The following is a 72006-nucleotide window of genomic DNA, read 5'->3' as shown; positions in this document are numbered from 1 at the left end:
GTGGTGGCAGTCTTGTATTGCCAGCAGAACCATCTTCAGTGTTGATAGATTCTGCCTGGGCTGAGTTAGGGAGATTGAAGCACTGTCTCCTCTCCATCACCTTTGGCTGGAGTGCACAGGGGGAGGCCACCTCACCTGCCACTGGACTGGCGGTGGGAGGGGTTACTGGCAGGGGGGGGGGACTTATCTGTTCTCACCCAGTCATCAATTTGGGGGCGGGGAGGCTTGTGCCTCTGATTGACACTCAAGGACTTCAGTCTCCTAAGACTTGAAGACTCTTCTCAGAACAATCAGAGAGTGTCCCTGTGGCACATTCAGAGATTCCAAAGCCCAGTTATATATATATCTTTTTAAAAAACTGAGCACCACAAATGAAAGACACAAATGGGCTGGCTGTATGGATCAACATGCCAACTCCCATGTTTAGAGGAGAAGCAGTTACGGAACGCAGAACTCTCAACTTCTGCACCGCAAAAGGAATTCTGGTCCATACTCCCAGTGGGAGGAGAAATGTTATGGGAAGGTGACTCGAAGATGACTATTTACAGAAGGAATAGGTCAACTCAAATCTTTAACCTTGGGAGAACCACTGCAGTTTCCAATGAAGGGGCAGAAAAGGAATGGAATTGTACTTCTGTTGTCTCATAATTTTGTAAATCAATATTAAGCCACTAATAAAAACCTTTCAAAACTTGAATCATCTGTGTTCAGGCAGTGGCACTCCCAGTTGAGTGCACATATTGACATGTGCATGGACCTAGGTTCAAGCACTTGGCCTCCATCTGCAGGGAAGAAGCTTCATGAGCAGTGAAGCCAGGATGCAGGCATGTCTCTGTCTCTCTCCTTCTTTCTCCCCAACCCCTGTCAGTTTCTTTCTGTCTTGTCAAATATGAAGGAAACAAAAACCAAAAAAAGGGAAGGAAAAATGAATGGTCACTAGGGTCAGTGGATTCATTGTGGAAGCACCAAGCCCCAAATGATAACCCTGGTGGAAAAAGAAAATCTAAAAATGGTAGAATTTTGTATTCAATTATAATAATGTAGTAGCATAATTTTGTAAGTTTGGAAATAGATTAAAGATGCCATCTTAAGCAACAAAAGAAAATTAATATGTAAAGTGTAATGGATTCCTTGTGCAGGCACCAATCCCCAGCAATAACCCTGATGACGAAAGTAAACAATAACAACAACAACAACAAAACTGAAAAAAAATGATGTTGAGATAAAGAAGTTAAAAGAATCTTAAAATCTAAAGCAAACAGGTAAACAGTAACAAGTCAGCCCAGTAGAAGCCAGTGTAACAGTAGAAGCCAGTGTAACAGTAGAAGCCAGTGTGCAGACATCAGATAAAACAACAGTGCTGTTGGGGGATGGTCTAGACGTGAATTGCAGTAGATAATGAAAAATAAAATTGTTTCTAGAATGTGATTAGTAGTCTTTTTAGTTACATAGCCTTTCCTTTCATTGTACACATTTGAAATGTTAACGAATCTAATTTCTTTGATACTTGATTAAAACCAAGAGCAAAGTACAGTGATGATGAGGAGCAATAAATAACTTCAAAAAAGCCCCCAGGGTTGACTCACTCACCAGCTGGGCGGCCAGTCTCAGTGAAGATTCATGAGAACAGCATACCTCTGGACCTGTACGGAGACTTTCCATGAAGTCTTGGAAGAGTGTCTGTCACACTCATGCTTAATGTACCCAAGTGTGGATTAACTAGGGGACAGGTGACCCTTTCAGATCACATGTAGGAACAACTCCAAATTCAGTTAAACTCGGTCCTCTTGCTTGTCTCCTAGACATCCACGGAGCACCCCCTGGTCTCTTCCCTGGCTGGTGAGTTTTTTCACCCACCTGTTGCTGCTTCTGCTGTTCAGACCTCTTTTAATGTGGATGTCCATGTTCACTACAGGCTGTGTTGCAGAATAGACTCAGTGTCCTGTTTTTTTTTTTTTTTATTTAACTTTCAGGTGATCTTCAAGGGTTTTATTCAACAGCTTCTTCTTTGGGACACCATCTTTGAAGTTTCTGAGTTTTTCTTGTGCTTTGATCTGATAAACTAGGCCTTGAAGACTGACTGCTCAGCCTCCTTACATGTTCCTGCTGTGCACTGTTTCCTCCTGGTGGAGGCCTTGGTGCTGTTGCCTGACCTCTTCAACAGTCCTTTTCTTCAGCTCAGCTCCCAGAACTTGCTGCACCTCCTGGTTTGAATGGGAAAGTCCGTCGTCCCCATCTATTTTCCAGGAAGTTTTGCTGCTCCAAGAGTTTTAGTTCCTCTTCCTCTCCTTTTGTTTGGGCGGGTGGGGAGGACCTCAGGCTTCTAGCATGTCTCGTCACTCTGGCTGACGTTGCCCATTCATATAGTGATAGACCGAAACACCACTGCTGGGGTCAGATGGTGGCACATGTTACACTGTGCAAGGACACAGGGTCAAGCCACCAGCCCCATCTGCAGGGGTGGGGGAGAAGTTTCACCAGTGGTGAAGCAGGGCTGCAGGTGTCTCTCTGTCTCTCTCCCTCTGTATCTCCCCCTTTCAATTTCTGGCTATATCTATCCAACATAGAAAGATGAAAGAAAGGAAGAATGAGGGACCTGGGTAGTGGTGCAGCGGGTTAAGCGCAAAAGGGATGAAGCGCAAGGACTGGCATAAGGCTCCAGGTTCCAGCACCTGGCTCCTCACCTGCAGGGGGTTCGCTTGGTAGGTGGTGAATTAGGTCTACAGGTGTCTTTCTTTCTCTTCCATCTCTGTCTCCCCCTCTTCTCTGGATCTCTCTCTGACTTTACCAACATCGACAATAGGAATAATAATAGAGAGGGAAGAGAGAGGTAGAGGGAGTGAGGGAGAAAGGAAGCAAGGAATAAAGAAAGAAAGAAAGAAAGAAAGAAAGAAAGAAAGAAAGAAAGAAAGAAAGAAAGGAAGGAAGGAAGGAAGGGAGGAAGGAGGTAGGAAGGAAGAAAGACCACTCTCTGAAACTTGCTCTGGTGCTGTGGTACCTCACTATGGTACTAGAACCTGAATCTGGACCACGTGCGTGGCAAGATTCTTGTCCTGCTTGATGGAATACATCTCCAGTCCTCTTTCTTCACTTTTTATTTCATTTTTATCTGATTCTTGTGTTTTTAAATTTTATTATTAGATTGTAAAATTCCAGTGTATAGTGCCATCTCACACTCAGTACCAGAGTCCTGAATCCCAACCACTCCACTACCCAGAGATGACCGTTAGAGTTCTCACAAGTCTTACACTTCGCTTGATTCTGTTTTGTTTTTTCAAGTTCATATGTTTCAGTTCTCTATATACCACATGAGTGAAACCATCTGAGAATTGTCTTTAATGCCTTTATTTATATCTATAAACAAAATCATCTCCAGTTCTATCCATTTTGTCCTGAAAGACACAATAGCATCTCTCTTTGATTGCAGATTAGCATTCCACTGAATATATATCCCATAACTTCTTTAGCTAGTCTTCTGATGATGGCATTTAGGCTGCTTCCACTCTTTGACTATTGTGAATAATGCAGCTATGAACATAAGAGTGTCTATGTCCCTTCACATTTGAGTGTACTTTGGATAAATGCCTGTATGGAGTTATGGGTTATATATTATATATATTATATATATGGGAATATTACTGTGCATTCAGAAAAATATGATTACGTACAAAACTTTTAGACAAGTTGTTCAATTTTCTTGAAATATGCCACTGAGTCTTGATAGGGGTTGCATTGTAATTGTACATTAGTTTTGGTAGAAAGACCATTTAATATTGTTTATTCTTCCAATCCAGGGACGACGAATGTTCTTCAATTCTTGTGTGAAAAGAAATTCTCTATTTCTTTTAACAGTGCCCAATAGTTTTCCTTTATGTGTTTGTGTGGTTTATTTTTTTTAACCTCCTTTGTGAGACCATCCCAAGGTATTTTATATTTTTGGTTTTGATTGTAAATGTACTTGAGTCTTTTATTTTACTCTCTTCTAACTTTTTTTGTATACAGAAATGACACAGACTTATGAGTATTGACTTTATATCCTGTTACTTTATGAAATTTATTAAATACTTCAGTAGTTTGTCCGTAGAGCCTTGAGGTTCTCCAGACATGTTATCAGTCAGTAGCAAATAGTGCTAGTTTAATTTTTCTTTCTAATTTGCATATATTTGATATCTCTTTCTTGTCTGGCTGCAGTGGTGAGGACCTCAGTGACTATAGTGAATAACAGTGGAGGTAGTGGACATCCTTGTTTGGTTTTCCCCATTGAGAATGATGTTAGCTGTGGGTTTGTCTTAATGGTGTTTACTAGGTTGTGATTTTTTCTTTTCCTTCTCTCTCTCTCTCTCTCTCTCTCTCTCTCTCTCTCTGTCTCTCCCTTTTTCTGGCATGGTAGATTTTATTGATTGGACTTCACATATTGATCCATTCCTGTTTCTCAGGGATGAATCCCGTTTTACTTGGTGAATTATTTTCTTGATATGTTAGACTCGTTTTCTGTGTTTTTTAAAAAACAAATAGCAATTTCTTTTTCATTATTATTTTAATGTATTTATTTAAAAATGGAAACCTTTTACAAACACTTGTATATTTATGGAATGGAGGAAATGATTCTCTAAGGAGTATAAAAAAGAACTGCACCAGAAAAGGCAAAAACACCGAGTAACACATCGAATTCATGCATTTCCTTTTAAGTTGCACATCACCTGTTCATACTTAGTTGAAGCTTTTCTCCCTTGCTCAAGATCAACTGCAGCTGCCATAAGTAAACATGTTTTCTGTGAGATCATAACTACTTGGTCAGAAGGACAAAACTGGGACATCTATGAGAAATGGCCAGAACACTAATAAATAGTAATAATACTTCCAGATGAACTCAAAGAATAAGAATGAATTAGATAATTCAGCTGAAAAAGCATCTCACTAAGAATTCTATAGACTATAGCATTGATTATTGGTTTCAATTTTATGTTGTTTTCTCACTGATTTTAGCACCTCCCTAGAAATAAAAACACTTTATTTACCTGAAAAAAATACAAATTGATTGAAAAACCTAAATGATTCCTTTTCTCCATCATGTCAGTGCTTTAAAACATAATGTTAAACAGTAGATCTTTGAGGGCTTTTAACTATTTGTCTCTCGTGTAGATTGTTGCTTCTTTTCTTCCTCACTTAATTCAAGTGCATGGTTTTTGTTAATTTTTGGTAATCTCTTTAACAATATGGGGTGTGTCATCTCCCTCTTGCCAGATCATCTCTTCCCTACATTCTGCACAAATCAGAGATTTAACTATCACCTTGTGACAGACAGTTCATGTAAAAATCCCTGCAAATATGTGCAGAGATATGATTAGTTAATGAGTTAATGAGATGTCTTTGAGCCCTACATTCCCGTGATCATTCTTGGTGCCTAATTTTAATGAATATAAACAGTCGTTTCTGTATTCTCATCTAACTCTTCAATTAAGTTTTCTAAAAAGAAATGCCACCCACTAGTAGATCTAAAATTAAATTTCATGTTGATTATAAAAGTCGGTAATTCAAGAGGTAGATTATGGGGGAAGATCCTGAAGATGATATCATGGCTGGAAAAAGGACCAGAAAGCTGAATCAGGGAAGAGAGTAGCTCCCAAATGTGGGAAAGGTGTATAAATATTGATGACTGTAAGCCCCAAAAATTTGATCTGATTTGATGCCCATATTCATCTTAGGAGCCTATATGACCTCTGCATCCCTATAGATCTGAGTTCACATTCTGTGGTCATGAGTACGAATGTTCCAAGCTGCCCCAATTTAGGATCCATCATCCTCAGGTGGAACATAGGGTATGTTGTCCAGCCTCCCGTAGGAGCATGAAATATTCTTTACTCAGAGACTATTTGAAAAGATAGAGTCAGCTGTTATGAAGAATTAGAAACAACAAGGGCAGCAAAAGGGAAAATAAATAAATGAAATTAAAAAATAATTTGAAAGCATCTTGTAAAAAATTAACAAGTATATTATAAAAGAAAAAAAAATCGAGGACCAGGCGGCAGTGCAGTGGTTTAAGCACACATGGTGCAAATCTCAAAGACTGGCCTAAGAGTCCCAGTTGGAGACCCTTGCTCCCCACCTGCAGGGGGGTCACTTCACAAGAGGTAAAGCAGGACTGTAGGTGTCTCTCTCTCTTTCCCTGTCTCTGTCTTCCTGTCCTCTTTCAGATTCTCTCTGTCCTATCCAACAACAGTGACAACAGTGTTAATAACAAAAATGATTAGCAACAAAAGGGAAAATAGCCTCCAGGAGCAGTGGATTATAGTGCAGGCACTGAGCCCCAGCAATAACCCCAGAGGTTTAAGAAAATCAACATTTTTCATGTGAAATCATAGGAGACTGAAAAAAAGATATAACTGTTACCTCCCCAAAGCCCTGCTGCCTCACTAGGGAAAGACAGAAACAGGTTGGGGGTATGGACTTACCTGTCCATGACCATGTCCAGTGGAGAAGGAATTACAGAAGTCACAACTCTACTTTCTGCACCCCATAAAGTCTTTGGTCCAGGGGCTGGGTGTTAGGGCAGCGGGTTAAGCGCACATGGCACAAAGCTCCAGGATTGGAGTAAGGATCCCAGTTCGAGCCCCCAGTTCCGCAACTGCTGAGTTGGCACTTCATAAGTGGTGAAGCAGGTATGCAGGTATCTGTCTTTATCTCCCCACCTCTGTCTTCCCATCCTGTCTGGATTTCTGTCTGTCTTATCCAACAACAATAGCAATGGCAACAATAACCACAGCAGTAACAACAAAGACAAAAGAATGGAAAATAATGACCTCCAGAAGCAGTGGACTGTAGTGCAGGCACCAAGCCACAGCTGTAACCCTGGAGGAAAAAAAAAGGAATCTTTTGTCCATTCTCACAGAGGGATAAAGATTAGGTAACCTTCCAGTGGAGGGGACAGTATAGGGAACTACGGTGACTGGAATTGTATGGGATTGTACTTCTCTTATCCCACAATCTTCCTAATCATTATTGAATCACTAATTTAAAGAAAGCAAGAGAAAAAAAATCTATAAAAACAAAGAAGCACACTATCTGCTATGTGCCTTCTTAGTAACTTTCTGAGGCTCTACATCCATTCTGTAGTATATTTAGAAAAGAGTTTATTTAGCCTAGCTAGCTTAACACAAATACTAAAGAAAACATGTTCTCTATACACTTGTTGAGGGAGGAACATTGATTGTTTTTTTTTCTATTTTTATTAGTGATTTAATAATGAGTCTGTTCTGTTGTTATCGTTGAGTCATATGATTTGTTTATTATCATTTGTTATCCATTTCTTGTCAGTTGTGTGACATCCAGGTATCTTCTGCCAAATTCTGGGTTACCTTTGTGTGTGTGTGTGTGTGTTTGTGTCTGTGTCTGTTTATTTTAGAAGAAGCTGTTAAATTCGTAGAAGCTGATATATTTGATGTAATCCCAGTAATTTTTTAAAAAAATATTTTATTTATTTTCTCTTTTGTTGTTTTTTTTGTTGTTGTTGTAGTTATTATTGTTATTGATGTTGTCTTTGTTAGATAGGACAGAGAGAAATGGAGAGAGGAGGGGAAGACAGAGAGGGACAGAGAAAGATAGACACCTGCAGACCTGCTTCACCGCTTGTGAAGCAACTCCCCTGCAGGTGGGGAGCCTGGGGCTCGAACCAGGATCCTTATGCTGACCTTGTGCTTTGTGCCACCTGCGCTTAACCCGCTGAGCTACAGCCCGACTCCCTTATATATTTGATGTAGTCCCAGTAATTTATCCTTGTTTTAGTTTTGCTTACTCATAGCAATGAGTCTCCAAATAGAGCCTGATGTTAAATTGTGGATGTTTTTCACCAATGTTTTCTCTATATTTTTTGTTCTCAGTTCCAATAACCAGATCTTTGACCCATTTTGAGTTAATTTGGCATATGGTGTTAATTACTGGTGCAGTTTCATTTTTCTCCAATTGACTACCCATCGTCAGCTATTGAACAGGACTTCTTTCCCCCCTACTGAAAAGGTTTTAGTCCTTTATTATGTATGCACATGTGGGTTTATTTTCCCTTTCTGCCCTTGCTTTTTATTGTTATAGTTATTATTGTTGTTGTTATTGATGTCATCATTGTTACATAGGACAGAGAGAAATGGAGAGAGGAAGGGAAGAGAGAGACGGAGAGAAAGATAGACACCTGCAGACCTGCTTCACCACCTGTGAAGTGACCCCCCTGCAGCCTCTTTCCATTTCTCTCAGTCCTATCCAATGACAACGATGATATCAACAACAGTAACTTCAACAATAAAAATAATAATAATAATCCCAGGCATTTCTTCTTCTTCTAGCGTTTGCCCTTCTTTCGTAGCCAGTCAACAGCATCAGGTTGAGCCTGATGTAAAATTTCGAGACCTCCTTTGAATCTGTAGAGATGGCAGTCGTTGACTATGTGGGTCATAGTCTGTCTGTAGCTGCAGGGGCAGTTCGGGTCGTCTCTGGCTCCCCAGCGATGGAAAATAGCGGCACACCAGCCATGGCCTGTTCGATAGCGATTAAGGGGGCCCAATCATAACGTGCTAGGTCAAAGCCGGGTTGACACTTGCAGGGGTCTGTGATGAGGTGTTTGTTCTTTACCTCAGCTGACTGCCAACTCTCTTTCCAAGAGTCTGGGACAGAGAAGTTCACTGTAGGCGTAGGGGACCAGATTGGGTGACGAGACGTCAAGCGTTGGACAGGGTGGGCGAAGATATCTGCGTATATTGTCAGGTCCGGTCAAGCGTAGACGTGGGAAATGAACCGAGCGTAGACGTGGGAAATGAACTTAGATGATGCCGCATCCCAACGGATATCTGGCGGGGCGATGTTGCTAAGAACTGGCAGCCATGGAACCGGGGTGGAACGGATAGTTCCAGAAATTATCCTCATGGAGGAATATAATTTGGAATCGACCAGGTGGACATGGGGGCTACGGAACCATACTGGGGCACAGTATTCTGCAGTGGAATAGAATAATGCCAGAGATGATGATCTCAGTGTGGAAGCACTCGCGCCCCATGAGGAACTGGCCAGTCTTGCAATGATGTTATTCCTCGCGCCCACCTTTGCTGCAGTTTCTATGAGATGTTTGTGAAATGACAGAGTGCGATCGAGAGTAACGCCAAGATATACTGGCTGGGCTTCATGTTGGATTCTCGTATCGCCAAGCTGCACATTAAGCTCATGCGAAGCCGAGGCATGGTGTAGATGGAAAACAGATGATACCGTTTTTGCAGTGCTAGGGATTAGTCGCCATTTTTTACAGTAATCAGATATCAGAGACATGTCTTTCGTGAGTGTTTCCTCAAGGATGTCGAACTTGGATGCCTGGGTTGCACAGCAGATGTCATCGGCATAGATGAACTTCCTTGAAGAAGTTTCTGGGAGGTCATTGATGTAAATATTAAATAGCGTAGGAGCCAGAACAGAGCCCTGGGGGAGGCCACTTGAGACAAGTCTCCATCTGCTAAACTTGTCACCCAGATGCACCCGGAATCTTCTGTTTTGGAGAAGAAACGATATAGTGTTGGCCACCCATGGAGGCAGGCATCTTGAGATCTTGACTAGGAGACCACGGTGCCAAACCCTGTCATAGGCTGCTGTGAGATCAACAAAGACAGCACCCGTCCCAGGCATTAGTAAGCTCTAAAAGACATGAGCCTATGATTCAGAAATGTGAAATTTGGTATGTATGGAACAGGTTTCCAAAAATTCTGACATCGTAAGGAAAGAGATGCTTGCTAACAGGCATGTACAAGACAGACTGAGAACACAACCAAATTTACCCTGAAGTTCATAAAATTTAAGCAGAGACACACATGACCTCGGCTGATTCCAGAACTGCCCAGGTAAGGCCTCAGCAAGGGGCTAATGTGAGCCTTGAACAAAAAATAGAGATCATATAAGTACAGAATTATAGGATAAATTTTATTATATCAATAAACAGAAAAATACAACAAATGACTATATACCAATATATGACACTATTGATGGGATAACGGGGCCTGTAAAGGGCCAGAGCAGTGTTGGTGACTGGCGCGTTGTGGGTGGCCCTGTCCCCAGAGCCCATCAGAAACTCAGTGTTAGGCTCCAGGGCAGTCTGGGTCAATAAAGGTGGCCGTGCCAGAGCCCTGTGCCAATGAATGAACATGGAGCACTGCCTGGTGCTTTCCATGTCACGGAAGGCAGTGTTGTCCTCACTCCTCTGCTCCACAGCCACTGACAGACTCTTGTTCTTGTCTCTGTCAATAGAGCTGCCCAGGGTCCAGGTAGAGTCACCCCCAGCACAGAGACCTATGAACATAGCAGTGGGTTTAGCAATGGACAAAGGAGGAGCCTCAGGGAGCAGAGCAGAGGCAGTGAGAGGATGAAGGGCTTGGAGAACCAAGGGGCCAAGGGTCCACTTGAAACCATTGTAGAGGGACAGAAGGGGAGAGCAAACCCAGTCTTAAGTCTAGGAGACATGATCCCGGCATATTAGCAGGAAAATGTTTAATGGGGAATTGAGGTATGTGACCTTATGTTTTACTGAACTTAATATTTGTAACTGGAATCCAGATAAATTCAATATGGAGTCTCAGCAGAGAGAATGCCTTGAGGAAGAATGCCATATCTCCTTACACTCACTCTACACCCAGAGAGTCCTCTGAGGCTGAGCACAGGCAGCAGCAGAGAAACAGAGTCCTGTGTCACCCTGTCAGGCCTGGTCCTTCTGTGCTGGGCATTATTTAGAGGAAGAGTTCATGTTCCCTCAGTGACCAAACAAGAGAGATGCTCTATCCATGGGGGCTGAGTGGGATGACTAAACAGGCTAGCTTATTAAAATGATCTGTCTTCAGAGTTTAGGCAAGATTTGTTTTATGAATACCTCAGGGTTGATGGAGTATGAATACAACCTTGAAAGTGTAAGTCAGTTCTTCTGGATTCGCATTATCATATTAAAAATATTTTAATCCATTCTATTCTGATCCAAAAAAAATGCCAGCTAGGCCTTTTCTTACAAGGCACAAAGATTGGTGGGAGAGTTTTAGCATTATATTGGGGAAGGGGGAGGGACTGGCTAGAACGACCATTTTAAAGACACCTGATAACACATAGACTTTCAGTATAGTTTCTTGCTCATCTGGGCCTGAAGACGACTTGGGAAATGAGTCTGCTCTGGGGGTGGAATTGAGAGTTTCACTGTAACAGGAACACCAAGGCTTCTCCAATACAAGCTCAGAATAGAGTCCAGTCCATCCCTTCAACTCTGAGCTACACTGCAGCTCCACCTCTACCAGAGTCAGTGGAGACGCGTATGGTTTCTGGGGGCTTCTAGGTCCCTGCTAATCCTGCCCTCCCTCCCATGGGATTGGTTTTCAGTTTCATGAGCTTGTTTCAGGAAGGAAGATCTGACCTGGCTCAAGGCATACACAGGCACCCAGGGGGTCCCCTTTCCCCTGCTGGTCTTCACATGCGAGGCTGGGGGACTCCTGTGCTTCCTGTGGAAGCTCCTCAGTGGCTGGCATTTGGCCCACTTCATGCTCCTGCAGATGTTTGCCATCTAGATGGAGAGAAACCTCAGTCTAGGTCCAGGCTGACCATGAAGAGACTCACCTCACTGTAAGTGTGACACACGGGCCTTCTCCTGGACCTTCTGTGCAAAGAAGGCCGTGTCTCTGTGTCTCTGTGTCTCTGAACCTGACAGGAGACCCTGCCCTCGCATGTGCCCAAGAAAAGAGTTGACAAAATAAAGAGGAAGATGCTCTTATACATTACTGTGCCTGGAATGCCATGAATTCCTCATGAAGAAGAGCGCTACAGAGCAAATCTGCCACAGAGAAAGAAGTAGAGAAGCAAGGACTGTCACTGGAGCCTGTTACAGAGCAGTGAGTTGGTTACTGTCTATTGAATGCACGGAGGCCTGTTGCCTGTGCTTTCCCTGTCAGAAGGTATTGAAGCGAAGCCGGAAACAATTTACTTTGAGTCTTTGCAGTTAATGTCTCACTCCAATCAGCCTCTTCTCAGATTACCCTGACACTCACCTGCAGGTGGCTCTGTGGTTTCTTCCAGACTGGAATTCGCATCCTGGAAGAGAAGGAAGGCAGGGTCACAACAAGCTTTTGGAGTGAACAGTGGAAGAACACATTTTCCAGCAGCTTTGTTTCCTCAGAGAGAGAGAGAGCCCTGTGTCCAGGATCAAAGCTACTTTACCCCTGGGGGTGACTGTGGTTTAGAGTCTACACTGTAGATTTAAGTGAATCCTTGGGTTTTCAGTGCATGTTCAGAAGTGTGTTGACAAGGATATATGGATTTCTTCTTGCTTGCACTCTAGTCTTAGGATATACACACAGGTAATTCCTAGTTTATTAATTTGTAATTAAAAATATCAACTATCTAATCAAATGGTTTGAAAGAAAAAAATGCACATTTCGCCTACTTAGGAGAAGCATTGCCTGGTGTATGAAGAAGCAGGAAAATGTCATCAGTGATGCTGAATGAAGGCCAACCCTGACATGATGCACAAGCTCAAATTATGTGAAAGAAGGAATAAAAAAAAAGGAAAGCAGGCTAGGAGGTGGTGCAGCTGGTTAGGCACACACTTTACCAAGTGCAAGAACCCAGGGCTGAACCCTCACTCCCTACCTGTAGTGGGGAGGATTCCTGAGAGGTGAAGCAGGTCTGCAGGTGTCTATCTCTCTTGAGGGGGGAGAGGTGGGTTATGGTGCAACAGGTTAAGCGTACATAGTACAAAGTGCAAGGATCTACAGAAGGATCCTGGTTCAAGCCTCTGCTCCTAATCTGCATGGGGGTCACTTCAGAAGTGGTGAAGCATATATGCAGTTTCTCTTTCTCTTTCAAGTATCTTCCCCTCCTCTCTCAATTTCTCTCTTTCCTATAAAAAAATAAAAATCAAATAAATAGCCATAGGAGCAGTTGATTTGTAGTGCAGCAAAAGCCCCAGAGAGAGAGGAGAAAAAGAAAGGAAAGGAGACTTCCGGATCAGAGCTATGAGCAGCAGCATATCACTTTCTCTCCTCTCCTCTCCTCTCCCAGATCAACTAGGAATACCAAAGGAGACCTCCCGGGACTGAACAAGACAGGACTAGAATGACCACAGGAACCCACTAAATCACCGGTGAGTACAAACACGTGTGGCTGGTGATAGAGAGGAGAGAGGAGTGAAAGGAGAGATGAAGTGACTGCTAACAGTCCAGCAGTTTATCAGTTGAGACACCACCTCCAGTCTGCTCCATGAACAAGGGGACAGCTGAAGGGAGGAGAGGACTCCCCAGAGACTCACCAAGTGCAACTCTGAGTCTCCATTGCTACTGCCCTCAGCATCTGGAGCAGCGACAGGGAGGGACACCAGGGGACAGAGATCTAACCAGGAAACTCAGAAGAAGACCTATACCTCCGTGGCATAGCTGAGGGGCTGTGAAAATCTCTTTGCATAACCACTGGATTACCTATGCCACACCCTGCTTTATCTCTTGGTCAGGAGTCAGTGATTAAGCTAAGAAGCCTACTGATATTTTAAAAGCCCTCAGGCTCCCATAGCCTACAGGGAAGGAAAAAAAGAGGCTTTTAAACCACTGAGCTCCAACTCAGGGATTGATTAAAAAACTATTGAAACAACTGGTAACTTCCACCACTGTGAACCCTTTAATTAACTTACTTAGACACAGGTCAATCCAGTCAATAGTGATCAGTAATTTGAAAAGTACTGATAAAGGGAACTCATAACATAATATATAAAATGGTTAAAACAACAAGAAGAAATACTGGAGAATCGAACCAGGACAGGAGTCCAGCTAAATGTCCTCCAGAGGATGAAGCACAAAATAATGAGTTCAACATCCAAACATTAGCTAAGGAAATAATAACAGGAGTGAGTAAAGAATTTGAAAAAATTGTAATCAGAAATACAGGAACAACAAATGGGACTATGGAAGAAAATACTAATTATCTCATGGTTATTAGAGAGCTGAAAGCTGAAATTGCTGAGCTAAGAACGCAACTAGCTGAACAAGCTAAAACAGTATCAGAACAGGGCAACAAAATAGATGAACTCCAGAAAACAGTAGAGGGCAGAGAGAATAGAATCTATGAGGCTGAAGACAGAATTAGCAAGATTGAGGATGAATTAGAGACAACTAACAAAGAAGTAAGAGATCTCAAAAAGAGATAAATAGATGCTGAAACAACAACAGAGTCCTATGGCATGACTTCAAAAGAAACAATATATGCATTATTGGCATACCAGAGGAAGAAAGAGCAGGAGAGGAAGAAAGCATTTTCCAGGCCATAATAGTTGAAAACTTCTCTAGTCTAGACAACATCAAAGACATAAAGATTCAAGAAGCCCAGAGGGTCCCAAACAGAATTAACCCAGACCTAAAGACACCAAGACATATCATACTTAGAATGGAAAGGAATAAGGATAAAGAAAGGATCCTGAAGGCTGCAAGGGAAATACAAAGAGTCACCTACAAAGGAAAACCCATAAGATTAGCAGCAGACTTCTCCACACAAACACTACAGGCCAGAAGAGAATGGCAAGATATCTATCGAGTGCTCAATGAGAAAGGCTTTCAACCAAGAATACTATATCCTGCTAAAATGTCATTCAGACTAGATGGAGGCATCAAAACCTTCTCAGACAAGCAATAGTTGAAGGAATCAACTATCAACAAGCCTGCCCTGAAAGAAGTTCTGAAAGGCCTCCTATAAACAATCAGACCACCACAAATAGGACATATATCAAAACACTCTAAAACTCTACAAGAGTGGCCTTAAAATAGCTTCAATATTTGATATCAATTAATGTCAATGGCCTGAATTCACCTATTAAAAGACACAGAGTAGGAAGATGGATCAGAAAACACAACCCAGCAATATGCTGTCTACAGGAAGCCCACCGAACTCAACAAGACAAACACAGACTTAAAGTGAAAGGATGGAAAACTATCATACAAGCCAATGGCCCAGAAAAAAAGTGCAGGAACAGCTATTCTCATATCTGACACGATAGACTTTAAAATAGATAAGATTAAAAAAGATAGGAATGGACACTACTTAATGCTGAGAGGATCAATCAAGAGGACTGAACAATTATTAACATCTATGCACCCAATGAGAAGCCATCTAAATACATCAAACTTTTACTGAAAGAGCTACAGCAATATATTAAAAGCAACAAAATCATAGTAGGGGACTTCAACACCCCATTCTCTCAACTTGACATATCATCCAGGCAGAAAATCAATAAAGACATAAGGGAGATAAATGAAGAGATAGATAAACTAGAACTATTGGACATTTGAAGAGTCATTCATCCCAAGAAACTGGAATACACATTTTACTCAAATCCACATGGGTCATTGCCAAGGATAGACCATACATTAGGCCACAAAGACAGCATCAGCCAATTCAAGAGCATTGAAATCATCCTAAGCATCTTCTCAGACCACAGTGGAATTAAACTAACACTTAACAAGAAACAAAAGATTAGTAACAGTGCCAAAATGTGGAAGCTCAACAGTACACTTCTTAACAACTTCTGGGTCAAAGAGGAAATCAAGGAAGAAATCAAAATGTTTCGAGAGTTCAATGAAAATGGAGACACAAGCTATCAAAATATTTGGGACACAGCTAAAGCAGTCCTAAGAGGGAAGTTCCTAGCTATACAAGCACACATTAGGAAACAAGAAAAAGCACAAATAAACAGCCTGATTGCACATCTTAAAGACCTATAAGAAGAAGAACAAAGGAACCCTAAAGCAACCAGAAGGACATAAATCACTAAAGTTAGGGCAGAAATAAATAACATTGAGAATAAGAAAACCATACAAAAGATCAACGAAAGTAAATGTTGGCTCTTCAAAAGAGTGAACAAAATCGACAAACCTTTAGCCAGACTCACAAAACAAAAAAGGGAGAAGACCCAAGTAAATTGGATAGTAAATGAAAGAGGAGATATCACAGCAGACACTGCAGAAATTCAACATGTCATGTGAGACTTCTATGAACAACTATATGCCACCAAGCTAGAGAACCTGGAAGAAATGGATGATTTCCTAGATACCTACCAACTTCCAAAACTAAGTAAAGAGGAAGTGGATAACACAAACAGGCCCATCACAGCTAATGAAATTGAAACAGTTATCAAAAATCTCCCCAAAAAAACAAGTCCTGGACCAGATGGCTTTACAAATGAATTCTACAAAACCTTCAAAGAAGAACTAATACCTCTACTTTTAAAAGTCTTCCAGAAGATTGAAGACACTGGAATACTCCCTGCCAGCTTCTATGAAGCCCATATCTCTCTGATACCAAAAGCGACAGGGACACAACCAAAAAAGAAAACTACAGACCAATATCTCTGATGAACATAGATGCGAAAATATTCACCAAAATTCTACCCAACCGGATACAACAGTATATCAAAAAGATTGTTCATCATGACCAAGTGGGGTTTATCCCAGGCATGCAAGGTTGGTTTAATATATGTAAATCAAACAATGTGATCCACCACATCAACAAAAGCAAGACCAAAAAAACACATGGTCATATCAATAGATGCAGAGAAAGCCTTTGAAAAAATACAACATCTCTTTATGATAAAAACACTACAAAAATGGGAATAGATGGAAAATTACGAAGATAGTGGAGTCTATATATAGCAAACCTACAGCCAACATCATACTCAATGGTGTAAAACTGGAATCATTTCCACTCAGATCAGGCACTAGACAGGGATGCCCACTATCACCATTACTAGTCAACATAGTGTTGTAGTTCTTGCCATAGCAATCAGGCAATCAGGCAGGAGCAAGGAATTAAAGGGATAAAGATTGGAAGAGAAGAAGTCAAACTCTACTTATTTGCAGATGACATAGTAGTTAACATGGAAAAACCTAAGGAATCCAGCAAGAAGCTTTTGGAAATCATCAGGCAATACAGTAAGGTGTCAGGCTACAAAATTAACATTCAAAAGTCAGTGGCATTCCTCTATGCAAACACTGAGTTAGAAGAAATTGAAATCCAGAAATCAATTCCTTTTCCTATAGCAACAAAAACAATAAAATATCTAGGAGTGAATCTACCCAAAGAAGTGAAAGACTTGTATACTGAAAATTATGAGTCACTACTCAAAGAAATTGAAAAAGACACAAAGAAGTGGAAAGGTATTCCATGTTCATGGGTTGGAAGAATTAACATCATCAAAATAAATATATTACCCAGAGCCATCTACAAATTTAATGCTATCCCTATCAAGATCCCAAGCACATTTTTAGGAGAATAGAAAAAAATGCTACAAATTTTTATCTGGAACCAGAAAAGACCTAGAATTGCCAAAACAATCTTGAGAAAAAAGAACAGAACCGGAGTGACCACACATTCAGATTTCAAACTGTATTACAGGGCCATTGTCATCCAAACTGCTTGGTACTGGAACATGAATAGACACACTGGACAGTGAAATAGAATTGAGAGCCCAGAAATGAGGCCCCACACCTATGGACATCTAATCTTTGACAAAGGTGCCCAGACTATTAAATGGGGAAAGCAGAGTCTCTTCAACAAATGGTGTTGGAAACAATGGGTTGAAACATGCAGAAGAGTGAAACTGAATCATTGTATTTCACCAAATACAAAAGTAAATTCAAAGTGGATCAAGGACTTGGAGGATAGACCACAAACTATCAGATACTTAGAGGAAAATATTGGCAGAACTCTTTTCCGCATAAATTTTAAAGACATTTTCAATGAAACGAATCCAATTACAAAGAAGACTAAGGCAAGTATAAACCTATGGGACTACATCAAATTAAAAAGCTTCTTCACAGCAAAAGAAACCACTACCCAAACCAAGAGATGTCTCACAGAATGGGAGAAGATCTTTACATGCCATACATCAGATAAGAGTTTAATAACCAGCATATATAAAGAGCTTGCCAGACTCAACAACAAGTCAACAAATAACCCTATCCAAAAATGGGGGAGGACTTGGACAGAATATTCTCCACAGAAGAGATCCAAAAGGCCGAGAAACACATGGAAAAATGCTCCAAGTCTCTGATTGTCAGAGAAATGCAAATCAAGACAACAATGAGGTATCACTTCACTCCTGTGAGAATGTCATACATCAGAAAAGGTAACAGTAGCAAATGCTGGAGAGGGTGTGGGGTCAAAGGAACCCTCTTACACTGCTGGTGGGAATGTCAATTGGTCCAACCTCTATGGAGAACAGTCTGGAGAACTCTCCGAAGTCTAGAAATGGACCTACCCTGCAATTCCTCTCCTGGGGATATATCCTAAGGAACCCAACACATCCATCAAAAAAGATCTGTGTACACATATGTTCTTGGCAGCACAATTTGTAATAGCCAAAACCTGGAAGCAACCCAGGTGTCCAACAACAGATGAGTGGCTGAGCAAGTTGTGCGATACTATATATACACAATGGAATACTACTCAGCTGTAAAAAATGGTGACTTCACAGTTTTCAGCCGATCTTGGATGGACCTTGAAAAATTCATGTTATGGGAAATAAGTCAGAAGCAGAAGGATGAATATGGGATGATCTCACTCTCAGGCAGAAGTTGAAAAACAAGATCAGAAATGAAAACACAAGTAGAACCCAAAATGTAATTGGCATATCGCACCAAAGTAAAATACTCTGGGGTGGGTGGGTGGGGAGAATACAGGTCCATGAAGTATCATAAATGACATAGTGGGCGTTGTATTGTTAAATGGGAAACTGGGGAATGTTATGCATGTACAAACTATTGTATTTACTGTGGAATGTAAAACATTCCCCAATAAAGAAATAAATTACTAAAAAAAAAAAAAAAAGAAAGGAAAGGAAAGGAAAAGAAAATTGAGGTCAGTATTTTCTCTTGACTTGAAAGGGCCATCCCTGAATTGGGTTTGATGTACTGCACTGAAGTAAAGGACTAGGGCGAGTGGTCTTTCAGGTCCTGGTGCATGATGGGGGAGGAGGAGCTGGGCTGGGGGTGAGAGTGTTTTGCATAAAACTGAGAATATACACATATGTGCCAACAACTGTTTACTGTTTACTGTAAACCAGTAATACCCCCTTGAATAAAAAGTAAACAAAAATCCTTTCCAGGGATAAATTATCTACAGAAAAGAATGCAAACCACTTTGTATATGCAAGAGTTAATTGGAAAAAGAAATCCATGCTAATAGAAAAGCTGCCTCGTGAAAATTATTTGGTGCAAGAGACATCAAGGATGGATATTAGGGGAAATCTGAAAAAAAGGTAACTTTTCAGATGCAGTGTTCTTTCCAAGTTTGTCATGTGACCACCAAGGATTGTTGCATATAGTCACAGCTTCCTTTTCTGTGTATACACAGACCTGTGTGTCTGTAGAAAAATACACTTTTCTGTCTGGTACATTCTGGGTTCTCCCCTCATATCTAGACCTCTTTCTGTCCAAGGCAGGAGCTTGGATTGTAAGTTCTAGTCTTAGAAATACTTACAGTGATGTCTTCCACCTGCTTTCGGGAGGTGTTCTGGATGCCCAGAATCTCATTCTGAATGTTGCTAATCAAGTCCACAGTGACCCAAAACAGAAGAAATCTGTTAGATTATTTTCAAGGCAACTTACATTTTGACTAGTCACTTCAGTCTTTTTCACTACATTTTCAAGACATTAACATACTCAGCAAGATCTAATGAAGATATATGCAAATGTATTTCTGGAAAATGAGAGCAATCCTAGAAAACATACCTATGTTGTCAGCTCTCTGAAATCAGGCCTACAGATCCTGACTTCACAGCTTTCCTGCCTGGAGTCCAGGCCAGAACCTCCCTGGGCTGTAGGGCTGGCAGGTGCATTTGCTTTGAGAACCACCCCACAGAGAAACCTGCCCTTAAATCAGGGCAGGTAAATACATGGTCCAGGGTGATGTTAGCTCCCATCACAGCATGGAGAGAAGGGGGAGGAGAGGGAGGGGCTCTGACTGCCAGGACTCTGCATTCTGAGAACTTGAAGATTTGAAATACCATGGCCTGGGAGGTGTCACAAAGGAAAAAGGATGCAAGCATGAGATCCTAGTTCAATCCCTGGAAGCACGTGTACCAGAGTGATGTCTGTTTCTCTCTCTTCCCCTGTCTTTCTAATTAATAAAATAAAGTCTTTTAAAAAAAGATTTGTAATACCTGAACTAAGGGGATGCCTATGAAGCTCATTGTACCATTGCTCCATTTTCGTAACTGAACTGAAATCCAAGAGAAGGGGAGAAAAGAAGATAAAATGCACAAAATTCACACAAACATATTGTGAGTACTTCCCCCCACCAATAAAAAGTTAACAAAAAGTAAAATAAAGGTATCCCTTCCAGGGGTAAATTATCTACAGGAAACAAAAAAAAAATCTTCAACATGTAAACATCAACATCAGGTTGTTATTGGTGGGACTGTGTGAGTCAGGAGGCCTGTCCTGCTCACTGGGTGGTGAGAGGCCCAGCTCTCTGACAGATAGTTTGCTGAGTTGGCAAAGAAATCTTCTAGATGGAGAGGAAATTGGGTTGGGGGTCAGGTGGTGGTGCCAGTGGTTAACTGCACATGTTACCATGCACAAGGACCCAGGTTCAAGCCCCTGGTCCCCACCTGCAGATGGCTTAGAAGCTTCATGTGTTTGCTTGAATCAGAGCCATTGGGGGGCAGTTGAGAGCACACAGCTGTCCTTGTGGGGGTCAGAGCATGTGTGGCTAATAGACCCCCAGATGGAGAGCTGTGCTCCCCCCGAGATTCATGAGGAGACAGGGTCAGGCTGCAGTCTTACTGAAAACAGACCACGAAGATGCGGTCTCTCCAGCCCAAGACCAGCGATGTTCGGGCTTTCTTTCCTTTCCTCTTGTTGAATGTCACCGACATGTCCCGCAGAGTCAAAGTGTACTTGATTCTGCACTCTTCAACCAGGAGAGGGAACAGAGCACAGAGCAGTTAGCTGGCATCTCCAGCATTCTGGGAGCAGCTGGGTTTCTCCTGGGGAGATGGTGGGTGTGTTTCTGTGGCTCCTTCCCCTCTGAGCTGAGCCTTGAGAGCACAGCAGAGGGAGGGCTGGGGCCTGAGTGCTGTGTGCTGACTGGAGCCTGGCCCAGGATGTCCCTGAACACTCCTTACCAGTGGGAGGAAAGCAGCCATTTTCCTGAACATTGCAGAACAATTAGATACCCCCCCATATTTATGAGCTCCCTAAGAGAACCTTTCACTCAGCATCTTTCCTGTTGCTTATTTGTTTGCCATAATGATCCATGATCATATTTCCCTTATTAATTGTATGGAAATTGCAATGAGCTTATTAGTTAATTATTGTCATCCTGAAAGTACTTGAGGATACTAATGAAATAAATCATGCATTACAATGTTAGTTAAACATATTTTCCATGATTCCCAAACAAGTTGAATTTTCAATATCTATTTTTTTAGTTGCCATTGGGGTTATTCTGTGGCTTAGTGGCTACATGATGAATCCACTGTTCTTGTGGGTCATTTTCCTGTTTTTTGTTTTGTTTTGTTTTTTTTAATAGGACTGCGAGAAATAGGATGGTAAGGTGACTGAGTGGAAGAGAGGAATGAAACCTCCAGCCTTGCTAACTGCTCATGAATCTTTCCCTCTGCAGATAGGGAGTGGGGATTGAACCTGTGTCTTAGGCCATGGATGCTCAACCAGGTGTGCCACCACCACGCAGCCACCCAGTCTCAGTTTCTAAGAGTTTTTCATGCCTTTAAAGCTTAAGTTATTTAAAATTTGCTTTCATAAATTTGTATTCATAATTTTACATATAAATATCTGTCAACATGTTATGTTATGTTTTTATGTTCTGGCAAAACATAAAAAGCTGCTTAAGTACTGTGCCCACCTAAAACCAGGCAGAGGCTCATGTACCATGAGAAGGACCATGGACAGGAGCAAAGGGAACTGCACGGTGGGAGCTGTCACTGGGTGTCTCTCCTCACTGTTCCCTTCCCCATCTCCTTCTTTGTCTCTCAGGTACTTTAAAAGAAATTTGAGGGTGGTGTATAGACACTATAATGGTTATGAAAAGATACTCTCATGCCTGAGGCTCCAAAGTCCTAGGTTCAATCCCCTGCACCCCAAATGCCAGAGCTGAGCAGTGCTCTGGTTAAAAAAAGAATTGAGGAGGACTTTGCTCAACAGTGTAGTCCACTCACTGAATTCATTGCCTCGTGTCACACAGGATAAATTCAGTTAATAAACCACTCATTCCCTCAGTCCATGGTCCCTGTCACCATGTGCAGTCTGTGATTGCAGACATTTTGCAGAAATTTCGTGTGAGTGTCTGTGAGTCATGGGAAGCAGGGATGGGCTATGGCTTGTCCTGTCTCCCTGGGGCCAAACTGGAAGGGCAGACATGTGAAGGAAGAGCAGGCTGTGGGAGGGTCCTCCAGTCTGGGGGCCCCCTGGCCTCTGACTCTGCATCTCTCCTTCAGCCTCTCCACCCTGGCTGCCTTTCCCCAGAACTCGGAGCCCTGCCCAGTCTCCTTGCTTCCCCTCTGCTGCCAGCCCAGTGCTGGACAGAAACCTTGCAGAAAAGCCACCTCTTCTATCCTCAGGGCAGCAGAGAAGAGGCAGCTGTGGAGTCAGGAGCAGGGGGAGCAGGTACGCACTTTGTGTTGGAGATGAGCAGCACATTGGAATATAAGATCAGTTGCCTTTTCTGCCACCTCCGACTCTTCTGGAATTTGCCAAGGCCTGTGAACTGGATGTGGCCACGAGGCACCTCTGGTATGTTCTTCTCTTCCAGGCCGCTCTCCTCCACAGCAGAACTGCAACACAGCAGACCCACAGGGCAGCCTGTCACTGGGGAGGTTGGACACAAGGACTCCTGATGATGCCAGCACTCACAAGCATTGCAGAGGAGTCTCAGTTCCCCAGAAGGACTCAGCATCCAGATTCAGGAGTCCTGAGCTACACAGAGCTCCTGTGAGAGTTGAGGTCACTCAGGGCCAGTGGAGATGGAGGGCAGCTTGATGGACAGGACACAGGGGCTGTCACTTTAGTGTCAGGGGACAAGGAATCAGCAGAGTCTGGGGACTCTAAGAGGGAGTGAGGGTGACCGAGGGTATTGGGGTCCTTGTGCTTGGTGCTGGGAGTGGAGCTGAGTGGGGAGGAGAGTGTTCTGCAGACACCTCTCACTGAGTGATGAGAAATCTTACCATGTCAACAAACTGCACTGTAGTGAATTAGTCCCTCCACTAAATGATAAAAGGGGTGAGGGAACAGTTAGAGGACAAAGGAGAGATGACAAATGTTTCAAACAACCAACTCAGGTCCACAGTACAGTGTCTAGATGAACTGAAAATCATGTAGCCCCAAGTGTCACCCCCAGTTTTGCATATGCCAATGACTCCATATGCCAATGACTCTCTGGCTGTCTCCTTCCCCTCCCTCTTCTCCTTCCTCTTCCTCTTCCTTTCCCCATCTCCTTAACCTCTTCACTTTCTCTTACTTCTGCTTCTGACTCTCACTCTCAATAATAATAATAATAATAATAAAATGTAAACAGATATATGACCTTATAGAAGTCAAATTACAGATTACATGACATCCAAGAGTATGAAGGTGTCATTCCACTGTGGTCTCAGGTTAACATACACCCTTAGATAAGAGGATTCTAGAAAACTGACTCTAATCTTAACTCAGTCATCACTTTGGGGTTGAGCGGGGCAGGAATCCCAAGATCAGCAGATAATAAATCCAACATCCAAATGTTTCTCAATTTAAGGAAGTACTAAGCTATTCTTGGCTGTGCCCTGAGTAAGCCCACAGGACTCTGATCCTAGCAGGTCAAGTCTGCTCTCTGGCATCAGCAGGAGGGAATCTCATGAGCACAGGTAACTGTTCATGAGACCAGGGGTGAAGCTGAGGATTCTGTCAGTGGGCATCACACAGAGCACGTCCTGGGACTGCCCTCCTCCTGCTCTGCCGGTCACACAGGGCATGTGAACAGACTCTACCTGAAGCAGGACAGACAGTCCAGACACTCTGAAAGCCGCAAAGACTTTCTGGTAGATGCAGACATCCTCTATTCTTCACTCTTTGACGCTAAAGAGAGAGCTGGACACAGCACTACTTGCACTCTCAGCTCAGTCTCCAAGACTGAAGATTCCGCTGTAGCCAGGGCCACTGGGCTGTGATGTCATTAGTCAAAGGTCAGATAATTACTGCACAGCTGAAAGCATGATTCCCTGAAGCAATTTGTATCTTCAGCATTGAGTTTTTCATTAGTCCTTTGGAATTTTGTTCTGATAACTATAGATCCCCGTGCATTGATTAGAAACAATAGAGATGCCACAAGCCTTGCCCCCATTTCACACAGTGGTGATATCATTATATAATCCTAAACAGAGTAAATATCATGGCAGGATATTCACATGGATGCTGTCAGAGACACACTATTTCCAGGAGCATCAGTGTGTGTGTGTGTGTGTGTGTGTGTGTGTGTGTGTGTGTGTGTGTGTGTGAAGGGAATGTCACTTGGAAAATCAAATGTCAAATGAGTTGTGGACATTCTTTGATGACCTTCAACTGTAGTGTAAAAAGTATACATCCAAGTAACCATTAGAGGACTGGATGTAGCCTAGAATAGACCTCTTAGGTTTTTTAAAAATTTATCTATTTTCCCTTTTGTTGCCCTTGGTTTTTTGTTGTTGTTGATGTAGTAATTGTTGATATTGATGTACTTGTTGTTAGATAGGACAGAAAGAAATGGAGAGGAGGGGAAGACAGACACGAGGGGAGAAAGATAGACACCTGTAAACCTGCTTTGCCACCTGGCCTGTGAAGTGACCCCCCTGCAGGTGGGGAGCTGGGGCCTCGAGCCTGGATCCTTATGCTTCGGAACATGAGTGCTTAACCCGCTGCGCTACTGCCTGACTACCAGTTTTGTTTTTTAAAGAATTTCTTTATTCATGAGAATGATAGGAGGAAAGAGAAAAAGAACCAGCCATCACAGTCACAGGTACATGGGTTGCCTGGATTAAACTCGGGGCCTCATGGTTGAGAATCCAGTGCATTAACCACTGTGCCACTTCCTGGACCACAATCTCTTTGCTTTTTCTTTATGCTTTTTTCCCTTTTTATTATGTCTTTTATTTTCTTTTTTAGTAATTATTCTTATTTATAATTCACTGGATAGAGACAGAGACATGAGAGGGAAGGAGGAGATGGAGAAAGACAGAGAGACACCTGCATCACTGTTTCACTGCTCATAAAATTCTTCCCCTTCCAGCAGGGTGGGCGGGAGACCATTGGCTTGGACCCAGCAGCTTATAGCTAGTGCTCTCAACCAAGTAGCCTCCTCCACTACTTCTTGTCTTAAACAGCTCTGGTAAGATGCACTCCATCTGATCACAGACAAGAAACATACAGATTAACATCAATGAGAGAATCACTAGTCAGATCAATCAGGGTGCTGAGCCCCAGACAGGTGTGTTTGTGTCTGTGTCTGCTTGTATGGGAGAGAGGTGGGGAGAAGCCTGTTCTCACTGTCCTGCTGCATCGTCTGAGTGCTGGACCAGGCTGAGGGGTTCTCAGACTTCTATTTCTTTCTTAGCTTTCCTTAGTATCTTATAAACTCAAAGAAAATACGACATTCTTACTAATGATGCGATGTTTGAACAATGCTTTTGCTTACTCCATCCAGGAAAAACGAGACAGATGTTTGTCTTATGCCATAAAGAATGATTAGAATATTAAGGAGGAAATGGATCACATATCCTAGATTTCCTCATGCTGCTGTCACACAGGTCAGGCATAGTCAGGTGGCCGTGATTTCATTCAGTTCCCTGGGCTGTCAGAGACTCAATGGAACTTCACCTCCAAAAGGTTCAAGCAGATTTGCTTTAGCTGCAGTTTTGGGATTCAGCCACCTGAGGGCACTCATCCCCTACACATGGCAGCAAAGTGAACAAAGGTCACTCAGTTTTCTTCAAGTACTTAGAAACTGGATTCTTCTAATAGACCAGTCACATATTTTAATTGTGAATGATCAAACTTATGACAGTGCATAATTCTGAATAAGAATCAGAAATTGAAAGTACATGTAGATTGATATTAAGAGTCAGCTAGAGGCATTCAGCAATTTTCTTTTTTTTTATTTAAGAAAGGATAAATTAACAAAATCATAGGGTAGGAGGGGTAGAACTCCACAGAATGAACAAAAATCACTCAGTTTTCTTCAAGTACTTAGAAACTGGATTCTTCTAATAGACCAGTCACATATTTTAATTGTGAATGATCAAACATATGACAGTGCATAATGTTGAATAAGAATCAGAAATTGAAAGTACATGTAGATTGATATTAACAGTCAGCTAGAGGCATTCAGCAATTTTCTTTTTTTTATTTAAGAAAAGATAAATTAACAAAACCATAGGGTAGGAGGGGTACAACTCCACAAAATGAACAAAAATCACTCAGTTTTCTTCAAGTACTTAGAAACTGGATTCTTCTAATAGACCAGTCACATATTTTAATTGTGAATGATCAAACTTACGACAGTGCATAATGTTGAATAAGAATCAGAAATTGAAAGTACATGTAAATTGATATTAACAGTCAGCTAGAGGCATTTAGCAATATTCTATTTCATTTTATTTTATTTGTTATTGGATAGAGACAGAGAGGAATTGAGAGAAGAGGAGGAGATAGAGAGCGAGAGAGACAGAGAGACACCTGCAGCTCTACTTCACCACTTGTGAAGCTTTCCCCCTGTAGGTGAGGACCGGGGGCTTGTACCCCAGTCCTTGCACACTGTAGTGTGTGTGTGCTTAACCAGGTGCACCACCACCCGGCCCCCCAGCAACATTTTGTAAGATGATTCTTTCCATGGTTTATGTTTTAGAAGAATTTAGAAACTATTCCATACTTTAGCAATGTATTTGAATCTAAATTTACACATCCTTTTTATGTCTCCAAAATTAACTAGCACAATAGTTTGACTTTCCTGAGGACATTTGGGATCAATTCTCTTCTTTGTGTCCAGGGTTATAACTGCTGGGGCTCAGTATAGGCAATAGGACTTCACTGCAGCCATCAGCTCTCCCCCCCTTTTTTTGGATAGGACAGAAAGAAATTAAGAAGGGAGGGGATATAGAGAATGAGAGAAAGACAGACACCTGCCGACCTGCTTTGCCACTTGTGAAGTGTCCTGTTGTAGGTGAGTAGTGGTGGTTCAGACCTCAGTCCTTGTGTTGAGTTCTTGCACATAGTACTACATGCACTTAACTGGGTGTACCACTCCCCACCCCAAAATGAATCTATTAGATGGACAGCTTTTTATCCAATGTCCTAGGGAAACATTAATAAGTGATCTTTTACTTATTTATTTGTGATTAACAAAATCATTTGAATAATAACTGTGGCTCATACATTTTGGACAAAGAATAAAACAGACATTTCTTCATAAAATAGTTCTGTCTGCAAAGGAAATTCTTCAGATGAGAGAGAGGGAAAGGATCCAGCAGAAGGCAGCATTGTTTGGCCTTCAGTTTCAAGATTGAGCCCCAGGGGGTGGTCAGCTCCTAACAGCCAACTACAGAGAAACTCCACAGGGCCACTGGGTGGTGGCTCACCCTGAGGAGAGCACATGTTTTCCTGCCCAAGGACTGGGGTACAAGCCCCTCAATTTCTCTCTGTTCTATCAACTGCAATAAATAAAGTTAAAATAAAAAATTTTAAGGAGAGATAAATACAGGGCATCTACTCAACATATGCTGCGCTAGGGTCCAGACCTGGGACCTCAGGATTGAATTTTATGTCTATGTGCTAAGTCATCTGCCCAAGCACAGCAAAAATCTGTGCATCTCTCTCCTCCTCCTCCTCCTCCTCCTCCTCCTCCTTCTTCTCCTGTTCTTTGTCTTCTCCTTCGTCTTTCTTCTTCTCTCTCTCTCTCATTCTCTCTCTCTCTTCTTCAGGGATTTAATAGAGCTTTACAAAATCACAAGGTTTCAGGGTGTAATTTCAGCTCATACATGGTAACTGTATATCACCACAACTGCCATCAAAGTTCTGTGACAACCCCCAAAAAAGCACTTTTGTCATAAAGCCCAAGAGAGCATTTAGTTACTATAGTTTGTTTGTTCCTTTGCCTCCAGGGTTATCTCTGGGACTCATGCCAGCACTATGTATCCTCTGCTCCTGGCAGACATTTTTTCATTTTTTTGGATACGACAGAGAGGGAGAAAGACAGACATCTGCTGACCTGCTTCACCACTGTGAAGTGGTCCTCCTGCAGGTGGGGAGCCAGGGGTTACTATAGGCTTTAAAAGTTAATTCAGTCAAACATATCCCAGATATGAGTGAAATAATCTGGTAGTTGTCTTTCAGCTCTTTACTTAAGTGACTCAGCATAATTACCTCCAGAGCCGACCATCTTGTTCCCAGTGATACACTGTCATCTTTGTTGATAGCAGAGCAGTGTTCCATTGACTATATGCCCCCATAACCTCTATATGAGCTGGAGGCTCACTGTGGTCTGAATCTGCATTTGCAAATGTCCCTGTAATGGGCTGGGGAGTCAGCAGAATTGTTCTGCCAATGACTCAGAAGCCTGAGGCTCTGAGCTTCCTGGTCCTGTTTCAGCCCCAGAATCATCCAGAGCAGAGCATCCAGTGAGCAGCTGAGAAAAAAATCTAAGGCCCCTGTAACCTCTGAGGTCATGACCTCTGGTGTCTTCTGTCCCTTGACTTGGGCCAGTGCTGGTTCTCTCAGTCCCTCTCTCTCCTCCTCTCACTCTTCTTCTGTCTGTCTCTATAATAAATAATAATAATGATAAGATAATGAAAGGGAATCTGGCCACTGAGTGGAATAAATTCATCACGCTGGCACAGATCCAGACCCATAGAGAGAACCCCTGTGGTTAAAAATAAATAAATAAATAAATATTAAAAATGTTTTTAAATTTTATAAAATCAAACTTCACATGACAATTAAATAAAATGTTTTATATTGATGTGCTACCAATACAATGAAATAGTAGGATGAAGTCTGTGTAGGAAATTATTTCTTCCACCAACTAGGTTGTTGGGCCTATGGATCAAAGACCTTAAGGCTGTTTAATTTTTTTTTTCTCCTGTACTTTTTAGCATCACTGGGGCTTGACTGTCTATGCCAGTTTCTTCTACACAGAGACACAGAGAGGGGAAAACTCTCAGCACTGTCGTCTTCTACAGTGTGGTGAGGCCCAGGCCTGAGCCAAGGTGGTGTACAGGGCAAAGCGGGCAACTGTCTGGCTCGGCCATCTTGCTGGTCCTGAAGGGTCTTTCCTAACTCTGTTCTAGCTTTTACCTCATTTTATAACATTTCAACATACTCACTGTTTAGTATAAGACAGTTTCCAGATTTAAAAATTTTTTATTAATTAATGAGAAAGATAGGAGGAGAAAGAGAAAGAACCAGATATCACTCTGGTACATGTGCTGCCAGGGACTGAACTCAGGACCTCATGCCTCACAGTCAAGTGCTTTATCCACTGCACCATCTCCAGGACCACCAGATTTTTAGCTTCTGAGATCAGACAAGATCGGCCGTGTTCTGGGTTTGATGGCCGTAGACACCACCAGAATTTTAAAATGTATTCATTCACTTAAATTTCACCACTGAGTAAATCCTCCTACTTTATATCCACTCATTCAAAAATATACATTAAACATGTTTTCTGATGCAGAACAGTATATGGCAAGACCAGGACAAATGAAACAAAGTCATGACACTTTTGAAATGAGAAATTATTACTACTATTGTTATCTTTATTTATTGGATAGAGACAGCCAGAAATCTTGAAGGTAGGGGGTAATAGAGAGTTAGAGAGATGGAGAGACACCTTCAGCCCTGCTTCACCACTTGTAAAACCTTCCTCCTGCAGGTGAGGACCGGAGGCTCAAACCCTGGTCCATCAGTGCCATCACAGCCACCCATCCTGGGGTCCAGCCTCTCCCTGCGCCAAGTCCCTCATGACAGCAGGGCTGCACTGCAGGTCTGTGGACTGAACAAGGGAGAGGATGCTGAGGAACTCTGTTAATAATCAAGACGACTGAAGCCCAGGTGGGTGGAGGAGGAAAGGAGCCTTTTATTCCTGCTTGGACCAGGAGCTCAGATCTTTCTGATAAGGCTGGCAGAGGACAGAGGGGTGGCGCAGGATTATATGGGGTGCAGGCTGGAGAGCAAAAACCGTCATCCCAGAAGCAGAGGCTGCAGGTTAAGGGGTGGGACTTGGACCCCATGCTCAGGGTCTGGTTGCCTTAGTTACTGTTATCTTTCCTGCAGAGCAGTGTCTGGGAAAGTTGAGCCTCCACATAAGAGACCCCACTGGGGGGGGACCTCTAGGAAGCAGGAGCTAGTGGGGTTACAGAAGTGCCATCTCAGTAAAGATTCAGCCGGCCTTCACCACCTCCACCTGTCCTCCCTTGCTCACCCCTTGAAGGCCAGCCTGCATTACACACCTGCACTGCCTCAGACCTACACTTCCTGACCCTTTAGTACAGTTTCACTTTTTAATTTATTTTAATTTCCTTATTGGGGATTAATGTTTTACATTTGACAGTAAATACAATAATTTGTACATGCATAACATTTCTCAGTTTTCCACATATCAATACAACTCCACTAGGTCCTCTGTCATCCTTTGTGGACCTGTATTGAGGGTGATAATTTTTTTTTAATTTCTTCATTGGGGAATTAATGTTTTACATTGGATGGTAAATACAATAGTTCATACATGCATAACATTTCCCAGTTTTCCATATAACAATACTTCCCCCACTAGGTCCTCTGTCATCCTTCTTGGATCTGTATTCTCCCCACCCACCCAGCCCAGAGTCCTTTACTTTGGTGTAATATGCGAATTCCAGTTCAGGTTCTACTTGTGTTTTCTTTTCTCATCTTGTTTTTCAACTTCTGTCTGAGAGTGAGATCATCCCATATTTATCCTTCTGTTTCTGACTTATTTCATTTACCATGAATTTTTCAAGATCCATCAAGATCGGCTGAAAACGGTAAAGTCACCATTTTTTATAGCTGAGTAATATTCCATTGTGTATATATACCACAACTTGCTCAGCCACTCATCTGTTGTTGGACACCTGGGTTGCTTCCAGATTTTGGCTGTTACAAATTGTGCTGCCAAGAACATGTGTACACAGATCTTTTTGGATGGGTGTGTTGGGTTCCTTAGGATATATCCCTAGGAGAGGAATTACAGGGTCCTAGGGTAGGTCCATTTCTAGCCTTCTGAGAGTTCTCCAGACTGCTCTCCACAGAGGTTGGGCCAATTTACATTCCCACCACAGTTTCACTTTTTTTTTTTTGCCTCCAGGGTTATCACTGGGGCTCAGTTCCACTGTTGTTGTTATTGATGTCTTTGTTGGATAGGACAGAGGGAAATGGAGAGAGGAGAGGAAGACAGAAGGGGAGAGAAAGACACATGCAGACCTGCTTCACTACCTGTGAAGCGACTCGCCTGCAGGTGGGGAGCCTGGGGCTCAAACCCAGATCCTTGAGCTTTGTGCCATGTGCGCTTATCCCGCTGCGCTACCACCCAGCCCCTATATTTTCAGTCTTTCTGTCCTGTGTCGCTGCCCACTTACAAGTGCGCCACAGGCAGATTATAAACACAAACTAGAAGCAGTGCAGGGGCTAAAATCTGGACATTCTCCATCGGTGAGTGCGAGGCCGACCTCAGCCCCTGCTGCCAACTTCTGAGATCCTGATGGCTCCCAGCAGGTGCTGGACACCTGCATCTGGCTGAGGACAGACCCCAGGCATTCGCACATGCCCGGCCTGCAGCTGCTGCTCCGGCTTCTTCCCGGGAGACTCAGCCCCCAGCACGCGCCCACGGAGGACTCTGCCCCCCCCCCCCCCCCGCATGGTTCAAACCTGTCCTTCATCTGCAGCTCTCCCGAGATTCCCTGTTACCCCGAGGGCCTGCACTTCCGCACTGACAGGAGGTGCAAGGACCGCAGTTCGGGGACCCACCAGCCCGAGTCCACCAGGAGGTGGTGGGCACAGCGAGGGCCCCATTCCCACCAGAGGATGAGGGAGGTGTGCTACGGGTTGGGGTCTGTGACATCAGCATGTGCCTCCTGGCTTCCGGCAGGTTAGAGGCTCCTGGGCTTCCTGAGGGCTGAGACCGCAGGGCACCTGTCAGGGAAGCAGGTTGTGCGCGGTGGCCCTGTGCCTGTGACCTTCAGGAAATGCCGCGGGTGGGCCCCACTTGGGAGCACCTGGCTGAGCACACAGGGAACCACAAGCAAGGACCCCTCCTGTGGGGAGGGGTTCAGTCTCAGTAAATACATAAATACACACGTGCCTTCAGAGAGCACCCTGGAGACTCTGAACTAAAATGTCAATGTCGTTACTATGCGGGAGGAAGTGTGCAGGGGCCTGGGTTCGAGCCTCTGCTCCCTACCAGCAGGGAGAAAGTTTCGTGAGTAATGAAGCAATGTTGCAGGTGTCTGTCTCTCTCTACCTCACCTTCCCCTCTCTTTTTTTTTCTCCAGTTTCAGCCACTTTATCCCAAATTATACAAGGTCATCCCTTTTGACTGTTGCATTATACTCTCTTTTTTATCTAGGCATCTGTAAAAGGCATTTTGGTTGTTTCCAGGTCTTTGCAATTGTGATTAAAACCACTATGAACACGGGGGCTCACATATCCCTGAGTCAGTGCTTTTATATCTTTTGAGTATATGCCTAGGAGTGGAATTGCTGGGTCATGTGGCATTTCCATTTTTATTTGTTTAAGGAATCTCCATCCTGTTCTCCAGACTGGGTTTACCCCTTTGCATCCCACCGGCAGTGCAGTAAACTTCCCCTCTCCACATCCTCTCCAACAGTTAGTTATCTTCTCTTGTTTGACTGATGGAGTCCGTTCTCACAGGTATGTGGTGGAATCTCAAAATGGTTTTGATTTGCATGTCTCTGATGATGAGTGAACTGGAGCATTTCCCCTTGTGTCTGTGGTCCATGTGTATCTCTTCTTTAGAGAGTCACCTACTCGTGTATCCTGACCACTTTTTTACTGTGTTCATTTTGTTGAGGTTTCATCCTACCTTTTTCAATTTTTCTCTGTATAGATCCAAACTAAAATTAAAATGACCACTAGTAGGGCAACAACGGGAAAATAAATAAATATTTGATTGCTTTTTTTTTAAGACCACTAGCAGCCATTGATTCATCATTCATGCTGACAGCAAGTCCTGGTGGTAATCCTGGTGACAATAAAGAAATAAATCCCTTTAGAGAAAATCCTGGAGACTTTGCACTAAAATGTCATTATTCCTACTATGCAGGAAAATCTCACTTAATAAAATGCAGGGCGCTGGGTGGAGCTGGGCCCTTCTCCCTGTGGGGGTGATGGTGGACTGCAGCTCCTGCCCCTGACCTGCCCCTTGGGCCCAGAGCAGAGTACCCACTGCCCTTCGTGGGGGTCACACACCCAGCTCTTGCTCATCCTCACCTGGTGACAACCTTTCTCTCCATCCACAGCCCACAGTGACCACATGGGCAGGGCCCAGGACAGAAGTATATCCATAGTCAGGCCAGCGCAGTGCTGGGAGATGTGAGCCCAGAGAAGAGGCTTCAGACAGGCAGACAGGCTTCTCCTGCCCGGGAGAGCCCACCGCTTGAAATGCTGTCTCCTAAGTATCCTGCCTGTGACAGACCAGCAAGGTCAGTGAACCTGCTGGAAACCTCCGGGGACTGGTGTTTTCCCAGATGAGACCCCAGGAAGGCAGGGCCTTAGTCTGCTGGGGGAGGAAGCCGCTCGGCCACGTGGCAGATGGGCACTGAGGTGTTGTGGAAAGCAGAAAGCTTAGTCCTTGAGGACAAAAGCTGCTGGCAGCGGGTTCCTTTTTGGCGGCAGGAGCACTGAGCTGGATGGTTGAGGACTGAGGTGGATTTGGGCAGTTGGGCGAGAACTGTCTTTGAGAGTTGCAGGCAGCAGATGCAGAGGCAGCACAACGTGAAACTGGAGGGTGTGAGAAGAAACAACTGACATCCCCAGGGCAGTGTGAAGGGGTCTAGCTGAAAGGGGGTTTGGGTGGGGTTGTCCTTGTGCCTGGGCAGTGGCTTAGCAGGAGGAGCCCCAGGCTTGCCTGTGTGACATTGAACTTGGACATGCAAGGTCTTGGCTTGTGTGCCAGCACTGCTTCTGTGAGAGATGAGTGGTGCTTTGCTGGTGTCTTTCTCCTTAAGTAAGTGCTTAAAACTGAAAACCAGTGTTTTCAAATGGACTGTAATTCAGGGAGTCTGAGGCCATTGGAAGATGTGTAAGATAAGAACGATGTTGTAGCTGTGAGTATCAGTGTGATGTGTATTTTTCTTCTTTTTAAATCAATTTAATTATGAAGGACAAGTCCATAGGATAAGAAGGGTACAATTTCACACACAATTCCCACCACCAGATTTCTCCATCCTACCCCCTCTATTGAAAGCTTTCCTATTCTTTATTCCTCTGGAAGTATGGACCCAGGGCCATTAGGAGGTGCAGAAGGTGGGAGGTCTGGCTTCTGTAATTGTTTCCCTTCTAAACATGGGCATTGGCAGGTCTGTCCATACTCCGAGCCTGTCTCTCTCTTTCCCTAGTGGGGCAGGGTTCTGGGGAGGTGGGGCTCCAGGACATACTGGTGGGTTGTCTGCCCAGGGAAGTTAGGTTGGCATCATGGTAGGTGTGTTTTTTTTTAATGAAATGATACATATAGTAGTGGCTGTGGATGGTGAGTTGTATCTTTACACCTCAGTGTGGATGGGTTTAGAGCTGTTATCAGGTCACAGAATGTTGAACCTAGAGCTTTTAAGCATCTAAACAGAGGCTGCGGTGTAAATGCCTGCCATATCAGGATTTATTTGAGAAATATTCAGAAGGTAAATTCAAAAGAGCAGAGAGTGTTGGGCTGGGTAGATGGTACTAGAATTAAAGCTCCAAACTTTCAGTCCTAAGACACATGAGGCCCCAGGTTTAATTTCCAATATCACGGCAAGACAGGGCTGATCAGTGTTCTGTACTGTTGTATGCTTTACATTGGTTTGTTCTAGCTCTCCCCCGCCAAGAAAATTGAATCAGTCCTGTTAGTTTCGCAGCCCGCTTGGCCCCGCCCCTAGGGACCCCAACAGGGTTCCAGAGTTCCAGAGTTCGTTCGAGAGTGCTTGGCGCCGCTGCGGGGGGAAAGAGACAGCAGAGTTCTGTTTGGTGATTAGTTTCGTTTAGTTTATGAATCGTTGTTCCTGAATAAAGAAATACAGCTTCCCTGCCCAGCCGTATGTCTCTGGTTGTCTCTGTTACCCGCCCGTGAAGCTAGCCTGGCCAGCTAGAGCCGCCGAATTTTAACAGCAGTGTACAAAGCAACAACAACAACAAACAAGCAAACAAAACTAAATTAAATAATATTCTGTAGAGGTAGCCACGAGGGGGCTTTAAACAAATTGAAATCAAATCTCGTAGAGCTAATGGTTCTCTGTAACTAGCAGTGCCGGCACCTGACACCTTCTTGCAACTCTTTGCCTGGGTGATGTGATGTTCTCTCTTCAGATACTGACCTGCAGGTGGAGCTGCACAGAGCATATAGAAGCAGACCAGCAGCGCCTCCTTTCAAAATACCCAGTGTACTGTTGATGTATTTGCTTCTCCAAACTGGTCGGTAGGCCTCCATCCACGAAAGCTAAATGGTAAAATCATAGTTTTCTGAATTATTTTTTAGTCAAAGAGATAGAATGAAGAGCCTCAGCGTTGAAAGGCTTTTTGCAGAACCATTCTTCTGGCTCCCCAGCACTCTCCCTCTCTCTATCCACCTCCTCTCAGCTTCTCTCTGTCCTATAAAATACAAGGAAAAAAAAAAGAAAAAAAATGGCCTCAGGGATTGGTGGGTTCATAGTCCATGCAGCAAGCCCCAGTGATAATCCTGGCTGAAAAAAGTAAATTGCTTAAAAAAAATAAAAAATAGAGGCCAGGCCAAGGAGCACTGGGTTAAGCACATGTATCACCATGTGTAAGAATCTGGTTCAAGCCCCCACTCCTCACCTGGAGGGAGGAAGCTTCATGAGCAATGAAGATGTCTTTCTCTCTCCCTTTCTATATACCCTTCTCTTTCAATTTCTCTCTGTCATGTCAAATAAGAAAAATGGTTGCCAGGAGCCATGGATTCGTAGTGTTGGCAGGGAGCCCCACTGATAATCATGGCAGCAAAAAAAATTTAAAGAATACACTAAAAATAAAATAAAACCATTTAGGCTCAATTTGTGACATATATTAGACAGCTTGTAGTTTTCACCCCATTTACAGTCACATATGGAACACTTGAGTTGTGTCATATTGTGACAATGTTGTAAACTCAGGTTTTCCATAATCAGAGAGTTGTTAGACTTCAGACTAAATGATTTGCTTGATGCTGCTTTGCCAAGTTTTACGGAGGATTTTGGACCAGTATGGCATGTGGAAGATGTTTACTTGACATTTCTGATACAATCTCCAGTTCTTCCCTAATGGAAAAACAAAAGAATACCAGGGCTGGGTGGTGTCACCCCTGGTTGACACCACCAGGATTGGTTGAAGGGGGCACTGCTAGGATTTCGCGGGGCGTAGTAAAACCTGGGGGCGGAGACTGCATCAGAATAACTCCTCAGCAACATCCAGTAAATAAATAGATACTAACTAAAAAATAAAAAAGACAATTCCTTCCAACAGTTTGCTTTATAGCATGTAGCAGCTCATGTATTCAGTCATAGAGAAAAATAGAGTAGAATTAGAATTTCCTGTAAGCTCACTGATAACTTTTCTTGGGTCTTATTTAGAAAAATTGCTCAGCTCTGCCTGATAGTTTAAACATGTAAGTAGAGTTTTCCTTCATCAGTCTTCAGTGCATTTAACTGTGATCTAAATTGCATAGAGTAGAAATAAGAAGATGTGAAGTCTAATCATTTAGTAATCACAATGGCATTTTTGGTGCAGAGGAATAGGGAGTGGTGTCAGGAAATACTAGCACCTCGCAAGCACTAAGGATTGCCAACTGACTACCCTGATGCACAGGGTGCTCTCTCTGCTGGTATTTTACGCTCATATTCTTTTTTTTTTCTTTCTCCAGGGTTATTGCTGGGCTCGGTGCCTGCACCATGAATCCACTGCTCCTGGAGACCATTTTTTCCCCTTTTTGTTGCCCTAGTTGTTGCAGCCTCATTGTGGTATTATTGCCATTGTTGACGTTGCTTTGTTGTTGGATAGGACAGAGAGAAATGGAGAGAGGAGGGGAACACAGAGAGGAGGAGAGAAAGACAGACCCCTGCAGACCTGCTTCACCGCCCCTGAAGCGACTCCCCTGCAGGTGGGGAGCCGGGGGCTCGAACCGGGATCCTTACGCTGGTCCCTGTGCTTTTTGCCACATGCGCTTAACCCACTGCGCCACCGCCCGACTCCCTGCGCTCATATTCTTTTAAAAATATATTTATTTATTTATTTATTTTCGTTGCCCTTTTTGTTTTATTGTTGTAGTTATTGATGTTGTTTGTTGTTGGATAGGACAGAGAGAAATGGAGAGAGGAGGGGAAGACAGAGAAGGGGAAAGAAAAGCCTGTTTTACCACTTGTGAAGAGACTCCAGGCATCATTAAGGTGGTTCTTGCGCTTTGTGCCACTTGTGCATAACTGGCTGTGCTAACGCCCGATTCCCTTAGGCTCATATTCTAAGAGAACAGATACATTGACTTGATCCACCTCAGGGATCCTGAAACACTCTAGTGTTTAAACTTAAAAAACTTAAAGTGAAACACTCTAGTGTTTAACTTTAAAAAGAGTCTGATTTTGTTTAGTGGGCTGGGTGTTGTGCAGTGGTAGAGTTCAGGACTTGTAAGCATGAGGTCCTAAATTCGATTCTAACACCATATCAATCAGATCAATGCACTGGTTCTCTTTTGTTAAATAAATTAAAAATATATTTATTAATCAGAAACTGAGTTTATGTGTTGTAGGAATAACTATAGGGATCTAAAGTGCTAAAACATCATATTCCTCTAACCATTTTAAGCTCCTTTATTTAAGAAAGTCCATGAGAAACCAGATATTTATTATTTTGCATACTAAGCTAGAACTTGACTTGTGAGAATTTCCTTATAAGCTTACTGTCATTGGGGTCAGTCTTCATGGGTTAAAAAGGCAGTATGGTGAAACTAAGCATCTTAATGTGTCCTTACTCCTGGAAACAACTGGACAAGAATTAGAAAGTTTGTGCTGCTATTACCACCTAACCCTACTCAAGCCTACCCTGTGTGTTCAGGTTTAATGTATTTCACATGGATTAACCTCTTTACATATTAGTGCCACATTGTAGTATAATAAGAATGCCTTTCTTTGTCTGAAAGTTATTTTATCTACAGAACCTAACTTCTTTGCTTAATAACCCTCTATCCATCTAGCTGGTGTTATAAAGTAACTAGAACATGTGGAGTGTTTTACTGTGTCACTTCTTTGTCGGTAATGATACTACTAAGATAAAGTACGTCTGGATCATTTCTTGTTAAAAATATCCCCCTGGGAGTTGGGCATTAGCAAAGTGGGTTAAGCACAGGTGGCACAAAACACAAGGACCAGGCTAAGGAACCCTGGTCAAGCCCCAGGCTCCCCACCTGTAGTGGAGTAGCTTCACAGGCAGTGAAGCAGGTCTGCAGTTGTCTATCTTTCTCTCCTTCTCTCCGTCTTCCCCTCCTCTCTCCACTTCTCTTTGTCCTATCCAACAACCATGAAAATAGTAACTACAAAAAAAGGGCAACAAAAGGACTAAATAAATAAATAAATAAATAAACTATTCCTCTAAGCTTGCCTCTAGAGTTTTCTTAGAGACAGAACAGAAGCTTTTGTCAAAGGCTACTTCTAGGGGGGATCTTCCTCCTGGATGCTTTTTCTTGGTGGAAGTCTACCCCTAGACACCTGGGCATTGTAGTGAACTAAGGTGTTTGCAGTGCTGCATCCAGATGTGTCACGTTCTGAAAGGGAAGGACTGTCACCTCTCAGTGTGGATAAAGACTCTCAGTTGTCTTCTCTTGTGATAGTAAGATTTTTCTTGAAAGATTGAAGTGATAATATAATAAAGGCAACTTATGGCAAGCTCACAGCTAGCATGGTGGAAGAGAAGTCAACTCTCACTGTTTGCAGATGATATGATAGTATGCATAGAAAAGCTTAAAGAATCCAGCAGTAAGCTCTTGGAAATTATCAAGCAATATACTAAGGTGTCAGGCTACAAAATTAACATATATAAGTCAGTGGCATACCTCTATGGAAACACTGAATTAACAGAAGGAGAAATCCAGAAATCAATCCCTTTTACTGTAGCAATGAAAACAATAAAATATGTAGGAATAAACCTAAAAAAAAAGTGAAAGATTTGTATACTGGGAATTATGAGTCAATATTCAAGGAAATAGAAAAAGAATTGGAAGAATTAACATCATCAAAATGAATATGCTATCCAGAACCATATATATTTTTCATTTTTAAAAGTTTTTATTATCTTTATTACTGGATAGAGACAGAAAAATTAAGAGGGGTGGGAGAGGTAGAGAGGGAGAGAGACAGAAAGACACCCTCAGCTCTGTTTCACCATATGTGAAGCTTGCTCCCTGCAGGTTGTGGCCAGGGGCTTGAACCTGGGTCCTTGTGCACTGTAATGTGTGCTCTCAACTGGCTGTGCCACCACCCTGCCTTTCATTTTTGATACTTTGAGGAACTTCCATTTGCTTTATCTAGAGCCTGGACCAGTTTACATGTCTCCACACAGTGTACAAGGATCCTTTTTTATTTCATACCCTCACCAACAACTGCTGTTTCTGATACTGGGGATTTGGCAGTGTGATTTTACTTATTTATTAATTTTATTTTAGTGAGTGGGAGGTAGAGCTATGAAGAGAAAGACTCCTTGGCTCTGGCTTATGGAGGTGCTAAGGAAATGAACCTGAAACCTTGAATCCTCAGCATGTCAGTCTTTTTCTTTTTCTTTTCTTTTTTTTATTTAAGAAAGGATTAATTAACAAAACCATAGGGTAGGAGGGGTACAACTCCACACAATTCCCACCACCCAATCTCCATAACCCATTCCCTTCCCTAATAGCTTTCCCATTCTCTATCTCTCTGGGAGCATGGACCCAGGGTCATTGAGGGTTGCAGAAGGTAGAAGGTCTGGCTTCTGTAATTGCTTCCCTGCTGAACATGGGCGTTGACTGGTTGGTCCATACACCCAGTCTGTCTCTCTCTTTCCCTAGTAGGGTGTGTCTCTGGGGAAGCTGAGCTCCAGGACACATTGGTGGGGTCTTCAATCCAGGGAAGCCTGGCCAGCATCCTGGTGGCATCTGGAACCTGGTGATTGAAAAGAGAGTTAACATACGAAGCCAAACAAATTGTTGAGCAATCATGGACCCAAAGCTTGGAATAGTGGAGAGGAAGTGTTAGGGAGGTACTCACTGCAAACTCTAGTGTACTTCTGCTTTCAGGTATATATTTTGCAGTAGTTTATGGATACGTGTGAACATAAGCTCTCTCTCACAGAAACTGGTGTATATCTAGGTTATGGGACTTTGTTAGAAAGTGAACCACCTGAGATGAAATTAGAGTGTACTATAAAAGGAAAGGTCTCACCCGAGTACTGAAGCTGAAGGGTTGTCATTCCACACGTGAAGTCTCTGGACACAGTCTGAGGTGAAGCATGTTGAGGTGGCAATCGTTGCGTTGGTTAGGTTGTGATCGGCAGATGCAATATTATTTGGTATGGATTGGGAGAGGCATACGGGAAAGTGGGCCCTATCCAAGGGTTCCAGGACTGGGGGAAGTAGAGGCTCTATAGTGGAGATGTGAGCTTCCTGCTGTCTTAGGGTTCAAAAAGACAATCGATAGTTAATGTTATCATCACATTATTTGGTAATTGGGTTAACTTTGAAAAGTCCTTTTTTATGGTTTGCTGTACAGTATCCAGTATCTTGTATATAGCTGTGCTATTGGATGCTTCTAATCTACTTGGTCTAGGCTTTTGAGAGAGTCCGTGTATCATATACACAGCCTATATATTAAAAAGATTCAGTTTGTGTTTTGAAAAACTTTGAGACATACAATTGATTTTCCCCCTCTCATATTAATTAACTACTGATTTATATGTCTACATTTTGCTAGGAGTGTACATAAACACCATTCCCACCACCAAAAGACTGTGACCCATCCCTCCCACCCACTCCCACCCCCCACTGTCCCAGGAAGCTGCATGTCTACCCCTCACCACAGGGTTTTTATTTTGGTGCCCTACTTACAATTTGGTCAGGTCCTGCTTTTAGTTTCCCTTTCAGATCTTCTTAGTTAACTTCTGTTGATGAGTGGGATCATCCCATACATACTCATCTTTATCTTTCTGACTTAGCTCACTTAAGATAATTCCTTCTAGCTCTGTCCAAGATGGGTCAGAGCTATGAAGAGAAAGACTCCTTGGCTCTGGCTTATGGAGGTGCTAAGGAAGTTTACCTGAGACCTTGAATCCTCAGCATGTCAGTCTTTTTCATAACTATTATCCCATCCCCCCCATTCAAGAATTTTAAAAATAATAATGATTAAATGAAAAAGCAGTGATCCATTTCTGACTTTATAGATGTATTAAGAGTCAGATTAATGAATCCATAGAAATCTCCTTAGATGATCTTAATTATTTTAAATAAAAAATATCATTTAACCTAAAAAAAAATTGAGATGTAGTTGCAATCTTATTTGATTTATGGCATCCTTAATTCTCATTATTTGCCCCAGATATCTCAGAAGCAGAATGAAGTATCTTATGCTTTATAAGATACATACACACATGCACAAACCTCACAGATAACTATAATATCTGTGTAAATTTTCCACCTTCAGAAAAATTAAAATAATTGTAGAATTTGGGGCTGTTGGGTTGGGGTTAAAGACGAGACCAGAGTCGCTCAAAGTTTAGGATTTTTTCTCCACTGCTAAGAGATGAGCTACCGCTGGAGGGTAGTGTTTGACAATTAAAAAAATTCAGAGCCTAGTACCCTTGGCTTTATTTCAGAGAGAAGACATTTTGCCAACAGTACAGAGACAGTTATCTTCTCATTCAACTGCCTGGGTTTCCCCGGGGAGGGTATTTAACTCTTTTCTTTGTCTCTAGTCTTTGTAGTCCATAGAACTCAGATGATCTAAGAAATCCCCCCATGAGCCCCAGTGATTTCACCTACAGGTTATTTAGGAAACCCGAGTCTCTGTATCTGCTGCTTTCTGACTTGAACTGCCTTGTCTTCAGCACTCAGATAATTAATAGAGGAATGCTGCCTCAGGTGTTACTGTGAGTCTGGTTTTGAGAGGCTTCCTTGTGACTGTATGAATGAGATACACTCTTTTTAGAGAGAATACACAACAAGATTTCTTTCACTGCCCACAAGGACTTCTTTGGATTGCTTCCAAATCTTTCCTGGATCCTAAAATTGTCTATTTATCCCAGCTGGAAATATATATATATATATGCACACACACACACACACACACACACACACACACACACACACACACACACACACACACACATATATATATATATCCAGGGTTATATCTGAGGCTTGGTGCCTGTACTACAAATCCACTGCTCCTGGAGGCCATTTTCCCCATTTTTGCTGCCTTTGCTGGTGTTATTTTTTTAAATTTTATATTTATAAAAAGGAACATTGACTAAACCATAGGATAAAAGAGGTACAGCTTTGCACATTTACCACCACCAGACCTCCTTATACCATCCCCTCCCCTGATAGCTTTCCTATTCTTTAACCCTCTGGGAGTATGGATCCAAGATCATTGTGGGATGCAGAAGTCCACTGGAAGTTCTGGCTTCTCTAATTGCTTCCCTGCTGAACATGGATGCTGATCCATACTCCCAGCCTGTCTCTCTCTTTCCCTAGTGGGGAAGGGCTCTGGGGAAGTGGAGCTCCAAGTCACATTGGTGGGGTTGTCTGTCCAGAGAAGTCTGGTCACATCCTGCTAACATCTGGAACCCGGTGGCTGAAAAGAGTGAGTTAATATACAAAGCCAAACAAATTGTTGAACAATCATAGACCTAAAGGCTGTAATAGTGCAGATGAAGTGTTGATGGGTCCTCCATTTTGTAGATAGCTAATAGGCATATTTTAATTATATTTCAAAGGCCCTGTAGTTATACTAGTGTTTTTTTGTTTTTGTTTTTGTTTTGCATGAGCTTGAAATCTGATATGCAGGTGGATCCTAATTATTGTCTGGGGAGACAATGTCATGTCTGGAAAAGGGAAAGACAGCTGGATGAGGGAAGAGAGTAGCTTCCTAATATGGGAAAGGGGTATAAATATTACTGTAAACCCCATCAATTTGATGTGATCTGGGGCCCATAATTAACAACCCTGTAAACAATGTTTCTTCAATAACATGATATTGGGGTAAAAAAAGATTTGATTATTTTTGTGAACCAAATCATGAAGTACAAGTGTCAATTATAAAAGTATCAGGGCCAGGATAGATAACATAATGGTTATGCAGGGAGACTCCCATGCCTGAGGTCCCGATGTCCCAGGTTCAATCCTCCATACCACAAAAACTAGAGCTAATGAGTGCTCTAGTAAAATAAATAAATAATAAATAAGTAAATAAATGTATATAGAGAGAGACAGTAAAATACTGTATTTTTTCAAGGACAATTATTGTCCTCATGACAACCTTTATTAGAATCATCAAATAAGTAAATGCTGAAAAAAGGGATGCTAAAATTCTATTAAAATCCTAGCTCTATTTCCTTCTTAGCTTGAGGACAGATCTCACAAACCTAATACTGGCTAGAAAAGCCACTCAACACTTTAACAACTGAAAGAGAAAGTCTAAGCTTGTCTGATAAAGAAGGGACTCCAAAAGTTGGATAAGGGCAGGAGACTGGCTCACTCAATGATGGTCTCTTTAGCCAGTTTCAAGCCACTCTTATCACCTAGGGTCCTATCCATAGGATCATAAGACTCCCCCACAGATGTTGTGGGGCAAGACCTCTAGGAGTTCCCTCTCTCTAACACCATTGGTCACATCCATTGGGAATATTACCATAAGCACTGTGTTTAAAAAGGGAGTTGCCTCAGATAAATCACATCTAGAGACAGCTTCAGAAACTGATGGAAAATTTCCTTTCCTTTTATGTTCATTTCCACCTCCGCATTTCAGAGACAATGTGCAGGTGTTTAAAATCCCTGAAAAGCATGCTTTCTCTTCATTTTTTTGCTGAGATTATGTGTGAGGAAATTTTATTTATTTGTTTAAATTTCTCAATTAACTTTTTTAATTAATAGTATTTTTCAAAGAGATGTAGAGACACACACAGAGAAACCCATATTTAATTTTAAATGTCTTCTTTAGGGAAATGTTTATTTTTAATATTTTATTTATATATCTATTTCCTGGGTAGAGACAGAGATTGAGAGGGAAGCAGGAGATGATGAGAAGAGAGAAAGGACAATTAGGAAAGTGCCCTTCATTTTCCCAGGATGCCAGTTTGACCTGTGACTTCTTTTTTTTAAATTGTATTATTTTCCCTTTTGTTGCCCTTGTTGTCTTTTTTATTGTTGTTGTGGTTATTATTGTTGTTGTTATTGATGTGGTTGTTATTGGATAGGACAGAGAGAAATTGAGAGAGGAGGGGAAGACAGAGGGGGCAGAGAAAGATAGACACCTGCAGACCTGCTTCACCTCCTGTGAAGCGACTCCCCTGCAGGTGGGGAGCCGGGGGCTGGAACCCGGATCCTTATGCCGGTCCTTGTGCTTTGCACCACCTGTGCTTAACCCACTGCACTACCGCCCGACTCCCGAGAGTGAAAGAACGTATGAGAGCATTTTGTGTGCTGGCCAGCGTGTGAGTGGAAGGGTGAAGGTGGTCCTTGGCGTGACTGCCGTGTTCAGTGTTACCTTGTTTGTTTTCTTACTTTTCCATTTTGACAAGGAAATGGGACAGGCTGTCCAAAACCAGCTCACTTCACCCCTTTGGAATATCTGATTAAAAATTTCCCAGATTTCTCCAGAAGGGCCTCTGGATTCAGGGTTCAGGTAGATGCCTTCACATTGAGGAAGTTTTGTGCAAGAGAATGGCCCACCTTTGGAGTAGGTTGGCCAGAGGAAGGAAGCCTGGATTGAGAAACATGTGCCGCTGTGCAAGATGTGATTTTCGGGGACCCTGGGCACCCGGATCAGATGCCATATATCAAAGTCTGGATGGGTATTATCCATGACCAGCCTAAGTATTTACAGGAATGTCAGAGGAACCCCAATGAGAAAAGCAAGCCAGGAGTGTACATAGCCCGGGGGGACAGGAGAAATGGGACTCTTAGGAGACCCACCTGTCCTGTTCTCCCTGAAACTCCCCCAAGACTGAGAAGATGGAGGAATGGAAATCCCACTCCATATTCTGGTTCCCTTAGGGCCACTGCTCCTGAGCCAGATTCTACATCTGGGGTCCCGTCGCGTCTCTTAAGTCCGCCCCACACCAGAGCGGGAACGACCTATGGACAGCACCAGCGGGAACTTTTCCTTTAAGGGAGGCAGGGGAGTCGGATGCCAGGGGGAGGCCGCTGAGGGTGTGTGTCCCTTTCACCACCTCTGACTTGTGTAACTGGAAGAACCAGAATCCTCCTTTTTCAGCAGATCCAGAGGGAGTGGCTACCCTGCTGGAGTCCATCTTTTATACTCATCAAGCCACTTGGGTCGATTGTCAGCAGCTGTTAAATACTTTGTTCACCATGGAGGAAAGGGAAAGAATTAAGCAGGAGGGAAAGGAACAGGTCCGGGACCACCGAGGAGAACCACCTACAAACCAGGACATGGTGGAGGAGGTGTTCCCCCAGACCCGCCCCAAGTGGGACCCCAACACAAGCGCCGGATCTGAAGCCCTTGCTAGGTACCACCAGACTGTATTGAGAGGCATTCGGGCTGCAGGCCGAAAGCCTACTAATTTGTCTAAGGTGACCGAGTGTATACAGGGTGCGAATGAGAGCCCAACTGCTTTCCTAGAGAGGCTTTACCAGGTGTATCGAACCTGGACCCCCATAGATCCTAAAGCCACCGAGAATGTGCAGGCTGTCATCCTCCACTTCGTAGCTGAATCCGCCACAGATATTAGAAAGAAGCTGCAGAAGTTAGAGGGTTTTCAAGGGACATCTCTCTCTGAATTATTGGCAATTTCCCAGAAGGTTTTTGAAAATAGGGAGGACCCGGCGAAGACCACGGTGGAACTACATAAGAAGATGACCTGGGTCCTGTTGGCAAGGGAAACAGGAGGAGAAAAAGGTTGGGGACTAACAAGGAAGGCAGGAAGGGCCAAGTTCCTAGGAAAAGATCAGTGTGCATTTTGTAAAAAAGAAGGACACTGGAAGGATAAGTGCCCAGAGCAGAGAAAAAGGGAAGGGGCCTAGCAGAGAAGAAGAAGCGCCCCTCCTGGTCCTAGATTAGGAGGGTCAGGGCTCCCTCAACCCCTGGGAGCCCAGGGAAAAACTCTCGGAAGGGGGAGAGCAGCCGCTGCCCTACTGATGAAAAAGACTACTAAATTGACTTTTGGACAAACTCTGGAGATTGTAACTACCCACAATCTGGCCAGTCTACTTCACTCTCCCCCCGGCTGGTGGATGACTAACTCTCAGGTCACCCATTACCAGGTGCTGTTACTGGATCCGCCCTGTACCACTTTTAAGCAGACTGAGGCTTTGAATCCTGCCACCCTGCTCCCCAACGCGGAGGAGGAAGTCACCCATGACCGTGGAGAGATCCTGGAAACCCTGACCTCGCTGAGAGCTGATCTGACGGAGGTTCCACTGCTGGATGCACAGGACAGTGTACGGTATGCAGGGGCTGCCATAGTCACAAACCAGAAGGTCCTGTGGGCTGCATCGTTGCCACAAGGGACTTCAGCCCAAAAGGCAGAGCTGATAGCTCTCACGCAAGCACTCAAATGGGGAGCAGGGAAGAAGATAAATGTGTACACTGACAGCAGGTATGCCTTTGCCACTGTTCATGTTCATGGGACACTATATCAAGAAAGGGGATTGTTGACTGCAGGGGGAAAAGCTATCAAGCATGCTCAAGAAATATTAGCCCTGCTGGCAGCTATATGGGGACCGGAGAAGGTTGCTGTGATTCACTGCAAAGGGCACCAAAAAAAGATGACTCTGATGTTGCGCGGGGTAATCAGTTCGCTGATAAAACCGCTCGGGAGGCAGCCCAAAGACTAGTGGGGACCCATGCTCAGCTAGTGGTGTCCTCGCCAGAGGAGATACTAAAAGAATGGAAACCAGGATATTCAGGACAAGAGGAAGAATTGGGTAAAAGGCTCGGAGGAAAACCGAGTGAAGATGGATGGATCATCCTCCCTGAAGAGAGGATTCTGCTTCCCCAACAATTGGGAACACAGGTGGTAACGCTGGCACATGGAAGCACTCATACCGGGGGAGACAAACTGGCTGAATTAATCAATAAATTTTATTTGATAGTAGGTTTACATAGGATCTCCCGAAGTGTGGCAAGCCACTGTGCCACATGTGCCAGGGTCAATGCCAGCCCCGTCCAGGTTAAGGGATCTGGAACCCGGTGGCAAGGGGAGGAACCCGGAGAGCACTGGGAATTGGACTTCACTGAGATGCCTGAGGCTCCAGGAGGCTCTAAGTATCTCTTAGTCATGGTAGACACTTTTTCAGGATGGGCTGAAGCCTTCCCCACTAGGAAAGAGACTTCCCAGGTAGTAGTAAAGCAATTGGTCTTTGAAATTATTCCAAGGTTTGGACTTCCTTATTCTCTGGGGTCGGACAGTGGCCCGGCATTCATCGCCAAGGTCACCCAACAATTGGCTGAAACTTGGCAAATTAAATGGAAACTGCATTGCATTTATCGCCCCCAGAGCTCAGGGCAAGTAGAAACGAATAGGACACTTAAGGAAAGTTTAACAAAATTAAAAATAGAGGCTGGCGGGAACTGGGTTTCCCTTTTAACCTTTGCATTGTTAAAAAGTATAAATACCCCATATGTTTCTGGATTTACCCCATTTGCAATTATGTATGACAAATTGCCTACTCTTGTGCCCAGGGTAGGGGCCGAGAAATTGGCCGAGGTGGCACGAGGTAATTTCCTAGAGTCCCTACAGGCTTTGCAGGTGGGGCAAAGAAAGGCCAGCCTCGCCATCTGGAACGTGAAGCCTGGAACCCAGAGGGAGGAAGGCCAGGACCGGATCGGCCCCCCTTGTTCGAGCCTGGTGATTCCGTGTTGGTGGAGAAGTTGCATCCTGATCATCTTGAGGCCCGGTGGGAAGGACCGTGCACCATGGTCCTAAGCACACCAACCACTGCAAAGGTCGCTGGGAAGCGACGTTGGATTCACCACACACGCTTGGACAAGTTTGCTGTGGACCCCCCAGAGGCAGATGGCCGGAGAGGATGGCACGCTGTGTCTACCGCGGACCAAATGAAGATCCGACTGGTCTCGGGCTAGTCCTGGTGCTCCTGCTTTGCTTTGGCTGGAGTTCTCAAGTGTCCTCTCTGTATGTATGGAAGGTGGTGAATGAGAATGGAAAGGTGGTGGCCTTCCAGCCAACTGCAGGACAACCGATACTCACTTTTGACCTATGTGACCTGTTTGGAGCAGACTGGGACGCGCAGAAATGGCCCCTTGTCCGGAAAGGGAGGAACTGGACCAGTCAATGGGGAATTACGAATAATGGAGGGTGTGACACCATCGACTGAGAGACCTGCCTTCAGAAGCTACCCTTCTATGTCTGCCCCAAAGAGGACTGGGTTCAGGACACCAAATGCCAGGGAGAATCCCACTACTTTTGTGGCCAGTGGGGAGAATGTTTGACTATATCCTCTGAGATGAACAATGACAATCACATAATATTCTCAAGGGTGAGCTATCCGACCACCCCCATCTGCAGCTCTACATGAGAGTGTAACCCTGTGGAGGTAAAAGTTAAGACTTGGTATGAGACTGACCTTTGGGTAAAGGGAAGGGTGTGGGGCGTCCGATTGATATTTACCAGGAAGGACCCCGGTGCATATTTTACTATCCAGTTGCAAGTGCTACCATGTACCTAGAACCCTATCGGACCTCTGAAACCAATTATTACTCTGGTCTCTATGATCCGGAAAATCAAGGATTTGATTGTCAGCTAAGACTAGTGGGGAATGTGACAGGCGGTAACAAGCGGTTACAATAAAAAACCCCTCTCTGAGATGCATCTAAGTAGATTTTAAGTTCCCATTTTAGTTTTAGGTCTTAAGTTTTAAGTTCCACTTTTCTCTTAGAAGTTAAGTTGTTTGCTGAGTGGAGTGAAAAGTCTCTTGCCCTTTTCCCTTTGAAAAACAGGACTAATCAGTGGAGGCCATCGGGTGTTTTTGCAGAGTTCTGCATGAGGGCTAGCCTTATGAGGACCTTTGCACAGATTAGAGGTATACTGGTTTCCAGATGGTATGGCCAGATGGTAGGGGAACGTGGGGACCTAGACCCTGGTTAAGTCCCATTGGTTGTGTGGTTTTGCAAGGTTTAAAATTTGCCCGCGCTTTGCTTTGAATGGATCCCGCTTTTTGCTTGGTTTGAAATAATTGGATTCCGCGCTTTCCATATGATGTAATTGGATATAGATTGTTAAGATGGTGTGTTCCCCCTCCCTGAGTGTATTTTGAATTCCTATAAATTGTGTGGTTTGAGCCTGGTTCGGGGTCTAGCTGGTAGGCTGTTACTAGCTGCCACTTGGCCAAAACTCGAGCTCGTGAATAAAGATCTTTTGCTTTTGCTTCCTTGCAGTGGATGGTGGTTTGATTTTGCTCGTTACCACCCACTAGACAAAAAGTTTAAAAGAACAGTCTTAGTCAGAGGGCTTCATGTCTTCCACCAGGAAGTTTACACATAGATGGCAGGACTGAGGAACAATTCAAAATCCTGCAAAGTATTAGAATATAATTGTTCTCAATTGTATATTGTATATCATACTACTAGGAAAAAGAAAGGGTCAGTTCTAGGAAGGGGAAGGATGGCTGTAGGCATTCCAGCAGACACCCAGGTGGCGTCACTGATTGCAGACCTGCCAGGGGAGCCCCCAACAAGGTGCTGAGAGGAGCCCTGAGCTCCTTAGCAGCTGAGCACGGTGTAGACAGGGAGCTGCCTGGACCCCGCACAGAGAGGTCTGAGATGGTCCATCACTGCGCCTTTCTGTAGGTGTCACTCTCCCAGCTTGGAATTAGGAGGCTGTCTTATTGTCATGTCTGAAATGAAACACAGAAAGCTGTCTTAGATAAGTCACATTCTTAGATAGTAGCTTCCTCTTGATTCCTGAAGAAATGTATTATCCCAGGAGAAAATTTCTCCAAGGAGATAAATGCATCAAGGGGCTGTGTGGTGCACACCTGGTGAGCACACATGCCACAGTGAGTAAGGTCCTGGGTTAATATGCCTGTACCCACCTGCAGAAAAGGAAAGCTTCAGGAGCTGGAAAGCAGAGCTGTAGGTGTCTCTCCTTCTCTCCTTCTCTGTCTCTCCCGCCCATTTTAATTACTGTCTCTAGCCATTAGGTAAATTGAATCATTAACAAAAGAGTTAAATATATTAAAACCTAGTCAGCACAGAGTAGAAACCTTTCCTTTTAACACAATACAGCAAATTTCTGCAGCCTTCTCCCAGACTGTGCTGCCAGAAGAATGAAGTCCTGCCATTGTTGGGATGTGATTCTCTTGTCCTGTTTTAAACAACCAGAACACCATGTGTCTCACACAGACTGGTTGCTGGACTAATCTCACATGGCCTAGGCTCACCCAGAATCATGGTGTAGATGAGGAGTGTCCAGGAGCCTGGTCACCTTTGTACCACTGGCATCAGTCAGGAAGAAGGCGCCTACCTCTAGCAGAACAGGGACCAGGATGGAGGGTCTCACTCCTCGCTCTCCTCCTCATTAAGCTCTGTGTGGTTGTGGGTGCACAGCACTGCCATGAGGCAGGAGAACTGAGTGCAGGTGGCCTTCTCCTTCTGGTGGACCAGATGGACACAGTCCCTGATATCCTCCACTGCCAGGTTCACAGGGATGATGGGGTTGCCCAGGGCATAGTTGTAGAGTGACACCTTGTGGGTGGCCCTGTCCCCATAGCCCATCAGATAGTCAACCCTGGGCTCAGAGGCGGTGAGGTCCAGCAGAGGCAGCCATGAGAGGGCCCCGTGCAGACAGGTGGACACGGAGCTCTGCCAGATGCTTTCCACAACATGGAGGGTGCTGACAGTGTTAGCCCTCTGGTCCACAGCCACCAAGATGCTCTTCTGGTGGCCTCTGCCAACAGAGCTGCCCAGGGTCCAGGTAGAGTCACCTCCAGCACAGAGTCCTGTGAACATAGCAGTGGGTTTAGCAATGGACAAAGGAGGCACCCCAGGCAGCAGAGCAGAGGCAGTGAGAGGATGAAGGAATCAGAGAACCAAGGGGCCAAGGGTCCACTATCTCACTGACACCATTGCAGAGGGACTGATGGGGAGAGCAAACCCAGGCTTAAATCTAGGAGACGAGTCCTGCATGTCAGCAGGAAAATGTTTAATGAGGAGTTGAGACAGGAGAACAGGACTCCCTAATTTTTACTGAGTTTGAAGTTGTGGAACTGGAGTTGGCTTTTTAATTGAGAACTTAAGAGGTTTCTGTAAACTTGACACTGGAAGTATCATGCTGGGTCATTGTTAATTCTGGTGTATATTCTGGTCCCATTTCCCCAGGGAGTTTGGTTTTCAGTGTCCTGAGCTTGTTTTCAGGAGGGGATAGATGGCCAGAGAGGTGGCACTTGCAGCAAAGGGTGCAGTTCCCCTCTCCCCTGCTGACCTGACCTGGGGACCTGGGCTTGAGGAGGAGCTGACCTGGGGTGTCCTCTAGTAGCTGCTCCAAAAGGAAGGACTCCTGGTGGCTGGAAGCCGAGCTGGAGTCTTCCTGTTCCTGTGACAGGTCCTCAGTCACGGGCGGTGGTGCCATTCCATTTTCACAGTGGTAGTCACAGTCTGTGAGGAGAGAAATCCAAGCATAGGTTCAGGCTGAGGTGCCCTGATGAGCCCATCATGACCACATAGTGTGCCCACAGCATGGCAAGGGAGCTGTGTTTTTCAGGGAGACGTGCATGGTTTCTGGGGGCTACTGGGTTCCTGCCAATCCTGTGTCCCCCAATGGGATTGGTTTTCAGGGTCATGAGCTTGTTTCAGGAGGGCATTTACAGGCACCCAGGGTGTCCCCTCTCCCCTGATGGTCTCCACATGCCAGGCTGGGGGAGTCATCGACTTCAAGTGGAAACTCCTCAGTGGCCGGCATTTGGCCCACTTCATGCTCCTGCAGATGTTTGCCATCTAGATGGAGAGAAACCTCAGTCTAGGTCCAGGCTGACCATGAAGAGACTCACCTCATGTAGAATATGACACACGGACCTTCTCCTGGACCTTCTTTGCTAAGAAGGCTGTGTCTCTGTGTCTCTGTATCCCTGAATCTGACAGGAGACCCGGCACTCACATGTGCCCAAGAAAAGTGTTGACAAAATAAAGAGGAAGATGCTCTTATACATTCCTGTGCCTGGAATGCCATGAATTCCTCATGAGGAAGAGCTCTACAGAGCAGCCCAATCTGCCACAGAGAAAGAAGTAGAGAAGCAAGGACTGCCCCTAGAGCCTGTTACAGAGGCAGTGAGCTGTCTACTGAATGCACGGATACCTGTTACCTGAGCTATTCCCTGTCAGAAGGTATTGAAGCGAAGCTGGAAACCATTTACTCTGAGTCTTTGCAGTTAATGTCTCACTCCAGTTAGCCTCTTCTCAGATTGCCCTGGCACTCACCTGCAGGTGGCTCTGTGGTTTCTTCCATTCTGAAACTCACAGGTCCCTGATCATCTTCCTCAGAGTCCTGGGAGAGAAAGAAGTCAGGGTTACAATAAACGTTGGGAGTGAGCTCTGGAAGAACACATTTCCCAGCTGCTCTGTTTCCCCAGAGAGAGAGAGAGAGAACCCTGTGTCCAGCACCAAAGCGACTTGAACCCTGGGGGTGACTGTGGTTTAGAGTTGACACTAGAGTTTAGTGATTCCTTGGGTTTTCAGTGCATGTTCAGAAGTGTGTTGACAAGGATATGTGGATTTCTTCCTGCTTGCTCTCTAGTCTCAGGATATACACACAGGTAACTCCCAGTTGAGTGAGTAATTTGTAATTTTAAGTGTCAACTATCTTGGGAGTCTGGCCTTAGCGTCGCAGGTTAAGTACACATGGCACAAAGCACAAGGACTGGTGTAAGGATCCCGACTCAAGTCTTGGTCTCCCACCTGGAGAGGAGTCACTTCACAAGCAGTGAAGCAGGTATGCAGGTGTCTATCTTTCTTTCCCCCTCTCTGTCTTTCCCTCCTCTCCCCATTTCTCTCTGTCCTATCCAATTACGATGACAACATCAATCATAACTACAGACATATAACAAGAGCAACAAAAGGAATAAATAAATATTTTTAAAAATTTAAAAAATGTAAAAAAAATGTCAACTATCTAATCAAATTATTGGAAAGAAAAAACCCACAATTCCCCCAACGTGATGAGAAGCATTGCCTGGTATATGAAGAAGCAAGAAAGTGTCATCAATGCTGCAGAGTGAAGGCCAACCCTGACATGATGCAGATGCTCAAATTATGCAAAAGAAAAAAGAAAAAAACCACAAACTTCTACTCCACCTATTGACATGATATAAACAGAAATATGTTCATGATGGATAAAAATTAGCGAAGAAATTGAAGTAATTTAAAACCAATCATTTAGTAGCTTAAAAAATATCTGAAAGTCACATATATTCAGTCCTTATTTAGTCCCACCAGCATTATTACTGGAGCTTTGGCAGGCACCACTGCCAGTGGTCATTTTTTCCTTTCTATTTTATTTGATAAGACAGAGAGAAATTGAGAGAGGAGGGGGGCTGAGAGAGAGAGAAGAGACAGAGAGAGACACCTTCATGACTGCTTCCAGGCTTGTGATGTCTCCCCTCTGGGTCACTGTAGATGAGGACTTGTGTGTTCAACCCACTGTGTTAACCACCCAGCTGGAAAGGCTTATTCTTTATTTAATTTAATTTTATTTAATTTAATTTAGTTTATTAGAGACATCCAGAAATAAGAGAGGTATGGGGTAAAAGAGAGGGGGAGGAGAGGGGGGGAAAGAAGGGAGAATTGCCTCTCTGCTTCACCACTCACAAAGCTTTTTCCCTGCAGGTGGGGAAGAGTGCTGGTACCCAGGTCCTTACACATTATAATCTGTGAACTCAAACAGGTGCATGGAAGGCATATTCTTGACACACTAAGTTGCTAGTGGAGACAAGAGTGGAAGGAGGAATTGGTTTTATAATAGATCAGTATAAATCATTCCACCATAAAGGCGATAGAGAATTGAACAAAGAGCACACAGTGCCCAAGGAACCTGCATGCATTATCAAAGGGTCTAATATATCTGTAAGCAGATCTCATGAGAACAATACAGAAAACAGGGAAGAAGAACTACCTGAGCTCATAATGACTAAGGATCCTAACTCAGTGAGAGAAGTCAATCAACACATTTGAGACAGATATTCAAAGTTTCTATGCTCAAGTTCACATGACTCATTTCTCTATATTCTATAAATGTGTGAAGCCACCTAATAGCTTTCACCTCCTCACTTCACTAAGCATAATCACATTCATTCTACCCCCCAAATTTAAGTGTCAAATTATCTCAATGTTTATGAGAACTATGGAGTTATTTGTTATGGGAGACACAAAGCTTTGGAGTGGGGTGAGCATGGAAATATACCCCTATATTTATGTGAGCTTATTAACCATTATTCAGTCACTAGTGAAAATGTAGGCAAGAGAATGTCTTTGGAGGGCCAGGCAGTGGCACACCTGGTTCAGCACATGTAGTATTAAACACAAGGACCAGCGCAAGGACTCGGGTTCAAGGCACTGACTCCCTAGTTGTAGGTGGATTGCTTCACTAGCAACAAAGAAGGTCTGCGGTTGTCTCTCTCCTCCCCACTCTCAATTTCTGTCTGTCCTATCCAGTAAAATGGAGAAAAAAATACCGATTCCAGGAGCAGTAGAATTTTAATGCTGGTACTTAGTCCCAGCTATAACCTTGGAGACTTAAAAAAAAAAAACTTTGTTCTTCATTATAAATATCTTGGTTACAGCACTGCAATTCTAGAAATCAAATAATACACAAAGAACTATATTGCCACCAGGGCTTGGTGGCTGCATCATGACTCCACTGCTCCTGGCTGCCATCGTCGTCTTCTTTTTTCATTTTATTTCATAGAGAGGAAACAAGGGGGAGGAAGGGGCAGAGGACTAGACAGACACCTGCAGTACTGCTTCACCTCACAGGAAGCTCCCCTGCTGCAAGTAGGACCCAGGGACTTGAACCCACGTCCTCTTGCATGGTGATATGTGCACTCTGCCAGGTGCACCACTGTCTCCCCCCACACCCTTTCTTGCTTTTTTCCAGTTGAATAAAGAAAACTGGGGTCAATATTTTCTCTTCAATTAAAAGTGTCACCCTGTCCAGGGGTTAATAATCTACTGGAAATGACACAGACAATTCTGTATACGCAACAGTCAACTGGGGAAAACCTCCATGTGAAAAGAAAAGCTGTCTCTTGAAAACAGTTAAGTACAAGAGACATCAAGGATTGACACAAGAAGCCTTCTGGAAAAAATTGTGACATTTCATGTGCCATGTTCTCTCCAGGTTTAAGTCAAATTAATTATTGTTGCATATAGTCCCAGCTTCCTTTTCTGTGTATACACAGACCTGTGTATCTGTAGGAAAATACACTTTCCTGTCTGGTACATTCTGGATTCTTCCCTCATCTCTAGACCTCTTTCTGTCCAAGGCAGGAGCTTGGAATGTACATTCTAGTCTTAGATACACTTACACTGATGTCATCCTCAGCATACTCCAGCATGGCGTCCACATAGTCCATGTTCTCACTGTAAATGTTGCTAATCAAGTTCACAGTGACCCAAAACAGAAGAAGAATAGCTGTTAGCTTGTTTTCTAATCAACTTATGTTTTGGCTGATTACTTCAGTATTTTCTACTACTTTTTCAAGATAGCAACTTTTAAAAGATATATGCAAGATCTAATGAGAGAAACAGTATGCAAATGTATTTTTGGAGAATGGAGAGATACCAGGAAAAGAAAAAAAATCTATTTTGTCAGGTCACTGAGACCAGGGCTTCAGATCCTGTCCTCACAGCTTTCCTGCTTGGAGTCCAGGCCAGAACCTCCCTGGCCTGTAGGGCTGGCAGATGCATTTTCTTTGAGAACCACCCCACAGACAAACCTGCCCTTAAGACACGGCAGTTTAATACATAGTCCGGGGTGATGTTAGCTCCCATCACAGCATGGAGAGAAGGGGGACAAGAGGGAGAAGCACTGACTGCTAGGACTCTGCATTCTGAGAACTTGAAGATTTGAAGTACCATGGCCTGGGAGATGGCACAATGGATAAAGTATTAGACTCTCAAGCATGAGGTCCTGAGTTCAATCCCCAGAAGCACATGTACCAGACTGATACTTGGTTCTTTCTCTCTGTCTCTCTCTCTCTCTCTTCCTTTCTCATTGATTAAATAAACAGAATATTCTTAAGAAATGATTTGAAATATGTGAACTAATGGCATACCTACAAAGCTCCTTATACCATTGCTCCATCCTCTCAGCTGATCTGAAATCCAAGAGGAGAAAGAAAGTTAGAATGCATAAAATTCACACAAACATATTGTGATTGCCAGCCAGTATAAACATCAACGTGGTGGTTATTGGTGGGACTGTGTGAGTCTGGAGGCCTGCCCTGCTACTGGGTGGTGAAGGCCCTGCTGTTTGACAGACAGCTTGCTGGGTTGGAAAGAAAATTCTAGATGGAGGATAAATTGTGTTGGGGGTTGGGCAGTTATACTGGTGGTTAACTGCACATGTTACCATGCACAAGGATGTGGGTTCAAGCCCCTGGTCCCCACCTTCAGAGGGCATAGCAGTTGCACGTGTTTGCCTGAATCTGAGCCTATGGGGACAGTTGACAGCACACAGATGTTTTTGAGGGGGTCAGCGCACTTTTGGCTAATAGACCCACAGGTGGAGCTGTGCTCCCCCTTGAGAGTCATGAGGAGAGAGATGCCAGGCTGCAGTCTTACTTAAAAGAGACAACGAAGCTGCGGTCAGCCCAGCCCAAGACCAGTGATGGGCGGATTCTTGAGACTTTCTTGGGTTTCTTCATGTTGGGTGCCACCCAAATGTCCAGCAGGGGCACCCAGTACTTGATTCTGAAGTGACCCTTGAACCTGGAGAGGGAACAGAGCACAGAGCAGTCAGCTGGCATCTCCAGCATTCTGAGAGCAGCTGGGTTTCTCCTGGGGAGATGGTGGGTGTGTTTCTGTGGCTCCTTCCCCTCTAAGCAGAGCCTTGGGAGCACAGAAGAGGGAGGGCTGGGGCCTGAGTGCTGTTGCTGACTGGAGCCTGGCCCAGGATGTCCCTGAACACTCCTTACCAGTGGGAGAAAAACAGCCATTTTCCTGAACATTGTAGAGCAATTAGATAACCCCCCTATATTTATGAGCTCACTAAGAGAACCTTTCACTCATTTAGCATCTTTCCATGTAGTATCTTATTTGTTAATCATAATGATCCATGATCATATTTCCCTTATTAATTGTATGAAAATTGTAATTAACTTATTAGGTAATTATTGTCACCCTGAAAGTGCTTGAGGATACTAATGAAATAAGTCATGCATTATACGTTCAGTTAAATATATTTTCTATGAGACTGAAAGAATTAAGATGTATTTTCCATGTCACTTCGTTTTAATTGCCACTGGGGTTATCACAGTGGCTGCCTGATGAATCCACTGTTGTTACTGATCATTCCCCTGTTTCTGTGTGTTTGTTTTTGAGAGGACCGAGAGAAATTGAGAGGGTGGGAGACTGAGTTGAAGAGAGGAATGAATCTGCAGCCCTGCTAACTGCTTATGAAGCTTCCCCTGCAGATGAGGAGTGGGGATTGAACCTACAACCTTGGGCATGGTAATAAGTATGCACACTGAACCAGGTGTGCCACCAGCCAGCCACCCAGTCTCAGTTTCTAAGGGCTTTGCATACCTTTCCATAAGTTAGAGGGAAAATATTTACCTCAAAGAAAGCGTGCACATGTTTACAATGAGTCAATAAGTGCAGCAAGCAAGTAGAAAGAAAAGTAAAGACACCATAAAATATTGAATCAAATAGTTTATAATTAGACCTAGATACCTCTTCACCCACTTCCTATTTCACTTCCTTGATCACACTAAGGCTAAACTTGTCAGACAAAGTAAGGACAACAAAAGCTGAATAAGGGCAAGAGACCAGCAGACTTCAATGATGGCTCTCTTGGTCACCACCAGGCCACGCCATCATCTGGGGCCCAAGTCAGGAAATCCTGGGATTCCCACATAGACATGATGGGCCTAGACCTCTGACAGAGACCTGTCTGCACTGTCACTGGTCATCTCCATCAGGAGCAACACCATAACCTCTTGTGGGCCTCTACAGGACCTTGCCCTCAATGTGGGACAGCAATAGTAGGGACTGCCCCACTCTCCAAAGGGAGGTTGGCTCAACATACTCTGCCACTGGAGGAAGACTGGTCCTGAAATAAGTGCAGCCTAGAAACGTAAAGGAATCATGTGAGATAAGCTAAAAGGTGAAGGATGAGTAGAGATGATCTCACTTGTAGGCAGAACATAAGGTTCAACAACAGAAAGGAGAATCACGTAACAAAACGTGGACTGGTTTGGTGTATTGAGCGAAAGGAAAGGACTCTAGGGAGGGAGGGCAGGGAGAGGGCTAGGTTGGGTGTGGGGGACAGGGGATGATTGTGGAGTCCTGGAGCATGATGGGAAAGGACCAAAGTCAGTGAAGAGAGTGTTTTGCAGATACCTATCAAGGTGCAATGTCAAGATTACCTTTGTGTCAAGAACTGTACAAAACCATAAACCTACAATAATATTAGTTTAAAAGATAAAAAGTTGTTATTTCAAACTTGCTTTCTTAGTGTTTTATTCATAATGTTTCACTTAAAGTCTGGCCAAACGTAAAAAGCTGCTTAAATGCTGTGCCCATCATAAAGCCAGGCAGAGGCTCACGTACGATGAAAAGGACCTTGTCCATGAGCAAAGGGAACTGCATAGTGGGAGCTGTCACTGGGTGTCTCTCCTCTCTGTTCCCTTCCCCATATCCTTCTCTTGTCTCTCAGGTACTTTCAAAGAAATTTGAAGAGGACTTTGCTCAACAGTGTTGTCCACTGACTGAATTCATTGCCTCGTGTCACACAAAATAAATTCAGTTAATGAATTACTCATTCCCTCATTCCCAGGTCCCCGTCACCAGGTGCAGGCTGTGAATGGAAACACTTTGCAGAAATTCAGTGTTAGTGTCTGTGAGTCCCTGGAAGCATGTCTGGCTGTGGCTTGTCCTGTCTACCTCGTGCCCAGTTGGAAGAGCAGGCCAGTGGTGGGTCCTCCAGGCTGGGTCCCCGCTGGCCTCTGACTCTGCGTCCCTCCTTCAGCTTCTCCACCCTGGCTGCCCTTCCCCAGAACTTGGGGCCCTGCCCAGTCTCCCTTCTTCCCCTCTGCTGCCTTCCCAGTGCTGGACAGAAACCTTGCAGAAAAACCACCTCTTCTGTCCTCAGGGCAGCAGAGAAGAAGCAGCTGTGGGGTAAAGAGCAGGGGGAGCAGGTACGCACTTCGTGTTGGAGATGAGCAGCATGTTGGAATATAAGATCATTTGTCTTTTCTGCCACTTCCGCCCCTTCTGGAATTTGGCAGGGCCAAAGAGCAGTATGCGGCCACGAGGCATCACTGGGATGTTCTCCTCTTGCGGGCCACTCTCCTCCACAGAAGTCCTGCAACACAGCAGACCCACAGGGCAGCTTGTCAGCAGGCATTCAGGACACAGGGGCTCATGCTGATGCCAGCACTCACAGCATTACAGAGGAATCTCAGTCCCCCAGAAGGACTCAGCACCCCCACTCAGGAGTCCTGAGCTACACAGAGCTCCTATGAGAGTTGAGGTCACTCAGGGCCAGTGGAGATGGAGGGCAGCTTGAAGGACAGGACACAGGGACTGTCACGTTAGTGTCAGGGGACAAGGAAGCAGCAGAGTCACTGGACCTGGGAGAAAGGACACACTAAGAGGGAGTGAGGGGGAGTGAGGGTTGGGGTCCTGGTGCTTGGTGCTGGGGAAGGAGCTGAGTGAGGGGTGAAAGTGTTCTGTAGATCCGGCTCATGGGGAGATGAGAAATCTTACCTGTGTCAACAATCCGCACTGTAGTGAATTATCAATGACCCCCAATATAAGAATAAAAAAAAAAGTAAGGGGATGCTAGAGGTCAAAGGAGAGAGGATGAGAAATGTTTCAAAGAACCAGCTCAGGGCCAAGGCCTAAAGGCAGCACAGCGTCTAGAGTGTTGTGGTAAAATCATCAACCCCAAGTATCATCTGCAGTTTTTGCCTGTTTGACTCTGCTGCTTTCTTCACCCATTCCTCTCCCCCTTTTCTTTCCTCTTTGCTTCTTTTCTCTTCTCTTCTCTGTCTCTCTTCCTATGTCATAAAAATAATTTTAAACAGATATACGTGGGACCTACAGAGGTCAGATTGCATGGACTCCAAGAGTGTGAAGAGGTCATTCCATTGTGGTCTCACATTAACATATACACTTAGATAACAGAATTATTGAAAACTGACTCTAATCTTCTTTAAGTCAGTCTTCACTTTGGGGGTGAGGGAGGCAGGAATCCCACAATCATCTAATAATAAATCAAACATCCAAATGTTTCTCAACTCAAGGAAGTACAAAGCTATTTGTGGCTGTGCCCTGAGTAAGCCCACAGGACTCTGATCCTAGCAGGTCAAGTCTGCTCTCTGGCATCAGCAGGAGGGAATCTCATGAGACCAGAGCTGAAGCTGAGGATTCTGTCAGTGGGCATCACACAGAGCACATCCTGGGACTGCCCTCCTCCTGCTCTGCCGGTCACACAGGGCATGTGAACAGACTCTACCTGAAGCAGGACAGACAGCCCAGACACCCTGAAAGCCGCGAAGACTTTCTGGTAGACTCAGACATCCTCTATTCTTCACTCCTTGATGCTAAAGAGAGAGCTGGACACAGAACTGCTTGCACTGTCAGCTCAGTCTTCAAGACTGAAGATTCCACTGTAGCCAAGGCCCCTGGGCTGTGATGTCATCGGTCAAAGGTCAGTGTCATAACTGACCAGCTGACAGCATGACTGACTCCTTGAAGCATGTTATACCACCACTCTTCATTATTAATTCTAAACAGTAAATATCACAGCCAGATATTCACATAGGTGCTGTCAGAGACACACTATTTCCAGGAGCATAAGTAGTGTGTGTGTGTGTGTGTGTGTGTGTGTGTGTGTACACATAATGGCATTGTTATCTCCATAAACCCATTTTAAAAATAAACAATCCAGTAGCAAATGAGTTGTAGATATTCCTTTCTTTAGTTTATTTATTATTTAAATTTCTTTATTGGGGAATTAATGTTTTAAACTCTACAGTAAATACAATAGTTTGTACATGCATAACATTTTCCAGTTTTCCATATAACAGTACAACCCCCATTAGGTCCTCTGTTATCCTTTTTGGACCTGTATTCTCCCCTCCACCCACCCCAGTCTTTTACTTTGGTGCAATACACCAATTCCAGTTCAGGTTCAAGTTGCACATATTCTATGATGTCCTTCAACTCTAGTATAAAGATACACATCCGAGTAACCACTAGAGGACTTGATGTAGCCTAGAATAGATGCCTTAGCTTTTTGCTATATCTTTTCTCTTTTTTATTATTAGGTCTTTCATTTTCTTTTTAATTTGCTATTAATTTTGTTACAAGATTGTGATCACATTGTACAGTTTCACACCACCAGAGTACTGTATCCCCTCTCTCCCAAAGACAACCACCAGAGTTCTCACAAGTCTCACAGTTTGCTTGCTTCTGTTTTGTTTGGATTTTTTTTTACAAGTTCAGTGAATCATATCTCCAGATTCCACATATGAGTGAAACCATCTGGTAGTTGTGTTTCATATCTTCACTTATTTTGGTAAGTATAATCACTTCAGTTCTATCCATTTTGTCGTTTTTGATTGCAGAGTAGTATTTCATGGAGCATCTATCCCATGACTCCTTATTCAGTCAAGTCATCTGATGATGGGAATCTAGGTGGCTTCCACTCTTTTTCATTTTCTTTTTAATAATCATTTTACTATAGTTCACTGGACAGGGACAGAGAAAGTGAGAGTGAATGAGCAGATGGAGAGATAGAGAAGGAGAAGGAGAGACACCTGCTGCACTGATTCAACTGCTTGTGAAGCTCTTCCTCTTCAGGGGGACCAGTGTCTTGAACCCAGCAGCTTGTAACTAGTGCTCTGAGTCAGGTGTGCCCCTCTCCTCCACCCCTCCAGCACTTCTTTCTTAAACAGCTCTGGTAAGATGCACTCCATCTGATCACAGACAAGAAACATACAGATTAACATCAGTGAGTCACTGGTCAGAACAATCAGGGTGCTGAGCCCCAGACAGGTGTGTTTGTGTCTGTGTCTGCTTGTGTGGGGAGAGGTGGGGAGAAGCCTGTTCTCACTGCCCTGCTGCATCATCTGAGTGCTTGACCAGGCTGGGGTTCCTCAGACTTCTCTTTCTTTCTTACCTTTTCCTTAGTATCCTGTAAACTATTTGAAAGAAAATACGATGTGATGCTTGAACAGTGCTTTCCTCACTCAAGTCATGAAATATGAGACAGATGTTTTGTGTCCTTAAGAAAAAGATTAAGAACAAGAGCAACTGAAGCACACATCATGGGTTTCCCCCGTGCTGCTGGGAAATGGGTAAAGCACAGTCAGGTGCCACTGGTTTTTTTTCAACTGCTTCCATCTCCCAGTGACTCATTGGAAAACCACCTCTAAAAGGTCCAGGGAGATTTGCTTTAGCTGCTGCAGCCCCTCAGTCTGCCCTGTGACCGTGACCAGGAGGACACAGTCCAGGCCACCTGAGTAAAGTGGCCTTGCTGGGCCTTGCTCTGTCCCCTTCCTGTTCCTATTGAGACTCACAGCCCCCCTCCTCCTCACCCCTGTGGCATATCCAGGGGGACTCTGTCCCTGCTCTCACTGAGCCTCGGCCTCCTGCTCTTGCACTGCTGCCCTGAAAAGATGTGCAGGGACCTGGGGTTGGGCCACTGCACCCCAGGTCCTGCAGGAGCTGCTGCCCTCCAGGGTAGCAGAGTAGCAGGGTAGCTGAGTGCAGATGTGCTCGGTGGTGGGGTCCTGAAACCTCAGCCACAAGGCCATGTCACTGCCTCCCCTTGGAGCTTACAGGAGCTTCTCCTCTGCTTCCTGAGGACCGGGGACCCAGGAATCTCCATAGGTTACAGGGAGGGCAGGTGGGATTGTGCCTGTGTGTCAGTGAATGAACTGTGAACCATGAAGCCCCCTGTAAGATAATGAAAAAAAAAAGCCTGTAGAGATGTAGGTTGGCCCATGTCTACAACATTAGGGGAACTGAGGTGGCTTGCAGTGGGGAGACTGAGGAGTCAGAACTCTGGTGCTGGGAATGGTGTAAATTCAAAGCCCTGTCCACAGGCTATTTTGTAAAATTAAAAAATGAATCAATTAATTAAAAAATAGCACATGGTAGGCAATAGCAAGGTGAACACAGAACACCTTTAATTTCATTAGATGTTTAGCATGAAGTGGCCTTTTCTTCCTGCTCTTTCCATACCACGGTTATCGCTGAGGCTCATTGCCTGCCGGACTCCACCTTTCCTGGAGACCTTTTTATTTTTTTTATTCTCTTTCTTTTTTTTTTTTCCATTTTTCTTTTGATGGTGACACAGAGAAAGGGAGAGAAGACAAAGGGGAGAGACCCTTGCAGCACTGCTCATCAGCTCATAAATATCTCTCTCTCTCTCACACACACACACACACACACAAGGACCCAGGACTTGAACCGCAGCTGCACTGTGGTGGTAACATGTGCACTCTTCCAGCTGAGCCACCACCTAGGGCCTGGTCTTTCCACTGAGCCCTCTGTTTGCACACACCAAGGGCAGTTTGAGCACTGTGGTGGGTGACCGCCCGAGTGTGAGACACACACAGACAGACGCACAGACACACACAGCAGGCAGGCAGCTGGCAGGCCTCGTCCCGTGTCCTCCCCAGTGGAAGCTGCCTCACTCTCAGGCCTGCAGTGAGAGCTCTGTTTCTCCTTCCCTGTACCTTCTATCTCGCCCTTTCTCAGCCTATTTCTCTCTGTCTCTGTCATAAAAAGATAATGAGTAAAAAACAATAAAAGGAAAGCTGGCCGCTGGGAGCATTAAATGTATCACACAGACAGCAACCACCGTAGAAAACCCCTGCAGCAAAAATGAAGAAATAAATGCATTTACATTTTTATTAAATCAGACTTCATATGATAACTAAATGTGTTATATTGAAGAGGTATCAATACAACTAAATATTAGGATGAACTCTGTGTAGGAAATTGTTGCCTCCACCAACTAGGTTGTTGGCCTGTGGATACAAAGGTACTCAAGGAAGTACTTTGCTCCCTCCCTCCCTCCCTCCCTCCCTTCCTTCCTTCCTTCTTTCCTTCTTCCTTTCTTTGTTTCTTTCCTTCCTTCTTTCCTTCCTTTCTTTCATAATATCTCTATTTTTTTCATGCCTAGGGTTTCACTCCTCCAAAGCTGTTTTGTTTTGTTTTGTTTTTCCCAGATAAGGACAGAGAGAGAGGAAAGCTCTCAGCACTGCCTGCCGTCTTCTACAGTGTGGGGAGGCCCAGGCCTGAGCCCAGGTGGTGCACAGGGCAAAGTGGGCAACTGTCTGGCTCAGCCATCTTGCTGGTCCTGAAGGGTCTTTCCTACCTCTATTCTAGCTTTTACCTCATTTAATAACACTTCAACATACTAACTGCCAGACAGTTCTCATCTCTTTCTTATTTACTTTTAAATTTATTTTTACTTTTTTTATTAGAGAGTTCTTCTAGCGTTTGCCATTAGAGAGTTAATATTCATTCACAAAACTGTAAGGTAAAAGGGTACAGTTCCACACGGTTCTCACCACCAGAAATCAGTGTCCTCACTCCTCCATTTCACCTGGGTGATGTTGGGAGTGTTTGTCACCAGGAATATTGTTTTTATAGCTTCAATGAGAGGGAAGCTAATGTGCAAAACACCAGAGGAAGCTATGCACAGTTTCACTTATCTGAGAGAAAAGTTCTCCCAAGATCACCCATATAGGCTGATTCTATAACTAATGTGTGTGTGTGTGTGTGTGTGTGTGTGTGTGTGTGTGTGTACCCCTGTCCCAAATTTTTATAGTGGTCCTGCCTTTACCCCCTTTCCAGTTCACCCCCTGGCATCTATTACTACCAGGAGTCTTTCTCCGCCACCCTTCTCAGATAAGTGAAACTGTGCAAAGCTTCCTCTGGTGTTTTTCAATTCGCTTCCCTTTCATTGATGCTATAAAAACAAGCTTCTTGGTGACAAAAAGTTTGGATCCTGGTGGAATAGTGGTACAGAGCCCTCTGGTTCACTTCTCCTCCCATAAATCCCTCTGGGAGTCTGGACCAAAGATCATTATGGGGTGCAGAAGGTGGGAGTTCTGGCATCTGTAATTGCTTCTCCACTGGACATAGATATTGGCAGATTGATACATACCCCTAGTCTATATTATCTTTCCCTGGTGGGGCAGGGTTCTGGAGAGCTGTATTCTGGGTCATGTTGGTGAGGTTGTCTGCCCAGGAAAGTCAGGAGGGTAATACAGTAGCACCTGGAACTTGGTGACTGAAAGTCAGAAAGATGGGAAGCAGGACAAAACATTTAATGAATAAGAACCCTCAAGTACGTGTGATGCCTTCTTTAGACCCTTACACTAGAATTCCAGGCTTGTGAGGTCTGAGTCTAATCGAGAAGGACCATGAAGGACTCTTGTCTGAGGCATGTAATTGCCCCTTACTTAGGGGGACATGTACACCTGTGCCCAGCATCCTAGGCCCCAGCCTATGTCTACTCTGTAACTTTGTTAGAAAACGTGCTGTGGAAATGGAACTAGGTGGTCTCATGTGTGAGGAAAGATCTCACCATAAGAGGAGATGGGATGTTGACATCTCCGACTTGGTGTCTGGAGACAATCCACAGTAACAAGTCAGCAGCAGCACGTAGTGGCCTGGTGGCTCAGGTAGTGTTGATTGAGCTGAGCTTGTTTTTCTTTGAAATTCCAGTGGTTGGGATTTACCATAATATACTTGACCTCACTATGCTTTCTGCTGTTTAAGGCTGTCTGCTAATAACAGTATCTTAGATACTGACAGGGCCAATCGATTTTGATCTATCTGGCTAAGGTTATAGGTAAGTTAGGTACTTATACACACACATACACACATTCATCAAATGGTCTTTAAAGATTATAAACAGATGTTGTAAATATAGTGGTCAATGGTGTAGATATGTCTCTCAATACCTTGTAATTGTCTAAATATGTGATTTCCGTTTAAACTGTGTACAGTCTGGAGATGGCTTTATTGTGCAAATTCACAAAGAGCAGAAAACACCCAGAAAAAGTTGAAAGTCTCCATAGTTTGCTGGGTCAGGAGTCAATGATTTTCAACTGCTATCCTGCCTTCTAGGCTTCTATTGATGGTCAGTTGCTCCTTGGGGATCCTCTTGCTGGTCCACTCTCCTTGTTGGGGATATTCTGCCTGATTCAGCAGCTGTTAGCTTTCATTAGTAGAACACATCTGCTAGTTTTCCCCCTGGGGCCCCATATATGTCAGTAGGTCTTGCTGAGATCAAGCATGTGCACCAAAGACACAGTAAGTAGACCAGGGTCTGCTGATGCATTGGTAGCTTTCAGTTTGCCAATGCTCTAACCCTCTGTAACCTAAAGTTTTGTTCTAAAAAAAATCCATCCTTGGGAGTCCGGCAGTGGCGCAGTGGGTTAAGCGCACGTGGCGCAAAGCGCAGGGACCGGCGTAAGGATCCCGGTTCGAGCCCCCGACTCCCGACCCACAGGGGAGTCGGTTTACGGGCGGTGAAGCAGGTCTGCAGGTGTCTATCTTTCTCTCCCCTCTCTCTCTGTCTTCCCCTCCTCTCTCCATTTCTCTCTGTCCTATCCAACAACAAAGCAACGTCAACAATGGCAATAATGACCGAAACGAGGCTGCAACAACTAGGGCAACAAAAAGGGGAAAAAATGGCCTCCAGGAGCGGTGGATTCATGGTGCAGGCACCGAGCCCAGCAATAACCCTGGAGGAAAAAAAAAATCCATCCTTATTTGTGAAATGTATGACATGTTTTAATAAAATGACTTTTACACACACACACACACACACACACACACAAAGATGTATGTAAATTTTCCATGGTAAGAAAACCAAAATAATTCTAGAATTTGGGGCTATTGGATTTGGTTATCTTGTGCCTTATAGGTTACATACACATATGCACAAAAATCCATAGACCTATAAGATGTACCTTACGGAAAACCAAAATATTTGTGGTATTTGGGGCTGTTGGCTGTTTGGCTATTGGCCAAGAGTGAGGTTGTTCAGTTTAGGACTTTTTTCCCCCCAGTGCTAAGAGAGGAGCTGTCGCTGGAGGGCAGTGTTAGACAATTAAAAAAAATCAATGCATAGTATCCTTGCCTTTCTTTCAGAGAGAAGACATTTTAAATCCAGCAGCACAGATACAGTTATCTTCTCATTCAACTGCATGAGTTTGACCTCTGAGGTTATTTCACTGTTTTGTTTGTCTCTAGTCGTTGCAGTCCATAGAACTCACCTCTTCTAAACCCCCCCCCCTGTGAACCCCAGTGATTTCACCTACGAGTTATTTAGGAAACCGGAGTCTCTGTATCTGCTGCTTTCTGACTTGAACTGCCTTGTCTTCAGCACTCAGATAATTAATAAAGGAATGATGCCTCAGGTGTTACTGTGAGTCTGGTTTTGAGAGGCTTCCTTGTGCCTGTATGAATGGGATACACTCTTTCTAGAGAGCTTACACAACAAGATTTCTTTCACTGCCCACAAGGACTTCTTTGGATTGCACCAAATCTTTCATCTTTCCTGCATCCTAAAGTTGTCTATTTCATCCTAAAGTTATCTATTTCATCCTAAAGTTGTCTATTTCAATAACCCTGATATATATATATATATATATATATATATATATATATATATATATATATATCCGTGCCTGCACTGCGAATCTACTGCTTCTGGAGACCATTACCCACATTTTTGCTGCCTTTGTTGATGTGCCATTGTTGTTTTATTTTTATTGTTGCCATTGCTGTTGTTGTTGCTGCTGAACAGGGCAGAGAGAAGTCGAGAGAGAAGCAGAAGACATAGAGGGGGAGAGAAAGTATGACACCTGCAGACCTGCTTCACTGCCTGTGAAGCGACTCCCCTGGAGGTGGGGAGCCAGGGGCTTGAACTTTTTTGGATCCTTATGCAGGTCCTTGTGTTTCATGCCATGTGTGCTTAACCCACTGCACTGCTACTGCCTAGCCTCTATTTTCTAGTTTTAAGGTCTTCCTTGCATATGGGTATGGATATGGATATGCTTACATGCTATTTTTATAATGAGTGCTCAATTTAAAAATACAAAATGTCTGAATTTAAAATGATTAAAACTCATGCCTGGAGATGAATAATAATTGTATTTATATACTATTTGCACTTGTGTTTCATTTGGCTCTTCCTCTTTTTTTTGCCTCCAGTGTTATTTCTGGGGCTCAGTGCCTGCACCAGGAATCTACTGCTCCTGCAGGCATTTTTTCTATTTTATTAGGCAGGGCAGAGAGAAATTGAGAGAGAGGAGGGGGAGATAGAGAGAAGGAGAGAAAGATAGACACCTGCAGACCTGCTTTGCTGCTTGTGAAGCAACCCCTCTGCAGGAGGAGAGCCAGGGGCTTAAACTGGGATCCTAGCACAGGTCCTTGCACTTTGTACTATGTGCGATTAACCTGGTGAACCACCACCTGGCCTGGCCTTTTGGCTTTAACTAAAATTAAAGTATGGTTTTTGCTATGATTGCCACTGTCCAATCAGTAAGGTGGTCCTAACTTTAATCTTGTGATACAACTATTATCACTATTATTCCAATTTACAGTTGAATTTGCAGCTAGAGATATGTTTTTAACTAATCAGACACCGAAGAAATGTGACCACTAGCTAATTATAGATCGTGTTTATGTAATTGGCAGAGCTGCTCTTGCTGACACTGAAGTTGATTGCACTCACCTCTTAGACTTTCTGTAGATTCTGACTTAGAAAGGTACATCAAAACTCTGGTGACTGCTATGTGCCAAGTAGGGATTCATAGGCTTATTAATATTTTCTCAGTAGTGTAAAGCCACCTGTATTCTGAGGCTCATTGGATCAGTCAGTCAGATGTGTAACATACTGGTAGGACCTGAAGGTTCACAGATGAGTTGGAGCACAGCAAGGCGTGTGCTTGACGACTTAGCTTCCTACCCACCGCAGCATGTCCTGTCCTGGAGTGAATGGTGCTCTGGCCTGTCCCTTATACAAAATTACAACTTATTACTGTTTGACTCACAGGTTAGTTAGTTTTTGAAATCGGTGATTCTATTCAGTGTCAGTGAGGCTGAGGAAGTGACATTCTTACCAGCATTGCTGAGTTGGTTGCAAATTGATGCACACTTTCAGGAGAAAAATTTCTCAAATGATTGTTAAACTGAAAAAAATCACATGGGCTTGGGAGCCAGGCAGTAGCACCCCTGGTTGAGTGCAGACATGACATCTGCAAGGACCCCTGGTCAGGACTTCAGTCTCCACCTGTGGGAAAAAGCTTTACAAGTGGTGAAGCAGGGCAGGAGATCTATCTATCTCTATCTATCTATCTATCTATCTATCTCTATCTCTATTGCTATCTCCTGTTCTCTCTCAATATCTCTTTCCATATTGATTTTTCTGTCTCTATTAAACAAAGAAGTAAAATATTAATAAAGAGCTGTAAAAAAAAAAAAAAGAAAATACATAGACTCTTTGAATAAGAATATACTTTAAAAAACTTGTCCCAAGGAAATCACTGGGCCTTTGCTCCAAAATTCATTACACAGATCCTGGTACTTCAGAGAAAAATAGACAAATAAGAAATGGTTTTAAAATAATAAGTTCTATGGACTGGGAGGTGGTGCAGTGTATAAGGCATTGGACTCTCAAGCATGAGGTCCTAAATTCAATCCCTGGCAGCACATGTACCAGAGTGATGTCTGGTTCTTGCTCTGTCTCCTATAATTTCTCATTACTCAATAAATAAAAGCTGAAAGAAAAATTTTTAAGTTCCAGGAAGATAACTCATAAGCAGAGCACAGAACATAGATGCATATAAACGCAGGTTCAGTCTGGTGTGTGTGTGTGTGTGTGTGTGTGTGTGTGTGTGTGTGTGTGTGTGTGTGTGTGTGTGTGTGTGTCTGTGTTAGAAATAAGTGTATCTGGGGCTGGGTGGTAGCACACCTGTTTGAGCACACATGTTACAATGCTGAAGGACCCGGGTTGAGGCTCCTAACCCCCAGTTTCAGGGGGATAGCTTTGCAAAAGGTGAAGCAGGGCTGCAAGTGTCTCTCTGTCTTCCTCTCTAACTTCCCTTTCCTCTCAATGTCTGGATGTCTCTGTCCAATAAATTAAGATAATAAATTTTTAAAATATATATGTATATATACATATATATGTATATATATTTTTAAAAAACTGAGGAAAGACACAAAGGAAAGACACAAATGGGCTGGGTGTATGGATCAACATGCCAACTCCCATGTTTAGACGAGAAGTAGTTACAGAAGGCAGAATTCTTACCTTCTGCGCCCCAAAAGGAATTCTGGTCCATACTCCCAGAGGGAGGAGAAATGTTATGGGAAGGTGACTTGAAGATAACTATTTACAGAAGGGATAAGTCAACTCATATCTTTAACCTTGGGAGAACCACTGCAGTTCCCAGTGAAGGGGCAGAAAAGGAATGGAATTGTACTTCTGTTGTCTCATAATTTTGTAAATCAGTATTAAGCCACTAATAAAAATCTTTCAAAACTTGAATCATCTGTGTTCAGGCAGTGGCAGTCCCAGTTGAGTGCACATATTGATATGTGCAAGGACCCAGGTTCAAGCCCTTGGCCTCCATCTGCAGGGAAGAAGCTTCATGAGCAGTGAAGCCACGATGCAGGCATGTCTCTGTCTCTCTCCTTCTTTCTCCCCAACCCCTGTCAGTTTCTTTCTGTCCTGTCAAATATGAAGGAAACAAAAACCAAAAAAAAAAGGGAAGGAAAACTGAATGGTCACTAGGGTCAGTGGATTCATTGTGGAAGCACCAAGCCCCAAATGATAACCCTGGTGGAAAAATAAAATCTAAAAATGGTAGAATTTTGTATTCAATTATCAAAATAATGTAGTAGCATAATTTTGTAGGTTTGGAAATTTATTACAGACTCCATCTTAAGCAACAAAAGCAAATTAATATGTAAAGTATGATGGATTCCTTGTGCAGGCAACAATCCCCAGCAATAACCCTGGTGATGAAAAAAACAAACAATAAAAACAACAACAACAACAACAACAAAAATGATGTTGAGATAAAGAAGTTAAAAGAATCTTTAAATCTAAAGCAAACAGGTAAACAGTAACAAGTCAGCCCACATATCCTTGTAGACACTATATAGTAGCCAGTGTGCAGACATCAGATAAAACAACAGTGCTGTTGGGGGATGGTCTAGACGTGAATTGCAGTAGATAATGAAAAATAAAATTGTTTCTAGAATGTGATTAGTAGTCTTTTTAGTTACATAGCATTTCCTCTCATTGTACACATTCTAGTGTT

At 43.7% G+C, this 72006-nt stretch overlaps 1 long non-coding RNA gene across 1 annotated transcript; it reads right to left on the bottom strand.

The window, feature by feature from the left end:
• Positions 1-11465: 11465 nt before the first annotated feature.
• Positions 11466-19599, bottom strand: LOC132536588 (uncharacterized). Its single transcript, XR_009548105.1, has 3 exons — positions 19513-19599; positions 12045-12087; positions 11466-11563 (listed from the first exon to the last, which is right to left on the bottom strand). It is a non-coding gene; the product is annotated as an uncharacterized LOC132536588 (long non-coding RNA).
• Between the last annotated feature and the right edge of the window lie 52407 nt (positions 19600-72006).

This window comes from Erinaceus europaeus, unplaced genomic scaffold (assembly GCF_950295315.1).
Source record: "Erinaceus europaeus unplaced genomic scaffold, mEriEur2.1 scaffold_309, whole genome shotgun sequence".
NCBI classification, from domain to species: Eukaryota; Metazoa; Chordata; class Mammalia; order Eulipotyphla; family Erinaceidae; genus Erinaceus; species Erinaceus europaeus.
This window is presented reverse-complemented; position numbering and strand designations above follow the sequence as displayed.